At 40.4% G+C, this 63,124-nt stretch overlaps 1 protein-coding gene across 3 annotated transcripts; it reads left to right on the top strand.

The window, feature by feature from the left end:
• Window positions 1-3,955: 3,955 nt before the first annotated feature.
• LOC142097380 (NXPE family member 4-like) lies at window positions 3,956-36,748 on the top strand. 3 transcript variants are annotated; one of them, XM_075179160.1, is made up of 7 exons: window positions 3,956-4,157; window positions 22,850-22,954; window positions 23,351-23,422; window positions 24,741-25,456; window positions 34,074-34,135; window positions 35,428-35,646; window positions 35,769-36,748. In XM_075179160.1, the coding sequence occupies exons 2-7, from the start codon at window positions 22,871-22,873 to the stop codon at window positions 36,311-36,313; spliced, it is 1,698 nt and encodes a 565-aa protein (XP_075035261.1). In that variant the 5' UTR covers window positions 3,956-4,157; window positions 22,850-22,870; the 3' UTR covers window positions 36,314-36,748. The 3 variants fall into 3 exon arrangements, with proteins under 3 accessions (XP_075035261.1, XP_075035260.1, XP_075035262.1); XM_075179159.1 differs by having other exon boundaries at window positions 22,817-22,954; XM_075179161.1 differs by lacking the exon at window positions 23,351-23,422 and having other exon boundaries at window positions 22,817-22,954.
• Window positions 36,749-63,124: the final 26,376 nt, after the last annotated feature.

Genomic DNA, 63,124 nt, shown 5'->3' with positions numbered 1-63,124 from the left:
CTGGCATTAGATACACAAGAGATCAGGCAGCGGATGGTCAGACAGGCTGGGATCAGGTACACGGGAGATCAGGCAGCGGATTTTCAGACAGGCTGGGATCAGGTTCACGGGAGATCAGGCAGCTGATGGTCAGACAGGTTGGGATCAGGTACACGGGAGATCAGGCAGAGGATGGTCAGACAGGCTGGCATTAGATACACAAGAGATCAGGCAGCTGATGGTCAGACAGGCTGAGATTAGATACACGGGAGATCTGGCAGCGGATGGTAAGACAGGCTGGGATCAAGTACACGAGAGATCAGGCAGCTGATGGTCAGACAGGCTGGGATCAGGTACACAGGAAATCAGGCAAAGGATGGTCAGACAGACTGGGATCAGGTACACGGGAGATCAGGCAGCGGATGGTCAGACAGGCTGGGATCAGGTACACGGGAGATCAGGCAGCGGATGGTCAGACAAGCCAAGTTCGGTACACAGAGAATTCAGCAGCGCGTAGTCAGGCAGGCAGAAATGGTACACAGGAGATCAATCAGAAAACAACTTACAAGAAAGAGCACAGGGGAGTCAGACGCACAGCAACTAAATTGCGCCGACACTGAGCGAATGTCAGTGCCAAGATTTTATAGATAGAGAGATTCAAAAAGCCCTGCTTGACAGCCGAGTCCTTTGACCTTCTGCCAATCACGGCACGGAGGAGACGGAACTGGAGCGAATAAAAGGTAAGAGCGTAACAACAGTGCTGGTAATACAAGTCAGCAATATTACTGTGTCAAAGTCAAATAATTGGATGAAAGAAAGTATATTAATTGATATTGTTTTACCGCGCGATTGCGATCAGTACGCCACGTGTCATGGCGCACTCGCACGATAAATAACGCACGCATACACTCATACTTACACATTCACTTGTATATAATTCATTTTTATAATAGTTCCAATCCACAGTCATTTATGAACAGATGTTATTTAGTTTATAGTTAGATATTATAAGGTTATATGTACATGTTAGTAAGATCTAAGGTTCAGGTCACAGGAAACATATCATGTCTGGTATCAATCGACGAAAGGATCGCACCTTGCGTGCACTAGTTGTGGATGATAGGGAATAAATGATGAGAATGGTATTGTCTGTGTAATGCTAATAGACCAGCTTTAACTAGTTATTGGCGGGAAGATTATTATTCATCTGCTGGAGAGCTGACCCCCACCCTTGGAGGGTGTCGTTTGAACTGGCCAATGACCTGCATTACACTGGACCTTCCTGAAGCCTGAACCTATGGAAACTTGCCAAGTCATCTGTATTGTATTTACTGTAACAACAAATGTATATATATTGCTCCGTGGAATCAGCTTGCAGTCACTGTGACCACAGTCTTCAGGACTGAATGACTGTATAGCTGGTTCCAGCAGAGCGCAGCACAGCTCAGCGTATATATTGGCTGTACTTATTTATTCTTTGGTGTCACATGCCGGTTCCATAGACAGGTACCGGTGTTGTTACCTTCCTCTTGTAAGCGGTGATCAAAGCTACTAAACTTCATTCATCATTTGTATTTGGTTCTGCGCATGTGCTACCTGTTACCATCGCTTATGACCTCCTACCTGTTCCCATTGGTTCTAAGCATTTAGGAGCACTATTTAAACCTCCCATGGTTTCCTGTCCTTTGCTGTTCTTCGAGTTACTCTCAGTAGGATTTGGCTTCCTTTGGTCTGACTCACCTGTTGGCTACTTGCACGTCTGGAATCAGCTATACTCCTCGCTGCTACTGCCGTTTGTGAACTACCTGTTGCACCTGTACTCATCGCTGCTGCTCGGAATCACCATCTTCTGTTCAGCTAGCTCAATACCACCACTACCTCTTCATTAGGACTGCTGCTGTACAAACCAATCACTCGTTGCTTTGAATCACCATGCTAAGTTCTACTCCTCCATTACTTCCACATATTGAACTGTTGCTAATGAACTACTTGTTGCATCTGTATTCATCGCTGCTGCTCGGACTCACCATCTACGGATCAGCTAGTTCAACGCCTCTGTTGTTTCTACATTAGAACTACCGCTATGCCACTAACTCACCTGCTATTCTGAATCACCATTCACGGATCAGCTAAGTTCTATTTCTTCGTTACTTATATATATTGAACTGTCGCTGTACCAGTAACTCACCTGTTGCTCTGAATCATCACCTACGGATCAGCTAAGTTCTATACCATCACTGCCTCTGTTTGAACTGCCGCTGTGTCAGTGATTCTGTTGGTATGTTCTGAGTTATTATCTATGGATCAGCTAAGTTCTACTTCACTACTACCTTTGTCTGAACTACCGCTGTATCAGAGATTCACCCACTATCCTTTGAGTTACCATTTTCGGACTAGCTAGTTCTATCTCCGTTATTACCATTGTTGAACTGTTGCTCTATTAGTATTCCTTGCAGTTTCCATGAGTTACCAATTGCGGATTAGCGAGTTGTATCTCATCATCATTTCTATCTGAACTGTTGCCGCGTTAGTGATTGTCTGCTGTTGCCCTGAGTTACTTACTACGGATCAATCAGTCCTATACCGTTATTTCTTTCATTCAACTGTACTGCATCATTATCTACCTGCAATTGTCCAGACGTGTCATCTATACCTCTGCTATCATATTTCAGCATTACTACTACTTGTGTTACTACTGAGCCAAGGACTATTAGCTCGTGTATCCAGATACTCTCTGACCACTTGTATCAACCCATTGTGTTTTAAGCTCCACTATCTACTCTGCCATCATTCATTCAGGAGGCCGCGACCTGCGGGATAGGAGCAGCGAAATCCATACCCTCTTGCGGGGGTCACTGGCGAAAACCTCCTACCCATTAGACTCCGCACTCCTGAGTGAGTTCTATCTTCGCAGAGACAAGGGATCCACTAAATATAATTCAGATTCGTGACATTTTGCTTTTGCTAAATAAATTGCTTGTGCTTTGGAACCACACAAATCGCATAGACAATGGTTATTGGAAAACAATTAAATTACTTTAATAACTGATTGAAGAACCTTGCGTTATAGTAGAGTACTGTGACATGGTAACATATGAATGGTGTGTCAATTCAAAACTTTTTGGCACTGGGTTAAATCTGACATGTTTTTGCTAATTGTATCAAAGGTTTATTTCCATGCCATAATAAACAGAGGCAGTACCATATAAATGTGTGTTTATATATATATATATATATATATATATATATATACACAAGTTAACCCGTGCATGATACTCATGCATTCTAGTCAAATCAAGCTACTTAAGGTGTTAAAAAGGTTCTCCTCATGCATTTGGGCCTAGCCCAGGCCTTCTCAGGGGAAGAGCGTTACTTCCCGACGCAAGCGCCCTTTTTAATGTGTGTTCATGAGGTCAAATTACCTCACGAAAATGAGTTTGACCCCTCAACTCGTAAATTTAGCCTTTACTACCCCTCCCACGGGGGGAAGGGGGGATAATGGAAGTTAACTGACTTCACTATTCTAATTTTTTTGTCAAATAATGTCAGTATACCAAATTTCAGGTCAATTGGATGAGTCCTTTCTGAGAAAATAGTTTTTTACACACACACACACACACACTAACACGCGCCGCTAGGCTTTTACTTTTATATATTAGATAATACTAAGAATTTAGTAGGTCAGTGTATAACTCTGCCCAGCAGGTGGCGCTGCAGCTTGTTTTTTTTTTTTCACACACAGACTATGTTAGATATATATATATATATATATATATATATATATATATATATATATAGTTGCATCAATAATTCTATATACAGATATATGTAGCAATGATTGATGATAGTGTATGCTAGATCAATCATCAAATGAGACTTATCCATGGGAATTGCAGCAGCAATTTAGCAACTGATAATTAAGAGGTAAGGAAAACACCTCTTTTTGCTTCTACTCCCTGTACAGGTTGAACCTGACACTAATGATAAAGCACAGTTGCAAAGCAGGACACAAACAGCCGGCAGAGCAGCTTGTAACAGCTGATGGCATAAAACAGCTGAGAACATAAAACAGCTGAGGATATAAAACAGCTGAGGGCGTAAAACTCAGCTGCCAATTAAGAAGTGGTTTCATTGTCAGAAGAAAATTATTGCAGAATATTAAGCTGAACAAATCTAAGGTAAGGGGCTGTAATATTTCTATTTTGAAATATGGTTTATGCTACATTTTCAATGTGTGAGATCTGACAAAATACATTAGATTGTAAGCTCCTATGAATAGTGCCGCCTTCCTCTAGTATTCTATCCTGCTTCCCCCCTGAGGACAGAAAAATACATGAAATGAAATGTATCAAGTTTGTAGTCAGATTACACATTGCGTTAATCAGATTATGTCCGAGGAGCTTACAGCTTCGTTTTAGTTATTCTGGGAAAAATAAGAATATGCACTTTGCCTCCAGTAGTTCTGGTAATTAATATAGAGAATAAAACTTTAAGCGTTTTACCTCTCCAATGCAAGGATACAGTTAATGAATACACTGCTGGGATTAATATTATGTTTATTCTGAAACAGAATAAGCACAAACTTTCTCTGTAGTTTCTATAAGCATTGATTTCTTTTTTTTTTTTTAATAATAATAAAATATGCTTTTTATTCCTCAACATTCACTGTATTTAGCAGTGTCCAGTCACTTCCATATAGCTGAGACCTGCTGACCACCCAAAGTTATATTATCGGGTGGGGATTCAATAAAACTCACATCTAAGGTGGACTATCCCTTTAAATCTGCATTACCACCTAGGATCTGTTTCCCTAAACTGTCCCCTCCTCCTAGCTGGAGCAAAGCCCCAGGACAGATGACTGAATGGGGGCTATATTGGCCCCTTGGTATAATACTTTACAAGGTGTCACTCCAGCTTCAAGCTGCAGAAATATATTTCTCCCTTTGTGGTGCGATATATGAAAAGCTTATAGCGTATTTATACAATAAATTGCTGACTGTCTAAACATCTTAAGAAGATAAATATTACGCTAGCACTTTAACTACAGTGTTATTATTTTACGCATCTAGGAGTCCGAAAGTCCAGATGGTAGTTGTGAGATTATGTTCGTGCTGTTGTAGAGGTTCCATTGGTTTGCACACTGCCATACGCTGATTTGTCCGTTAAAGTTGTATCTTGTATAGAGAAACACTTTGTATGAGTAGGATGGGAGACATTTAGAGTCTGTGCGTGTTTAAGTCATAGGAAGTCGCAGCCTGTCTGTTAGATGGGTCATTAAATTGTCTTTTTAGGTGTGAGTCTAGAGGGCAACTGTATTAATGGGCGGTTTGCCGTCATTTCGAAAAATGCCAATTTTATTAAAGGCAAAGCCCATAGAGTGCAGAGTCCATTTTAAGAAAGTCCTAAAAATTTGACGGCAGATAAGAACCACTTGGCCCATCTAGTCTGCCCATTTTTTAACCTATGGTAACCTCAAACCCTATATGATCTTTAGTTCTTTATAAGGATCTCCTTATGTCTATCCCAAGCATGTTTAAATTGTTCTACTGTATTATCCTCTACCACCTCTGATGGGAGGCTATTCCACTTACCCACTTACTTTTCTGTGAAGTAATTTTTCCTTAAATTTCGTCTGAACCTCCTTCCCTCCAGTGTCAGTACATGTCCTCGTGTTCTAATACTTCTCTTCCTTTGTAGAATGTTTCCCTCCTGTACCTCCTTATAACCCTTTGATATATTTGAAAGTTTCTATCATGTCAGATTATACAGTACATAGTTCAGAGTACATTACACAGGACGAAAGACAACAGCTATATATATATAATTTGTTGTAAAGCAAGGATAGCTGTACATTATTGCCCTTCCTTCCATGTTAGAACTGCTGCTACACAAAAGCTGATGTTTTATTAACTCATTCAGCCAGATTTCATAACATTTGTTTAAAAAAAGAAAGAAAAAAAGAAAGCCAAGCATTTCATATGGTAGCATAGAATTATCAGTTCATCTACTTTGCGGTGGAGGCTCCAAGTCAGCCAAACGTGAGACTGTAGTACTGTTGTAAGTCCATAAAAAGTTAATGTTTATAGCCGCCATGTGTATGAGTAGAGGTCTCCTATAAGAAGATTGAAAATAATTTACCTCTCGTTTTTGGTTACGTGTGTGTGGACATACTCCTGTCATTCTCCTGTTTATATCTGCTGATTCAGTTTAATATTTTTTTTTAAAAAAATCAATATTTGGCAGATAGGCATTCTGATATCTAACACTATCCCTTTCACCAATAAGGCATAACCAGGTGGCTTTGTTTTATGCTAGAATGTCCAAGATGGGTGTCATCAGAACTACCCCCAATCCAAATTTTGGAAAATATGATAAATAAGAGCTTACATATCATTAAATTGATTTATACACAAGGAAGCAAACTGGCAAAATTCCATATACTATGGAATGGATGAACCAGCCCAAATTCATGATAAAACGGAGATGTGGTGTTACTCGAGTCTACAATTGTATAGTTGATGGGGGAACGGCTTGAATATAAATAGGATAATATGATAAGTTTCATATCTCATTACTATGTGTACTACTGAACCCTCCAGATGCAAAATAGCCACACCACAAGTTGTACTGATGTACTTTATTGTGTCCGAACCCTGACTGTACAGCAGGATATTAATATTTGCAATGCAAATAGATTTCATTGTAGCGTGTGCAAATATCTTGAAAACATGTTGATTGTATATAGACTATTACCCCTCTCCCCCATCCCATCCTTGTTTCACTCCCCCTATTGTAACTAATTGTATGTTATTCAGGGGCAAAAGCAGGATTTGTAGAGGCGGGTTTCTACACCATGCCGCCAGTGGGCGTGGCCAGCATGCATGGGGGAGTGGCTATCATTTTAGACAGTGCTTGGCTGCTCTCCAACTCTTCCTATCCCCATCTTATACACGAGCAATGCTGTGTCCACTACTGTTAGGTGCACGCAGCTCTCCCTTTTCAAGCAGAGCCGTGTGAATTGGGGGCAGGATTCACCCACCTCAATTATACAGTGCCCCAGGCTTGTATGGGGGTTTCCAAGCACTAGGAACCCCCCCCCCCCCCCCCTCGGTTTGCCTATGTTAGCGAATGTAATTGTGTTATGAATCCCTCTGCACAATAAGTTGATGCTTCATAAAAAAAAGCATACTTTTAACAATAACAGAAAATAATGTTTTTTGTGAACGTCAAACCGCAATAAAAATTGTAAAAAAAAAATGTATCTTTTCATTCAGCTCTTTAAATTGGACACGTTGGCTGCTCAATACATCTTTGTATACGGTAAGATGAGGGAGGGTCTGTATAGCAGGAAGCACGTGTTATGGTCAAGCTGAAAAAGATGTCAAAACCTTACTCAGAGGAACTTGCTGTGACATGTTTATATGTTTACAGATAAACTCTATAGCTACTTATTAATATGACGCATAAACATCAAATAAACACATATTTATGGACCCAAATGGATTATCTGGGCTGGAAATGTCATTCTGGTCATTAAAGGATCAATGTGAATGTGTTTGATAACTATTTACATTCAATGCATTCTTATAATTGCATACGAAAATATGCTTTCATTGTATCTTAATGAAAATATCTAGTTAAAATATAACCTTTACATCAATTCAAAGGTTTTTTTCCACCTGCAGATGACTTTAACTTTAAAGTTGCCACACTGAAACTTTTTGTTTAAAGCTTAAAATTTTGACAGAAGCGTAAGAATGAATTAGAATGTTAGACATAACAATGCAATATAAAAAACTAGGGGTGGATCGTTTCAAATATATAAAGACAAGCAAGGTACCTCGTTTGCATATATTTGTATGAAAATAATTACACATAAATAATGGCAATTTTTAGATATATACAAGCAACAAATATGTGTTAGCACACTTGGACATTAATGTAGCAGGGTTTACAGGTATGACAGATTAAAGGACATCTCCGATCATACAGAAGTAATGCTGCAACTTTTACTAAACACATTGTTTTATATTTTTATAGTCCTTCCAGGGCTTTCAGCAAAACCTTTATATCCTGGCAGAGCCATTTATTTTCATTGCCTTTGGATACGACACAGAACAGTTCTATTGGATACAATTGTATTGTATGACAATGTGAAGAGAGACTTTACTCATATTCATTCACATGTAATGAAAATGAGCAATTCAGTCTTGATTATGATCCGAAATGTCCAAGGGGATACATTGATGTTGTCTTATAGACTAATTACAATTAAATAAGTTAAACATAACTGCCAGATATGATCTCGCTGTGTTCCGACAATCATAACGGACACTGTGGTCAGGAGTCTTTACCGCTGCTGGTAGCATGTTTCTGATATCACTTAGATCAGTGCAGTGGCGGATCCAGGGGGGGGCGATTGGCCCCCCTAGCAGGGGCTTGCTGCCGGCGGCTGCACATTATGTGCAGGTCAGTTCAGCAGTGACAGGTAGGGACAGTGTGCTGCCCGGCTGCTCTGATTGTGTTTTAAACACAATTAGAGCATCCGGGCAGCACACTGTCCCTACCTGTCACTGCTGAACGGACCTGCACATAGTATGCAGCCGCCGGCAGCCTCAGATGTAAAAAAGGGGGCGGGGCCTAAATCGCCCCGGGTAGAAGAATTCTCTAGATCCGCCCCTAAGTCAGTGTTTCTCAATTCCAGTCCCCCTAGCAGTACATGTTTTCCATATCTCCTTGCTGGAGCACAGGTGTATTCATTACTGACTGACACGGTGTAGCAGGTGGTATAATTATTTCACTGGTCACCTGGAAATCTTGCACTGTTAGTGGGTCCTGAGGACTGGAGTTGAGAAGCACTGACCTAGATGGTAAAAGCCTGCCTTGACATTAGCGTATAGGAACGTACCCCCCTACCATGATAGACATCGGGGAGCTGGTCTCACTCCTGCCGAGGAAGACAAGCTTCACCTGACTGTGGCAGACATCCGGATCCCGTCAGATCGCGCACCAGAACACAGGTAACGGACCATTTGCATCTATCTTTAACTTATTTGATCCATTGAGGTGAGCACCCAAATGATCGTGGACGCACTCCGTGGGGATTTAACATTGTGCATTTTTCTTCTCACCCCAGAGAGGCGCTCAGGGGAATCCGCAATGTTGTGGTACCTTAGTACCCGGTCATGTGAATAGGCCACCGTGGCGGGGATGTTGGGTGGACGATCGTGTTGAATTGCATAGCACCCCCTATGACCCATTTTAGTTTATATTTGCAGACATCTGGTAAATTAATCATATATTAGTAAAGTAAATATATAAAGCAGAACTACCGTATTATACAAACAAAAACATTATATTTACACTAATCTGTGTAGTAATTCCAAGGAAGCGATCTACACTTTGTTCCGTTGTCCGTCTACTACTACTTTAATAGACTACGCACTATATGTAGACTATAACCTATATCTGGTTAAACATTTATAGCTGATCAGGAAGAACACTTATAGAGACCAGTGAATATATACTGGAAAGAAAAGATCATTTCAGAAGAATCATGGCAAATAACATTGTTCAATTTTAGTCTTTCTACAGCAGCTTTCTTCCAAACGTTATAAAACAAAATATTAAAAAACATAATGGAGCATTTCTTCCTTTCTCCATCTTAGACTGATAAAAAGCTCATCGTATAGATGTTACACAGTAAATGATGTTGAGAAAGGGGCAAAAAAACTGAAATGGCCAAGCAGAGGATGTCAGTTTTGTTGGAGGAAGATCATTGGCATCTGGTACACAGCGAAGCGGGCTGGGATCATACTGACAGAGTTACATAAATAGCACTGTGTCTTGTAGTGCTGTTCTCCCGTGCGGGACGCACATGCGCCAGTGAAATCATAACAACAGAGTTAGCAGGGGAGGATAAAAGCTTGCATGCAAACCGAAAAGCTGAACGGAGGTCTGAGAGAGAGAGACAGACCAGAGAGAGAAGTGAGGAGAGAAAAGAAGAGACCATTAAGTGAGGAGTTGATGCGGTTACCCGAATCCATGACTGCTGCAAATGGAAACTGGAGACCAGTTGGATAAATAACACCCATTCACTTTATTGCTGGTGTATATGGACTGACTCTTTTGCTGTTAGCCAAGCAGGGAACTGGTGGGGAGACCCAAAGATAAATTGTAAAAACCCTTTTGCAAGACTGTGTTTTAGTGACAAGGGTGTAGTGCAGGGAAAGGGATAAGTCTAAAACGGAGGAGTGTGCAAAACTCTGGAAATGAAACCTTTATCTGTGGAAAAGCATTAAAAGTGTGAGTTGTGGCACCAGTGATCGAAAAAGGGGCTGCGAGTTGTTTCATCAAAGAGGAAAAGAGGGAACAGCGTGTGTTAAATGTGTGTCTGCCTCCATATTGGATAGGAGTTTGAGCAAGATAAGGATCGTCCTTTACAAAATCTTCAGAAGAGATTAAATGTCTTATTGAGAAAGGATAAACAGAAGTGCTATTACTTGGAATCCTGTGTGTTATGTCAAGTTGAGAGATACAGAGAACTATGCTATCATTTCAAGCATCCTGCTATATTTATGCATGTTAGCTCTGTGGACAAAGAGTGGAAATCCCCTTCTGTGCTACTCTTTGGAACCATATAGTTGAATTTATATGTTTATTGTACAGATGCCATTGTATGATATATGGCAGTTTACTTGAAACAAGTTTGAGTGTGATAACCTTGTATTGTTATAGGAAGCGTCTATGTGACAAGGGGAGTTTGGTAGGCTTGCCCTTAGAGTGGGTCAGAGGTACCTCTTAGTTCTACAGAGTACAGCAGCTGGTAAACATACAAATGGTGCTTAGTGTTTGCCAACCCATTTCTGATAAGACCGACTACTACCTTGTAAATAACCGTCCAATGTTTAATGTGTTATTCTTGTTTTAAAGAGACTCCTAAAATGCCCTTTGATATAAAGAAGTATATTTTTGAAAATAAAAATAATAAAACTTTGGTAGTCCACGTCTCCGGTAATAAATGAGCCAGTGTGGCTTCTAAAGATCAGTCTGGTGTATTGCTACATTATTTGTGTGTCTGTGGTCATAAGAAGGTGGGCCAAGGAAGATACTACTGAACCCTGACTAATGTGGCGGAGCATATATCCAGGTGAAGATTAATATTCAGAAAAAACACACAGACACACACACACACACACACACACACACACACACACACACACTCCTTTACACACACCAGCTGTGAGAAGGGGGTCTTATAGATATGGTAATCAGACATAGCATTCTATGCTTGTGTAACACACTAATAATTTAATATCAGGAAGGCTCCTGACCAATCAGATTCCCGGATTTACTGGACTGACTGAACTACTGGTGCTTCCCATCTAACTGGTAATTAGAAATATTATATTGTGAATCTATCTCTCTACAGTCAGCATAGACATGAGTTACGTAGCAGCCAATCACTCAGCAACAGACCTCCCTGGTCCGATGCATTACATGCAGTTTTGGAACAAGTAGCTTGATGGAATCCTGTAGCTAAGTACATACACCAGTGTTTTCTCTGTGATCTATTCCAACTCAAAACTGCTCCACATGATATTCACCATCAAAAATGTGAATTTACACATACAGAGTCTGAAGCTGAGTCAGACTCAATTTACTCAGAAAATATAGACATATATTGTGTCCAAAGAAAAGCCCGTACTTTATGGGGTATGCAGGGTATTATGGGGTATAACTGCTGGTATGGTAAGATACCTGCCACTCTGCACAGTACATGCAATTAGTAGTATTGACGTTTTTTGAATTGTTTATGCAATAAGCTCCAGTTTATCTACTTGTAGAGCTCATCTCTGAAGGTTCTCATTCTGGCAATCTCTCAATATACTGTAACCATGTATCTCTGGCATCCTGCATAAACAACCCTGTATATCCTGTAGAGCTGCTGCTAAAAGTTATATTGTTATCCATTTAGGGGGTGTGTGAATGTGACTTCTTCTCATTTCCCTGTTCTTCTCCGCTGTTTGTTTTGTTCCTAATAATTTTCATTTACAAGACTACTCCCTTCCATTATTACTTTAACCCTTATTTCCTAGTAGTTAAAATATATTTGTCCAAAAAACAAACTTCATTTCATACAGCGGTACATTTAAAACTAGGTTTCCTCCACCAATTTGATAGGAGCCTCATCTATTCTGTGCTATTGGGGGACCCTGCTCCTTCCACTATATAACTCTCAGTCTGTGGCTTCCTGCTGCCTCCATTCCCCTCCTCACATTATGTCACTGCCCCTGTCACATGCAGCCCTGTCCTCACTAATGCATCACATGTCTCCTGATATACTCTGTGGTGCTGGGGGACCCTGCTTCTTCCACTATATAACTCTCAGTCTGTGGCTTCCTGCTGCCTCCATTCCCCTCCTCACATCATGTCACTATCCCTGTCACATGCAGTCCTGTCCTCACTAACACATCACTCATCTTCTGATATACTCTGTGGTGCTGGGGGACCCTGCTCCTTGCCACTATATAACTCTCAGTCTGTGGCTTTCTGCTGCCTCCATTCCCCTCATCACATCATGTCACTGCCCCTGTCACATGCAGTCCTGTCCTCACTAACACATCACTCATCTCCTGATATACTCTGTGCTGCTGGGGACCCTGCTCCTTCCACTATATAACTCTCAGTCTGTGGCTTCCTGTTGCCTCCATTCCCCTCCTCACATCATGTCACTGCCCCTGTCACATGCAGCCCTGTCCTCACTAACTCATCCCTCATCTCCTGATATACTCTGTGGTGCTGGGGACCCTGCTCCTTGCCACTATATAACTCTCAGTCTGTGGCTTCCTGCTGCCTCCATTCCCAACCTCACAACATATCACTGCCCCTGTCACATGCAGCCCTGTCCTCACAGACACAAGCACACAAATGGCAGGTGACTGCCTCCAACATCACCACCACACCCCTCTGCTGCTGTGCCTATTCCTGTGTCTATTCCAATGATCTGATTGGCTACAGGTTGTTTTATCTTCACTCACTTCAAACCTGCGGATATCCTGGACAACCAGGAGATAAAGACTGAAGGCAATAAGGTCACAATGAAAATAATGTCATTTGGCTTTGAGGTCAAGCACCAGAATTTTAGCCTGTTTGCCAAGCTAAAGACTATTTAATAACACCCTAATTTCCAAATATATTAAAAAGTGCTACACTGCTGTGTCTGAAAGTACAATGTACCATACAAAATGCAGATGCAAGTGCTCACACTAAGAACATATTTATACATAATTGAAGACATGTTTGTTGAACTCTGCATTAATATAAACTCTACAAAATAACTTCTAGAGTACACATGAGGTTATTAGTGCAGTTTTTGATCAACACTTTGTTAGTGTAGGTACCCAACTGAATGAGGTCACCTTAATGTGGTAGATGGACATCCACAGTCTGACCAAAATGTGCATCTTGATGTGTTGCGCAAGCAGGAAAAATAAGCAAGGGTAAGGATCTGAGTGACTTTGACAAGGGCCAAATTCTGATGTCTAGATGATTAGGTCAGAGTAATCTCCAAATCGGCAGGTGTTGTGGGATCTTCCCGGTATGCAGTAGTTAATACCTTCCAAAAGTAGTACAAGGAAGGACAATAGAGCTATTGGAGTCAGGGTCATGGCACTTTGCTGTGATGTGGGGCCACAGACCAGGCAGAGTGCCTAGGCTGACCACTGTCCACTGCCGAAAGCACCCGCAATGAGCGCCAAAACTGGACCTTGAAGCAATGGAAGAAAGTGGCCTGGTCTAATGGATCACATTTTCTTTTACATAATGTGGACGGTGTATGTGTCATTTACCTGGGCAAGAGATGGCACCAAGATATACTATGGGAAGAAGGCAAGCCGGCAGAGGCAGTGTGATGCTCTGGGCAATGTTCTACTGGGAAACCTTCTGGCATTCATATGGATATTACTTTGACACATAACACCTACCTAAACATTGTTTTATACCTTGTTGTATACCGTTGCCCTTTGTGGTAACGGTATTCCCTGATGGCAGTGGTCTCTTTCAGCAGGATAATGCCCCCTGCCACACTGCAAAACTAGTTCAGGAACAGTTTGAGGAACATGATAAGTAGGTCAAGGTGTTGACTTGGCCTTCAAATTCCCCAGCTCTCGATCTGATTGAGCATCCGTGGGTTGTGCTGAAAAAACAAGTCCGAGCCATGGAGGCCCCACCTCGCAACTTACCGGACTTGAAGAATTGGATCCTATTAAATGTTATTATTAGCTCTTTCTTGTACATTAATGTGTATTTGCTATTTTATGCTCTTTTAAGGGAAGAAATATTACTGTATACACTGGTGATATACAACATGAGAAAACATTCAGCTAAGCCAGGGTTGTCCAACCCGCGGCCCGCGGGCCGCATGCGGCCCAGCACGCCTTTAAATGTGGCCCAGAAAGAGTTTTGGTTGTGGCAAGGGGGCAGCACTGTTAATGGAAAAAAAAATCCTGCAAAAAAAAGAAAAGAAAATACTTACCTTGCGGTCACGCGGTCACGTCAGCTGGTAATCCGGCTCCCTCCATTGTCTCCTCCTCCGTGCGGTGCTCGCAGTGAATGTCGGGCGTGATGTCATCACGCCCAACATCCATTGTGGAGCGCAGCACAGAGGAGTCACCCGCGCGAGAAGAACAATCAGCAGCACAGAATTGGAGAAAAGAAGAGAAGAGGACAGGAGAACAAGCCGATTAAAAGGTAAGTTAAGGGGGATTTTTTTTATTATTTCAAGGGATGCAAACCAGTGAATAAAAGTCACCTGGTCCTGGAGCATCATGGACCTTATCTCCCTGCTACATACTTCTACTTGTAATACTAATGGGGCATTATATATTATTCTCTTTGGTCCATTATAAGTTGTTATCCCTTAACTAACATAGTGGTGTAATTAGCAAAACAGGTCACAATTGGGGTCACAGTGGTGTATATGTCAGGTACCGCAGGCCTGGTCAGGGCACCCTGATATACAATGCCTGGCTTAAATGCATTTTATTGATATTGCATCGAAACAATACAAAAAGTGATTATAGTATAATAACTGGAGAGGATTTTTTGAACAGGGCGATTGAAAGGTAAGTATAGGGGGATTTGAAAAAAAAGTGATATATATATATATATATATATATATATATATATATATATATATATATATACATATATATATCACTTTTTTTTCTCATATATATGTGTTAACTATGTTTTCTATGGTTTTTTGAATGATCAGCTATCGTTATTGTTAGTGTATCTTATGTGCGGCCCAAACCAACTCATCGTCTTCCAATGTGGCCCAGGGAAGCTAAAAGGTTGGACACCCCTGAGCTAAGCAGTCTATTATTTGACCCGTACGTCCATTTACATGTTTATATAGAGATGTTTGTGTGTTTGTAAATAACTTATGTAAGACAGCATGTTCGTAAAAGAGCACGCCTGTAGATTAAGACAATATCTATATATACCAACACTGCATATTTAAACTTATACCATAACATATAACAGTTGTATATCTTCTTGTTATCTTAACCTTGTAAACATTATAACTTAGCAATACATTTTATTACAAACAGTCTTGCGTCTACTATGCTAGATGTAGCTATAAAAATAGCTTTTTATATCACTGATACATTGCCCTGTTATTACCTATTTACGTCAGGAGCTGTTAACCCCACACACAAGCAAAAAATTAACCGGTTAATTGAATATAAATAGAGGCACACACATAGATGGAAAAAAAATTAGTACATAAATCAAACCTACATCTGCTCTAAAAGGTCTTACATTTCCATATATATACTATATACATATATATACATACACACACATATGTATGTATATATATATATATATATGCTTAGTGGCGTCTGGCTGTCTGTGTGTGTGTGAAAAAAAAAAAACAAGTTGCAGCGCCACCTGCTGGGCAGAGTTATACACTGACCTACTAAATTCTTAGTGTGTGTGGGGAAAAAAAATTCAAAAAGGGCTGAAATTTGGTAGGGCTCAAACTCATTTTCGTGAGGTAATTTTACCTCATGAACACACATGTGTAGAGGCGTGCGTTTATGTGTGTGTGTGTGTGTGTGTGTGTGTGTGTGTGTGTGTGTGGAAAAAACTATTTTCTCAGAAAGGGCTCATCCAATTGACCTGAAATTTGGTATACTGACATTATTTGACAAAAAAATTAGAATAGTCAAGTCAGTTAACTTCCATCATCCCCCCTTCCCCCCGTGGGAGGGGTAGTAAAGGCTAAATTTACAAGTTGAGGGGTCAAACTCATTTTGGTGAGGTAATTTTACCTCATGAACACACATTAAAAAGGGCGCTTGCGTCGGGAAGTAACGATCTTCCCCTGAGGAGGCCTGGGCTAGGCCCAAATGCATGACAAGAACCTTTTTAAGACCTTAAGTATCTTGATTTGACTAGAATGCATGAGTATCATGCACGGGTTAACTTGTGTGTATATATATATATATATATATATATATATATATATATATATATATATATATACACGCACACATATATATATATATATATATATATATATATATATATATATATATATATATATATATTGTTATGCACGTTTTGTCGCTATCCAATAACGATTGTCGAATCTCGATTTGTGTTTCCAGCGCACAAATATTTATTCTCAAAAAGTAGCAGAATAATTCAAGCGAAATAATAATAAGTACAGCCGTTACTTATCACAGGCGCTCTCGATCCAGTGAACAGTCATTCAGGTCTGAAGTCTGTGGTCAAAGATGACTGTCCACTAGATGAAAAGCTCCTGCTTATACGCAGACAGAAATACAGTAAAACAATGCAGATGATGTGGCTTGCTTCTATTGGTCCAGGTTTCAGGAAGGTCCAAGAGGTTGCAGATGATAGGCTAGTTCAAACTAATATATCCAAAGGTGGGGGTCATCTCTCCAGGGGATGTGCTCCGAACTTCCCGCCAAGACTCCAGTTTCAACTAGTCCATTAGCATTTTATAGTCAGTATCACTTTAAAGGTTTATTCCCTAACATCAATAACTTCGCCGAATGAACCGGACAGCTGCTGATGAATAGGGGATTAAAATGATACTAGACATGACACATTTCCTTTAACCTGTACCATATGTTTTACTAATATGCATATAACTTATAATATTACACATAAACACTACTATATTTCGACATAAATAACTATGTGTTGCAACTACAATTAATGTGTACTATTTACAAATGTGAGTGCTCGTGCGAATGTATATAAAAGTGTAAAAACTGTTTATTGCCATGTGTTACAGCTGGATACGCCCTTCCACGCCGTAGCGTGCTCTACGCATATTTTCAGACAAAGGCAACCAAGTTTGCTCGATATTAATTGAAATGACTTTATCCAATTTGCTGACTTCGACAATATATATATATATAATTATACAGTTATGGCCAAAAGTTTTGAGAAAATACAAATATTATATTTCACAAAGTCTGCTGCCTCAGTTTTTATGATGGCAATTTGCTTATACTCCAGAATGCCATCAAGAGTGATCAGATGACTTGCAATTAATTAATAAAGTACCTCTTTGCCATGACAATGAACTTTATCCCAAAACCAACATTTCCACTGAATTTCAGCCCTGCCACAAAAGGACCAGCTGACATCAGGTCAGTGATTCTTTCGTTAACACAGGTGAGAGTGTTGACGAGGACAAGGATGGAGATCACTCTGCCATGCTGATTGAGTTAGAATAACAGACTGCAAGCTTTAAAAGAAGGATGGTGCTTGAAATCATTGTTCTTCCTCTGTTAACCATGGTTATCTGCAAGGAAACATGTGCAGTCATCATTGCTTTGCACAAAAAAGGCTTCACAGGTAAAAAATATTGCTGCTAGTAATATTGCACCTAAATCAACCATTTATCGGATCATCAAGAACTTCAAGGAGAGAGGTTCAATAGTTGTGAAGAAGGCTTCAGGGCGCCCAAGAACATCCAGCAAGCACCAGGACCGTCTCCTAAAGTTGATACAGCTGCAGGATCGGGGCACCACCAGTGCAGAGCTTGCTCAGGAATGGCAGCAGACAGGTGTGAGTGCATCTGCACGTACAGTGAGGTGAAAACTTTTGTAGGATGGCCTGGTGTCAAGATGCCAGCAAAGAAGCCACTGAGCTCCAGGAAAAACATCAGGGGCAGACTGATATTCTGCAAAAGGTACAGGGAATGGACTGCTGAGGACTGGGTTAAAGTCATTTTCTCTGATGAATCCCCTTTCAGATTGTTTGGGGCATCTGGAAAAACACTTGCCCGGAGAAGGAAAGGTGAGCGCTACCATCAGTCCTGTGTCATGCCAACAGTAAAGCATCCTGAGACCATTCATGTGTGGGGTTGCTCTCAGCCAAGGGAGTGGGCTCACTCACAATTTTGCCTAAGAACACAGCCATGAATATAAAATGGTACCAAAGCATCCTCCAAGAACAACTTCTCCCAACCATCCAAGAACAGTTTGCTGACGAACAATGCCTTTTCCAGCGTGATGGAGCACCTTGCCATAAGGGAAAAGTGATAACTAAGTGGCTCGGGGATTAAAACATCGAAATTTTGGGTTCATGGCCAGGAAACTCCCCAGACCTTAATCCAATTGAGAACTTGTGGTCAAACCTCAAAAGACGGGTGGACAAATAAAAACCTCCAAATTCTGACAAACTCCAAGCATTGATTAGGCAAGAATGGGCGGCCATCAGTCAGTATGTGGCCCAGAAGTTGATTGACAGCATGCCAGGGCGAATTGCAGAGGTCTTCAAAAAGAGTCAACACTGCAATTACTGACTCTTTGCATAAACTTAATGTAATTGTCAATAAAAGCCTTTGACACTTATGAAATGCTTGTAATATTACTTCAGTATACCATAGCAGCATCTGACAAAAAGGTCTAAACACACTGAAGCAGCAGACTTTGTGAAAGTCAATACTTGTGTCATTCTCAAACTTTCGGCCATAAATATTTATTTCTCTATTCAACCTTATTTCATACTAATAATAGGCAATATTGGTTTTTAGACGACCATATATATTTACTTATCACATTAGAATTTCAAGTCTGTTTATTCTGTGGTGTATATCCAATTCTTTTAATCCCTTTAGATTAGCACTCCATGCGTTTCGTGGCTAAAAAATTCCGCTTGTAATAACAGCAATAAAACATAACTTTTTCATTGTGCAGATTTGTTTGATCTTATCTTATACATCTTTCTCACTTTTGCTTTTACACACCCTTAGATTGTGGATAGTTTCCTGAGGAGCTACATACTTGAATGACGTGGCTCAAAGTCTGTGATTATAGGGCCTGAGTCATTAAGGAGAGCAAGCAAAAAAAAAGGAGTATGATTGCTCCTGAATGAACCATGTTACAATGCAAGGGGTGCAAATTAGTTAATTATTTATAAATACTGGCTGTTTTTTCATGTAGCACAGTAATACTTGATAGCTTTATGTTTAGACTGAAATTTAAAGTTGATCTAGAACATACCCTACCCCAATCTGTCCCCACATTTTAAATTGACCTCCCCCTCCAATGCAACATGGTTTTGCCCAGGTGCAAAATTACTCCTTTTTTATGCTTTGCTCTCCTTAATGACTTAGGCCAATAAAGTCCAAATTCAAACTTTAATAACTTTTGATGGTTACAATACAGAAACACACTGTACGTGGCATATAAAAGCTGAAATATTATAGTTTTAAAGCAATAACCATTAACCTTCTACATAACCGCCAACATTTCTGACATATTTTTTCCTAACACTGTTATGAAATACTGTCATTTTTTCTTCTGCTGTCTGCATTTTCAGTTGAAAGATCTGAAAATAAGTAAAAGAGAATTAACCCAAAATTAACAACGCTAAGGCATAAAAAAAAAGCCCTTTAGGAAATCACCTTTTATATGCCGTTTACGGCGTCCATCTGTCATGTATACATGCAAAGTTACTAAAGTCTATAACTACCCTGTATACATAGAACATGGATACTGTAAAAATTCTACTTTGATGATCTGATGATTGGAAGGTGCGGTATGAACACATGCACATGAGTATTATTCACCCATTCCTATTATCTCTTCACCTCTCACACAAACGTACTCTAAATGGAGGTTTTTAGCTGATTATTGGGCCAATCATCTGATAAACGACCGTTCAGTCCAATATCGCATTAGTGTGTACACTAAAACAATGAACAATTATCGTTCCAAAGCGCATCGTATAGTTTCATTTGATTTTTGAACCAATCTAAAAATGTCATTCAACGATGGAGCGATGTCGTTCCAATTCTGCAGTGTGTATGTACTCAGGACTGGCAGTGTCCATAGATCTCCATGGAGTGTGTCACCATATTTTCAGCCGATGCAGAGCACAGATCTGAAGGAAAATCTTGTAAAAGGTGTATAGTGTGTACACATGAATCGGCTGCTGATCGGAACCTTTTTTTTTTCATCGTTGGTAAAATCGCTAAGGATATCACATTGGGAGAAAGTTTGTATAGTCTGTACCCAGCCTAACTGAACTAAACATAGGAGATACTGATCCCTATCTTATGGTAGACACAAAACAGGTCAATTACAAAGCTGCAGAGGAACAGAACATTCCTATTTGTGTAAATGCATCTAATTATCTGTCTAGCATTTTTATAGGTGTGACCTACTTTACACTTGCCCTTAAGTGCCGGAGTTACATAGTTGATGAGGTTGAATAAAGACACCAGTCCATCCAGTTCAACCTATTTTGGATCTCCTGCGATCCCTCACTTATATTTGAAAATTGATCCAGAAGAAGCAACCACCAATCTGTTTCAATCGGGAAAAATCCCTTCAGACCCAATATTGCAGTCCTATTTTTTCCCTGTATCTACCACTATCCTTCATTTTAATTAACAGTCGTATCCCTGTATACACTTTTCCGCTAAAAATTTGTCTAACCCTTTCTTAAACATATCAATTGGATCCATCATTACAGCCTTCCCTGGCAGTGAATTCTATATCTTGACTGCCCTTACTCTCCTCTAAATTTAGGGGGTAACCACGTGTCCTGTGTATAGTCCTTGGGGTAAAAAATTCCCATACAAGTTCTCTGTATTGACCCATAATGTATTTGTACATAGTAATCATATCTCCTCTTAAACCCCTCTTTTCTAAAGAAAACATGCCTAAACTGGTTAACCTTTTCTCATAACTTAATGACTCCATACCCTTTATCAATTTTGTCGCCCTCCTCTGAACTGTTTCTAGTTCCAAAATAATTTTTCAGAGAGTGGCGCCCAGAACTGTACACCGTATTCAAGATCAGGTCTTACCAACGATTTATACAGTGGCAAAATTACATCTTCTTCCCTTGCATCTATGTCCCTTTTTATACCTGCCAATACTTTATTGGCCCTTGCAGCTGCTACTTGACATTGAGCACTATTGCTAAGTTTACTGTCTACGAGCACTCCCAAATCCCTTTCCATTATAAATTCTCCTAAATTAATCCCATTTAATTTATAGATTGCATACTTGTTTTTGATCCCCAAGTGCATAACCTTACATTTATCTATGGTAAACTTCATATTCCATTTAGCCGCCCAGACCTCCAGTTTATTTAAGTCCCTCTGTAGAGAAACTACATCTTGCTCTGATTTTATTACCTTACTAAGTTTAGAGTCATCTGAAAAAATGGAAACTTTATTCTCTAAATCAAGGTCATTAATAAATATATTAAAAAGGAGTGGCCTCAGCATGGAATCTTGAGGTACTCCACTTAAAACGTTTGACCAATTAGAAAATGTTCCATTTATCACAACTCTCTGTTCCCTATTCTCCAACCAGTTTTTGACCCAAGCACAAATGTTTTTGTAAGCTAACCTCTTGCGTGGCACTGTATCAAAGGCCTTTGCAAAATCTAAGTAGACCACATCTACTGTACTACCATGGTCTAAGTTCCCACTAACTTCCACATAGAAGCTAATTAGATTAGTTTGACATGACCCATATCAATTCTGATTCCCACTAAATCCATGCCGATTCTCACTAATCCATGCTGATTCCCACTAAATCCATGCTGTTCATGTAGATATGCATGGTCTTTTGATTGCTTTAGGGAGACAGGGCAGATAGATATGGTGGAGGGTCTAGAGGTGCAATGATCTATGTGTGAAGGTGGAATATGGGTGTTGGTGTGTTTTGAGGTTGAATATGTGTTATTATTGTGTATATGTGGTATTAGGTAAAGTGCTGAGGTTAGGAGTTGTAGTTAGGGGCCGTGTTGTAGTTTAGGGCCGTATTGTAATTAAGGACCGTGTTGGAGTTAAGAGGGAGTTAAGAGCCATGTTGGAGTTAGGAACCGTGTAGCATTAGGGGCCGTGTTGGATGGAGTGTCAATGTCCAGAATCTCCTCTAACCTCAATTTTTCTTTAGTATTTTGGTATGACCTTACTTAATGAGAATATATATATATCCTCCTTTGCTGGATGCACATTCATAATGAAATGAGTTTAAACAGTTCTGAAACAAAGATGGCCCCTTCCATTGTAATTTCACAGACGAATGAACAGGTAATAACAAAAGCCCCTTATGGTTATGAAGCACGCTGTTCAGCATATGAAAATAATTGATTTCCTACTGGCAATTTGTTTTACTGTGGGTCTGCTACCCACAACGGAGCCAGCCATTTTGTGGGTGAACCAGTATTCAGCCTATCAAGTCACTAGGAATGTGTAACACTATTTGGGCATGAGGCAATCATTAACCACCATGTTTAAACCATACTGTATTTTCAGAAAATACAAGAACTTCTCTCCTTCCTTATCCAGGGGATTTCTGTGCGACATAAAATGAAGATATCTTGGAGATCGCTGTTGGCTGTGGCAGTCATAACTTCCATACTTTTCCTGGCATTTCATCAGAATAAAGTGCAGGTACCAAAAGGTCAAATTTAAAGATGGATCCTCTGTTTTCCCGTTATGTTGTCAGTTCAAATATTTAAATGGAATGGTCTCAATTGGCCAATCACATCATTTAAAAACCATCGTCAAAAGGTGTTTCTGGACTGTGAAGGTGTCATGTAATTGGATGTGAGGTGATCACATGGTACTCACATCCAATCAAATTCCACCCTCTTTGACCAGGAATACCCACATCTTACCAGTAGATGGTGTTGAATGATGTGATCGCCTGGAAGCAGTGCAACCCTTTTCTCATGAAATATTCACTTTGATATGTTTTGGATATTGCCAAAAAATTATCCTTATGTCTTTATTTAGAGATATTCTCAAGAGACTAAAATGACAGAATTTACCTATATTTCTTCACAGCCCCTGACTTCACTCCAGTCTTCAACGAAGTTTGCTGGTGCTGATAGAAATAGCAGGATGATATATAAAAAGGTTGTTTCTTTTAATAAACATCTATGATCCTTAAAAGTCAAGTCTAAGCCAATCAGAAATAAAAAGAAATATCTTTGCTTTCCTGAGATATTTCAAATTTTTTTCACGATTATGTAGTATTATAATATGGTTGCAGTATTATAATATACATTTGAGGCAGATTTCTGAAACCAATAAATACTGCCCATCTATAAAAGTGTATACGGGTACCTAACTGCTAGTAGGTGATGGGTTAAGCTAAGCATCACGTTTGGCAATGAATTTCACATTTTAATTATATTTTAACTACATTTTCTCTTTGAAAAAAAGTATCATCTACATACAGTATACATTTACTTATGTTGTGTGAAATTATTGCATTTGACACTATTGAACTTCCCACTTTCTCCGAATATAGGAAATCTTTAATACCTTTCATTTGACCTGCGCATGTATCTGTTGCACTGGCTGCTTGTTTGGCTTACTGCTTGGGCTCAACCTAAATAGGTTCTAAATACTGGGAGCTAATATATCATCACAAATGACTAGACTACTTGTGTGTGCTGTTACATAGAGTGTGCCATTAATCTTACCATGCCCTAACTTTCGCTTCTGTTTGTTGGATGTATTATATGAATACAATGTAAGCAACTACAGTCTTGCCCATTGCTTGACAAGGGTTACCCATTTACACGTGCATGATTACCGAGTCAATATTACACTTTTTGTCAACATGCTGGTGGTCCTGTGGGTGACAGAAAACATCATCATCATCACCATTTATTTATATAGCGCCACTGATTCCGCAGCGCTGTACAGAGAACTCACTCACATCAGTCCCTGCCCCATTGGAGCTTACAGTCTAAATTCCCTAACATACACAGACAGAGACTAGGGTTAATTTTGATAGCAGCCAATTAACCTACTAGTATTGAACTCATGACCCCAGCGCTGTGAGGCAGAAGTGCTAACCACTTAGCCACCGTGCTGCCCACGGTGCAGGGCAGTGCAGTGAGTGTAAAGCTGTTTCCATGACAACAGAATGCTCTAACCAAATATTGTTTAGAATAATAAAATGGGAGTTGTATGCTGTCTACATGTGCTGAAGATGCTGGTCAGGCAACATAAGAGAAGTTTATTGTAAATCCCTGTCATTGACACTCTTAAATCAAGCAATAGAAAGGATTTTCTCACTTTATCAGCAACATTAGTTAATAGCGAGAGCCAGGCTATGAAATAACTTTATGGCTCACCCAGTGAATGTATTGCGGTTTTAGAACATATGAAGCTATATTGTTTGTTTTTTTTAAGTATTTAAAGCATTTCATTGCTTTTTCAGATCCCTAAAATAAACATGCTGCAATTGTGTAACTGTCAATCAAAAAAGGAATCATGTGGCACAATCTCGACCCCCAGCCCAATGGAAACAGATGAGAGAATTGAAGAAATATTCAGCAGGATGGACAAGCTCATTCCTAAGATCAGTATAGGTGACAGTGATGAGGCAACTAGTGCAGAAGAAACCAAGGCCACAATCATTGACCCAAAGGATCATTATTGCATCGGAGATCAGCTACATGTAAAAGTAGAGGCTTATGATTATACCGGTAACAGGAAATCTTACGGGGGAGACTATTTAAGGGCTAGAATATATTCACCCGCTACAAACAGCAGTGCAAGTGGAAGCATTGTGGATAATTATGATGGTACCTACTCAATAAAATTCACATTATTCTGGGAGGGAACGGTGCACCTATCTATATTACTAATGCACCCAAGCGAGGCCGTCTCCGCCTTGTGGAGAGGAAGGAACCAGGGCTTTGCAAATATTAAGTACACTGGGAATTTTACCAGTGCCACGGAGTATGTGAACAGCGACTGTGGCTTTCAGCTGGACACGGAGAGAGAGGTCTGCCGGTACGTGGACAAAAGAGACAGAGAGGCTTTCTACTGCATTAAGCCAAAAGATTTCCCTTGCGAGACCCTGACCCACATGAATTCGGTCAACCGGGATCATTCGTATCTTACAGAGGTGGAACAGCTGCTGCTTAACAGGTATGGTCCAATATTACAAACTTATATTGTACACAGGATTAGGAACAGACCAGAGGTGATAAAACTATTGGATCCTCTTAATAAGAGGCCCATGGAACATTACTAAAGTGAAGTCAGAATACTGGGAAAGCATCAGTCGTTAGGGTAAGAAAAGTTTTCTGTGGACAACAACAGAAAGTGGCACCTGTCATGGACCGAAACGGTCTTTTAAGATTTTATGTCTCAGGGCTGTGTTGCCCTTAATCCACCAATAACTAAAGCTCTGGAAATCCACCGCTACTGCAGGGGCATTCACACTGATCTGGTGCATGCACAGTGAAGCACCCATCGGGACTCTCTGTGTAGGTGCCAGAAGGGCTGCCATCAGAAACTGTGAGACCCAGTACCAATTAATCTGGCAGGGCCCCCCTCCCCATACATGAGCCCCCTTCCCTCTTCGCCATACATACGCCCCCTAAACCTCATCACAGTACATCCCCCCCACTTCCTCATCACAGTACAGGTTCCCCTCCCACTAAAGAAAATGTAACCCTCCGCCCCCCTCCAGGCACAGTTAATGTCCCCACTTCTATCCGCCACTCTCCTATAAAATGAATACCTAATAAACTTACTTTCTCCACCGCGATGCTGCAGCTCCCAGTCACTGATACACTGGGAGCGTGGCACACAGTGATGACATCACCGTGCCGCGCTACCAGACGATCAGTGCCTGGGAGGTGGAGCTGCAGCTTCACGGAAAGAAGGAGCAGTCAGACTGAGGGGCCCGGACAGTCCAGGGAGCCCAGTCAGATAGAGAGGTCTATCCGGGCCTCCTAGTCTGTCCAGGCCCCTCACAACAGTACTGGCCGTAACCCCCTGATGGCAGTCCAGGATCTGCCCATTGCAGCCGTGGTAGTCTATCCCCCCTTCTTGTTAATCACCCGAAGCCCTGTGGAGCTTTGGCAGACAAAGATGAATGTGGGCTACACCAACAGAGGGGGATTGATGCAAATACTGTTCCCTCTAAACTGGGTGTCTAGACATTATAGTGTTCTTAAAATTCTGCAGTTAATGTGGGCTTAATATAGTGTGATATAGTGTATGTAAAAACACAAGAGTAAACGAATTTTGCATAGTATGTCAAGCCGGGCGCATCTGAAGATGACCCTAGGTCCTCTTTGCACGCATTTTCATGTCATCATCATCAGTGAGCATTTTGAACCTGCCCTTACACTTACGTCCTCCAGAAGTAATCAAAAAGAGAAAAAAGAACTGGATCTTCATCATCATAATTTATTTATTTATATAGCGCCACTAATTCCGCAGCGCTGTACAGAGAACTCACTCACATCAGTCCCTGTCCTATTGGAGCTTACAGTCTAATTTCCCTATGGTGGGGAATTGAACTCATGACCCCAGTGCTGTGAGGCAGAAGTGCTAACCACTACGCCACTGGTGCAAGGTGCACTGTGCAGTATTGGGTCTCTTATTTTAAATGCACATGTACCAAGTAATTGGAATAAAACATAACTTTTATTAGTAAAAGATAAAAAATTTGATTCTAAAAAGCAGCGAGATATCAATGTGAAAAAGTGAAAATAAAGGGTTTTAAAACTTGCCGTGCATGACTCTTATTCCTTACTTATATGTAATAACAGAACATCTTATCTTAAATAATCAGCTTAGGGGGAGTCAACCTCCAAATAAACAATAATTTACATAAATATGTTGAATTTCCAGTAATATTGTCCCATGTCAGCAATTGCTGGAAAAAATATATTTGGTTAAAATCTATTATAATCCTTTTCTGATATTGTTGCAACAGCAAAATGTCAGTCACACTGGTTAATTATAGCCGTTTGGTTTCAGATCCAGTTAGCATGACAAGTCGTTAGCTGTTTAAATCATAACAAGGCTACTATTGCTTAGTTCTCCTATCATAATACTCAAATAGTATCCACAGGATGCAGTTAGATAATCAGAGCTGTGGTTTAGCTTAGTTGTTAAGCAGGTTGAGGAGACAATAGTCTGAGTCTCCTATCAGAAGGATAAATAAACATTCAGTGATCAGGAGCTAATTGCTAACAGCTACCTGTCAAGTTTTCTTGCTTGGGGATGGGACAATATCCTACCAAACGCTGAGAAGGTGTTAATTCAAGCTAAATAAATATCTGATAATGGATTAGTCATGCATAGCAAAGAACGCCAAAACACGCACCTTTCACTGTTCAGCTTTGTCAAGACAAATTAACTGACATCAAAACGAGGGTATTAAAGTTCGAAGAACCAATCAGATTTGCTAATTGGATTGGATAAGAAGATTCATCATCATCATCATCTTTATTTATATAGCGCCAGCTAATTCCGTAGCGCTTTACAATTGGGAACAAACATTAATAAGACAATACTGGGTAATACATACAGACAGAGAGGTAAGAGAACCCTGCTCGTAAGCTTACAATCTATAGGATTCAGTTTTACCGATAAAATGTATAAAGAGATGTGTAGTTCGTGTGTCTAACTAGTGTGACGACATCCTCTTTTTTCTGAATCCTTACGTTATATAGTTGGTTTTTCAAACAACTTTCCTTATTGTCAGCACAGTTAACAATTACTATAAAAATTTAATTAATTTATAAGACATGCAAAACATTAAAGTACCATTCAAGATAACGACACTTAATTTACAACAGGAACTCAATCAGAGGCAGGAACATTGGAACAAAAAAATCACTAACATGTTCGATGAAAAATTGGATACATCTAGCTGAAATACAACATAGATAGATAATTAAGTCGAATTGAATTAGGTTTTGATAAAAGAAAGTAAAACTTTCTGGAATAAAACTACATTTGATCAGTACATCAAGTGTAATATTGCACCGAGGGGTTTAAGAACAAAACTGTTTCCTGCTTATGAGCTTGCTAATCATGAATTAAAACAAGAGTGTGAACATATCTTTTTAAAATGCTCTATGGATTTAATGAAAGTACTTATAAAACATAACCAAATCCAATTGTATGAATTCACACGAAAAATTAGTGGTTTGAGAGATGTTGAAAGAATTTGAGGGACTTAAAGCGTTTCAGAAAGAATATGATAAATACAAGAAAGAAAGAAATGACATTGAACATTCTATTATGGATAAGAAAAAAAGAAAATTAATTAGAGACAAGAATGATTTTGAGACTAATAATATTTTTAAGTGGAATATTCATAAAGTAAGAAAAGATACTGGAAGCTTAAATTATAGTATGTCTGAGGTAGAAACCACAGATGGAGAATTTACAGAAAGTCCAGGAACATCAACTGAAACATCTCTGGTACAGCAAGATTTTGAGGGCAGAAATCTCAGATCAAGAACAAATTTAACAGAATCACTTATAAAAAGACACAAAGGAGTAGGAAAAAATCTAAATAAAAGAGGAATCAGAGAATGGTAAGGGAATACCCAAACCCAAAACAGACGGTTTGGGCGATAAATAATGAACAATCATTAAAAGTTATCAATCTCTCAAAAAGAAACCTATCAACAACACAACTCCAAGTACTCGCAAGAGGCTTATCATTTGCACCAACAAGCTACCCAAATAAATTCCAATTGGAGAAAGATATTTTTCTCTACATTAGAAAATTACTTTTATATAAGAATTTCAAACTAAGAGAGAGGGAACAGTTATCAGAATCAAACGATGTAAGTCAGCTAACATCACAGGATGGAGAGATTATTAGGATTCTTGAAGAATTACAGCAAAAGAGTGTATTGATTCAGGATTCAGGATGACAAAACTGAAATGAATTGAAAACTGACTAAGAAGTTTGTTTTTTTTGTCCCCAAATAACTCTTTGTCCTCAAATACAAGGTTTTTGTTTAAACCTTGTGTCACAGGATTTTGACCAATTAATGAAATGCACTACATATAAAAAAAAAACAAATTTGAATAATAAAGAGTACAAAGCTCTGAAAGAAATACAAAATTGGACAGATGTTGTGATTAAAAGTTCAGATAAAGGAGGAAATATCGTTATATGGCCGAAAGAGGAATATTTAAATGAAGCCTACAGACAATTAAATGACACAACATGCTATCAAAATGAATATTTAACCCTACTGTCAATTTTTTCAGATCATATCAAGATTTAATAACAACAGCATATGGTAACGGTGTCATAAATAAGAAAGACCATGATTTCCTTTGGATGGACACTCCAAAAACAGCAACTTTCTATTTATTGCCTAAAATTCATAAAAACAAAAAAAAGCCTTCCGAAAGACCAATTGTATCTGAAATTGATAATTTATATGAATACATATTTACAGGAATTTGTTACCACTTTGTCCTCTTATATAAGAGATACAATGGACATTTTGGAAAAACTGCAAAATATAAATCTAGATGCCAACTCTTGGCTATGTACAGTGGAAGTGGAATCACTGTATACATGCATACCAGACCAGATAAGCCTTGAAGCAGTTAGATATTTTCTGCAAACGAAATCGAGCTGTGATCATAATAAATTTATACTGGACCTATTAAGATTTGTACTCACTAAAAACTACTTTGTGTTCAATGAGAATTTCTACCTCCAATCCCGTGGAACAGCAATAGGCACAACATGTGCCCCCAACTACGCAAATATTTATTTGGGGGTGGTGGGAGCGGGAGATGATCTTTATTTCAGAAAATGAAAACTATACTCAATTTACAACTTTATGGCTTTGTTTCATAAACAACATATTGATAATTTGAGGTGGCAACCAAAATCAATTTCATGAATTCATTTCCATATTAAATGCAAATAAGATTAATTTGAAATTAACCTCAGAAATTAATTTGCAACAAATTGCTTTTCTTGATTGAAATATATCAATATCAGATTAAAATGAATTGTTGACAGACATATACAGGAAATCAGCTGCAACTAATTGCATCCTGTATGCTGAAAGCTTCCACTTACCTGCAACCATACGAGAGGTACCAAAAGGCAAATATCTCCATATTAGGCACAATTGCAGTGAATCTTCTACATTTGTACAACTATCGGTGGAATTAAAAGATAGACTGGCAAACAGAGGATATAGCCAAAAAAAAAAACTATAATGAATCCAAAAAAAAATTGACAGGGATAAACTTCTATTCCTAACACAGAAATTGAACTCAAATAGTAAACAAATAAGATTTGTAGGTACATTTAATCGTCAATGGCGAGAAATTAGAGGCATCTTACATAAACAGAAATATATTTTACAGATGGATCCAGATCTCATAGAAGTCATCTATGATCATATTCCAATGAGCTGGAGATGATTCAAAAATGTAATGGATTTACTCACTAGAAGTCATTTTTCAAACAGATATAACTCAAAAGGATATATGGCTAAAACTGTAGAATATTTTATGTGTGCTACATGCAAAGCATGTAGATATACCGTCAAAACAAAATCTTTTAATGACAGGTATCAAAAAACACACACCATCAAAACATTTATTAACTGCAATACTCCTGGAGTAATTTACTGTTTGAAATGTACCTGTAACCTTCAATATGTAGGAATGACCAATAGTCCATTAAAACAATGGCTACTGGAACACATTGTAAATATTCGAAATGCCAAAATGGATACTCTCAAATTAAAACCATTGACTAAGGTTGCTAAGCATTTTTTGAAGGAACACCAATATAATCCAAAGAATTTGGCAGCATTTGCTTTAGAAAAAATTATCTTAATATAAGAGGAGGTGACATCAAAAGGAACTACTAAGAAAAGAAAACAGAATACATATTTTTACTTAATGCGGTCAGCCCTCATGGACTGAATGAGAATAATATCTTTATGGTATTCATATAACTATCCCTGATATGGCACTTTTTATTGTTTTTCACCTTTTCTTTTTTGTATTAATCACTTAGTTTTATCACTTTGAGTTATTACTGACATGCTATAATGTCATCTTAATATCACCCTATATAAATTATTCACGTAACACTTTCATTCATATATTTCTTTTATTATTTATATATTGTTTTTTTTTATTCTAGTAAATTTTATTACATATGAATTTATAGTACATCTATATTATAAAGAAGGAAGGAAAAAAAAAGGGTAAATTTTATTCGATCACATTATAATTTTCACTTTTTTCTTGGTCACCTTTCACATATAATTAGTATCCAGTTAATTATTATAATTATGAAGTTATATAGTTTAATAATACTCAGTACACAGTAGTTTAAATAAAATAGTTATATTCACTAAATTATCTTGATTACTTTTCAATGTTATAATGTATGCTTTCTAGTTTGCATGTTCTTAATTAATTAAATATGTATTATCCATTCAATATTGTGCACTTAGTGAGTATAAGAAAACAACAACATTCATTTGGTTATGTAAAATATTATTTTATGCTATAATATATGCCCTTGAATAAACATCCTCCTTAATGTATGATCCATAATGTGACCCCTCTGAATTTAATATAGTCTAATATACAACATCCTTATGGATTACTTACAGAGCTAAATTTACTGCAAGATGTTTCATTTCCTCTTTTTGAATTAAACTTTTATTATTTATGTTCTTTTAAGAACTTTTGTATAATTCCTAAAATAAATTTATATCATATTAAATTGGTATGCCATAATATATTGCATTGAATGCATTAAGTAGTCACAGACTTTCTATCCGACAGCAACGGGTTAAAAACCGAAATCTTCTTATCCAATCCAAATTTAACAAATCGGATTGGCTCTTTGAACTGTAAAAGCCTCGTTTTTTATGTCAGTCAGTTTGCCTTGATAAAGCTTAACAGCGAAAATTGTGTTGGCGTTCTTTGTTATGCATGACTAATCCATCATCATCTATTTATATAGCGCCACAAACTATGAGAGACTAAGATCAATTTTGATAGCAGCCAATTAACCTACCAGTATGTTTTTGGAGTGTGGGAGGAAACCGGAGCACCCGGAGGAAACCCACGCAAACACGGGGAGAAGATACAAACTCCACACAGATAAGACCATGGTCCGGAATCAAACTCATGACCCCAGTACTGTGAGGCAGAAGTGTTAACCACTAAGCCACCATGCTGCATTATCAGATATTTACTTTGTTTGAATTAGCACCTTTATCAGAGCTTGGTAGGATTTTGTCCCAACCCCAAGCAAGAAAACTTGACAGGTAGTTAGCAATTAAGTTCCCATCACTGAATGTTTGTTTATTTATCCTTCTGAAACTAAACTAAAACTTTTGTCTCATTAACCTGTTTAAGAACTAAGCTATTCCACAGCTCTGATCATCTAACTGCATCCTGTCGATACTATTTGTATATTCCGAACATTATTATGATAGGAGAACTAAGCAATAGTAGGTCTGTTATGATTTAAACAGCTAATAACTTGTAATTTCCGCTGGATCTGCAATCAAACGACTATAATTAACCAGAGTGACTGATATTTTGCTGTTGCAACAATATCAGAAAAGGATTATAATCAATTTGAACCAATATATTTTTTTCCAGCAAATGCTGATATGGGACAATATTACTGGAATATCAACATATTTATTTAAATTTATGTAAATTATTGCTTATTTGGCGGTTGACAACCCCTAATCTGATGCTTTTATTCCAATTACTTGGTACATGTGCATCTAAAATAAGAGACCCAATACTAAACAGTGCACCTCTAAAATACAGTTCTTTTTTCTCTTTTTTGGCTTACTTCTGAATATTTGGTTACTGGTTGGTAGCACCTCAATACAAGAATGATCGCACCATATGCCTAGAAATGTTGAGAATATGATACTGATAAAATGTATAAAGAAATCCGTGGCTGGGGTGTCTAACTACAACATCCTCTTTTTTTCTGAATACTTACGCCCTACAGGACAAAGTCCAAATCAAATTAACATTTGAACTCTTTCCTTCCCGGATTGCTTAGTTTAGAGCAGCGGTTCCCAAACTGTGCGCCGTGGCTCCCAGGGGTGCCGCGGTCAGGAAGAGAAAACAAAAAAACAACTTTCCAATCCGGCGGCACCCTGGACCCAGCATCCTCCCTCCTCGCTTCTCACTGAATGTCGGCCGTGACATCATCACGCCCGACATTTTATTGTGGGGGCACTATGTAGTGTCACATTTGTGCATCATAAATAATTATAGAACCCATTAACAATCAAATACTATTGACCAGTTAATATAGTTATATATTCATATTTCCCCATAATATAATACAGCATGTAGTTTAAGCAATCTCCCCTCTCACAACCACCTTGTTTTTCTGGAGATTTTCCCGGTGGCTTGTCAAACAGCAGCTTAGTACATCTGTCTGATTGTATTGGATCATGTTTAAAAGCAAGATCGCAATTTGTAAAGTGGTGGTTTTAAAACCGATGAAAACTTTAGTAAATCTAGTTTGTGTTACGTCACAGATACCACATGATATTAGAAAGAATGTAGAGACATAGATGGAAAACGTTAGTTGGAATAAGTGGTATCTACTTGACATACAACAAACGATGTTGTATTTTATGGTAGAATGTCAAGATTGTGGAGTCATCTTATGTTTTGTTTCTTGGGGGGAGGGGGGTTCCAAGATAATTATAATAATGTCTAACATTTTAATTTGGTATTTTAGGTCAAATATTGGTTTGGAAATTTCCAACAATTTAAAGTCAGTCAATGTTGTCAGCTGTGGCAGTAAGTATTTATTATGGTAAAACCAACTTCTAGAATAATACCATAAAGACAACAAATGCATCTGATTCTACTGTATGTCTACCACTGGCCCTTGACCTCATAATAGATGTTACAGTAAGGCAGCCCTCTTCATGGAGAATAATACTTGCACATCTTAACCAGATTTTGGGAATTAAGCACCAGATAGGAATCAGTCGGTGGGTCATGACCACGGCCGGGAGGCTGGCACAGGTCTTCACTGCTGTAATGAAGGCAGGGGAGATCTTGTTGGTTTTGGAGGACAACAAGATTTCCCACATAGAGGAGCAATTGTTGGGTTTTAGAAGGCAGACATAGTTGGGTAATGGAAAGAAGGGGAAGAGAGGGAGACGTCTAGGGTCATAGGCACATATAAAGTTAGAAAGCGTAGTCACCTCCCCCTCTTTCCAGTAGAACACTCAAAGTATTCCCACCCAGCCACCTAATCAACACCAGCATCTGCCTGGGCGGTGGTCCTGAAGGGTTTCCCATCCCATGGAGTGAGCTATGTAACTCTGGTTTTGGTTGTCACCAGGACAGAAGGTCAGGTGGCCGATTTGGTTGGGCATGGCATACATGACCCTTGGTTTTGGTTAGGCGCACGGTTTTCTGTGGCTGTTGGTGGCACTTGGATGCTCCATAAGCTCCTCTCCTCAAAGGTATCAAGGAAATAAATAAAAAATAAAGACTGTGGCCAGCACTCCCCTGCCCGGACTTGGCGCATGTTGGCACGTCATTGCATATGAGCTGCTCCCCAACACCCCTGCACTTGTATAGATACCTGCTCTATCCAGAGAGCAATGTCAAAATTTAAGGGGGCATGAAATAAAATATTTTTCCTGGGGGTTGCAGGCCACCCCTGTAAGTACCCTCCTGCTGCTCTTAACTGACTTACCATGTTTTGCTGGGTTGGGCTGTAGACATATGCTCTCTATTGCTTGGTGTGGCGTCAGTTATTATGAGTGCGATCTAATGTGTATTGTGGACCGAAGGATTGATTGTTTCCCTGTCTAAGGTCATAGCTGTTGTGAAACTATAAGAATGCTCTACCAGCACCTGTGGTTTCAACCGTAAATGTACAGGCTCTAAAAGTGGCTTCTCTTTGGTTGCTGGGAAACTAAAATTTTCTGAAAGTGTGCAAAGAGATTTCGATCATATCTGCATGTTGATCTTCTATATTGGAGTATGGGTCAGCACCATTTACTACCAGAAGTAAATAGCAGGATTCTTGTATATTAATTGCAAATTGTTCTCTGTTTCTCTTTTCTTTTTAGAAAAACGACTTTCATCAACAGAAAAATGCAGCATGGGATCCTATCACCCTATGCCGAGTGGATATTTCCACCGCAATGTGTGGAATCCGATACACTGTAAGATGACTCAGTTCACAGATAATGACAAGTTGAAAGACTTTTTTAAGGGCAAGAAGCTATTCCTTCTAGGGGATTCGACAGTTCGCCAATATATAAGGCACTTTGCGGAAGATATTAAGAGTGAGTATTTTAGGGCTGTTCATTTCAGCCAAATTAACAACCGATGAAGCTCCCATGTGGTACAATAGATATATAATGGTGGCCTTATATATAACTAATTGTTTCTTCTTTTCTTCTGTCAGTTGTAGATTATTTCAACCACACGGAAGATGAGATGCAGTCCTGGCAAAAGACTCTTCTAGCCATTAACCTGGAGAAGTTTATTTACGTCCAGTGGAAGAAACATACTTTTCCGTTTGTCAGCAAGACCTTCTACTCCATTAAAGAGGATGCCTACATGGCCAGACAGATCGATCAGATCGGTGGAGGAGAAAACACCATCATTGTTCTCACCTTGGGACAACACTTTAGGCCTTTCCCATTACGTACTTTTATTAGGTCTGCAATAAATATTCGAAGGGCGATAGAGAGGCTCTTCTACCGGAGCCCACGCACGAGAGTCATCATCAAGGAGGAGAATGCCCGGGAAATGGACATCGATATGGAGAGGTTCAGCGACTTCCATGGTCATGTCCAGTATCTGGTGCTCAGGGACATTTTCCATGGTTTAAATGTTGGGTTTGTAGATGTCTTGGATATGAGCATAGCCTATGCATGCAATGTCATCCATCCTCCATTAGAAGTTCTGGAGAACATCATCAGCATGTCCTTCACACAAGCTTTATAAATAGTCGGGAACTTTAAACACAAATGGTTCATTAGTGAATCATTTTGGAAGGATAATGTCCTGACAGACGTTATGGATGGTGGCGATAGTCTTGTCGGTGCCCATGAATATCATAGTAAACTGCATCTACTACATTCAGACATAATCCCACCTGACCAGTTTAAAGCTCTGTTGCTCAGAAGTTTTTAACTATGGACAGAAATGTGTACATGGGAGACGGGAATAATACGAAAGGAAAGGAAAGATCCCGCATTGGGCTGCACCACACCCATTATATACAGACTGCAGCGCAATTGGGGCCAATTGCCAGCCCCTACCAAAGAACAATCACAGAACATGCAATAAGTAGCACTGAGATGTTATAAAAAGGTGGGTCCTCAAATTACAAATCAATAAAAACCATGACAGGATACCTAAACCGATCAAACTAGAAATAATATCATATAAATAGTTTATTATCAATAAAAACCAATACATAAGCCTCACTTATAAACAATATACAATATATAAGTGAGCGTACTGGGACTGAAAGTTGTATAGATAAGATCTCAAAATGAAGAATGGACTAAATTATTTAGTCTGTCCGTGAGTCCATAGTTGATATATGATAGTCCATATAAAAAATGATAATAATGATATTCCACGTCCCAACACTCATGAACACTTATCGCAGCTATTATCATTCACGTAAGTGACGACGCTGTGCTTGTGGGTAATGCTCTCCGACGGCTGTATTCAGAGCACCCAGACGGAGTCATAAGTAGGATCTGCGGCGTTGGAACCAACGAGACATTTCACTGAGTGATCTAATTCATATTTTGATGCAAGTCCTTATCACACTAGCACTACTTTGATGACTATCTATTATCTAGCCAACTGGCGGATTTACTCAGTTTCCTGGAAGAATTATATTGTGATTATTTTTTTGTATGGACTATCATATATCCACTATGGATACACGGACAAACAAAAAAATTTAGTCCATTCATAAATCTCATTTTGAGATCTTATCTATACAGCTTTCAGTCCCAGTACGCTCTGCTATATAGTTTATATTGTTTATATGCTTATATATTGGTATTTATTGATATTTACCTATTTGTATATTATTTCTGGTTTGATCGGTTTATGTATCCTGTCATGGTTTTCATTGATATTTTTAATTTGAGGACCCACCTCAGCGCTGTTTATTGCATGTTCTGCATGTTCTGGGAATAATATGAACATTACTGTGTAATGATTTGTTACGTAGATGCTAAAGTAACTGTAATGAAGTGTACATATGTTTAAGTTATTTACATTTAATGTCAGCTTCAGGAAAAGAAGATGATTAAACAGCATACATACATTCCAGTGGTCAAGGTGAGTTTCAAGAGTTTCTGCACTGAAGAACTTTTTTGAAGGAGAACGATTGTATGTTTTAGTGGTACTGCAGCGCCGTCTTGCGACAGGTGCATGTTACTGCATGATGGGAATCTCAAACCACTGGATGGTAACTTGGTAACTTGTAGAGATGCTCAGGCTCGGTTTTCCTAAAAACGAATGCTCGGTATTTTCCTGCTTCCTTGGATCTGAATGGAGGCAAAAACGCCATTGTTGCATCGTCGGATCTTGCAGGTTTTGGATTCCATAAGTACCTCCCCACAGGAGATTCAGCGCCATTGCTCACACAGAAACAGTGGTAGCAGTGTTCTTGTCACTCTCCAGTCTCCGGTGCGATTGCTCAGTGCCATTGCTCACACAGAAACAGGAGGGGTAGCAGCGTTCTTGCCACTCTCCATTCCCCAGTGACATTGCTCAGTGCCATTGCTCACACAGAAACAGGAGGGCTAGCAGTGTTCTTGCCACTCTCCATTCCCCAGTGACATTGCTCAATGCCATCGCTCACACAGAAGCAGGAGGAGTTACTGGAAATTACTGGAAATTAATGTTATTGAGGTTAATAATAATGTAGGAACAACAAAAGACCCAAATTATGTGATTTAACCATTTTTTAGCAATTTGTTTTTAAAAAAATACAGATCCATAACCAAAACACAGGGGCAGTGAACATCCCTGGTAACCTGGTAACCAGCTTAAAATCTAAAGTTTTTATCAACACAATTAAAGCAACATCAAATTTGTTAAAAATATCCATACAAATAAAAAAAATAAAACTGCAAAGTAAAGCAATGAGTCTTACAGCAACCTTTTGTGATCATTTAAGAAGAGCTGTATTTTGCTTTTCTTTGCAGGTTTTTATTCATATTTTTTTTGTAATGTAATACCGGGAGAGGTTTTGTATTTTTGTATTCTTTATATTTGAGTGGATTTTTTTAACAAAGATTCCAATTCACCAATATGCAAAGTTTTCCTGGTATTTTATTCTGTATTTATTTTGTAAGGTTGTTATAAAATGTCGGATGATCCTTGTTGGTAAGAAAAGTTAAAGGAAGAAACAAGTTTATCAGCACTGTAGTAATATACATATCTAGTACAAATATAAACAAGTAACAAGTGAAAAGTAAAGTGACTGAACCGTATTTAAGCCACGACATGTAAATTCATATCAAGCGAGGGTTCATGATGTTGTGTCAATTGCTTGTTTGTTTTGTGGTAGCCAGAAAATGAAATGCTTCCTCTCCTGCAGTGTCCAGGAGACTCAGAGCTCTCCCAGACGGCCCCGGGAGACTAGGCAGCCCTCCCGGTTCTCTTACATCATCTGCGTATTGACACGAACCCCTGCACTTGTCCGTTACACCTCCCCTCCTCCCATCCAAGGAGTAGGCAAGCATGATGAAATGATAATAAAATAAAACAACATGTACACTGTAGTTATGTTGTCCAATGGTTTTTAGTAATTAGTTGTTAAGCGTGTGGAAACGTGAAGCTGTATGCTTTGATCTAGCTAAAGCACGCAAAATACTGCAATTATAAAACTACAGATTAAAAATAATTTCTACAAACATCTGCTCTTGGAACAAATTATCTAAAAAAAAAACTGCCATTATTTTGAAATAGGACTATCACCAAACTATTTTACATGAAATCCTTTTCTCAGCAATAAAATATCCCATTGCTATTGGGGCCGTACGGTCGCTTAGTGGTTAGCACTTCTGCCCCACAGCACTGGGGTCATGAGTTCAATTCCCGACCATGGCCTTATCTGTGAGGAGTTTGTATGTTCATCCCGTGTTTGCTCTGGTTTCCTTCCACATTCCAAAAATCCTACTGGTGGATTGGCTGCTATCAAATTGACCCTAGTCTGTGTGTATTAGGGAATTTAGACTGTAAGCTACATTTTTGTTCCATAATTAAGCCCAGATAATCATGTCCGTTTTTGTGTATATTAAAAAATGTTCAAATATTGCTCTTTGGCATTAAAATTCATTAATTATATAAATACAAAGCTGTATATTAACATAGCCTTCTTTTAAATATGTTTTGTGGATATGTTCCACAAAATTCAGCCACAGTGTTTAGTACTGCTATTAGATGTATGCATTATATGGCTGAGCTGTAGTTTATTTATCAGAATAATAACACACACGGGGTAGATTGATCAAACTTTTTAAAAGAGAAAAGTGGAGTTGTTGCCCATAGCAACCAATCAGATTCCAGCTATCATTTATCTAGTGCATTCTAGAACATGACAGCTAGAATGTGATTAGAAGGTTTGATAACTCTACCCCATGGTCTGTCATGTCACTGCCGGCTGCCCCTAGACCTGCATTTTAATCCTAAATAAGGCAGAAATCTGCTAATCACATTAATAAATAAAGACAGAGACACATTTGTGTTTTATGGCAGATGTTGAAAATGGTATTACCATTTAATTTTCTTTTATATTAAGTTAGCATAGATACAAGTAAAGGAAGCAATACAAATACAAGTAGAAAGAAATGCTGATCATAAATAAACATATTATAGAACAGCGCCAAGTACACTTTCATGGTAACTTTATCCTTATGGTTTTTTTTTTATTACGTCACATAAAATTAGAGAGCAAAAATACAAAAGGATAGGCAACTAAGATGGAGTGTATGTGGTGGTGGAGGAATATACAAGACATGTTATTATTATTATAATTACTATTATTATTATTATTATTACCATTTATTTATATAGCGCCACTAATTCTGCAGCGCTGTACAGAGAACTCACTCACATCAGTCCCTGCCCCATTGGAGCTTACAGTCTAAATTCCCTAACACACACCCACAGACCGACAAACTAGGGTCAATTTGTTAGCAGCCAATTAACCTACCAGTGTGTTTTTGGAGTGTGGGAGGAAACCGGAGCACCCGGAGGAAACCATCCTATTCTCACATAGTACAATGTATCTCAGAAGCGAGTAGTGTATCTATTCTAAAGGTACAGGAGACCACTGGCCTCAAATCGTAAAAAAAAAAGTGACTCAATTCAGAATCTGAACAGGTAACAATAATTTACACACACAAATATAATAAGGAGACTGGAAAAAACAGCTTTGGGTTTTTCTGTACATTTGAAATGAACAAAGACGTTTAAATTATCACAGTTATGCTGAGATCTAATTGGTCATTTAAATTAAGAAAGATTTTAAATAGTTTCAAAGCAGTCTCAGACTTCTGAGGTGGGGTGCAACAGTCGGCAGCCAATCAGGTCATCAGAATGTTCACAGCAGCACAGCATATTTCAGGAGATGATTGTGCGGATCTTGTGGGAGGCAGTGGCGTGTCGTCTTGTGCGTTTGCCTACATGCAGGCAGGGCAGTGTTACGATATGGGGAGGGGTAATGGAGACGGCAGGAAGTCACAGTCCAAGTTAGGTAGCGGATAGAGCAGGGTCTTCCAGCAGCACAGAGTGAGATAAGGCACCTGTCAAACTGAAGCAGAAAGAATGTAGTGTCCACACCTCTACAGCAAACAAAACCATACTAAGATATATATATATATATATATATATATATATATATATATATATATATTTATTTCATCATCATGAAAGTCCACAGAGAAAAGACACTTTGCACTGACAGAGACCGATTTTTAGTATATGAGTTTTCATCCCTGAATTAACTTGTTGATGATGAGCAAAAAATGTCACAGTCATTGGGGTTTTTTTCAGCCAAAGATTTATATACATGAAATTTTGGTTGCTACAGAATTTCCTTACAGGAGGGAGATATGGAGTCTTACCCACCAGTGTGTAATTACTCCTTCAGGCTCCAAGCTCTATGCTGGCTGAGATCTATGGTGTTTGAGTCCGTGTCTTGTACTGGGTAGCGGAGGTCTTTCAGCGAATCCTTTGTCTCTGCAATGCCAGGGTACAGAACGCTCAAATCAGTTTACTGTACGCCGGTCTCATAGTTATACTGTACACTAAGGTCAGTGGTGAAAACTAATGCAAAGCATAGGAAAGTAACGTGTACTTGTTACATGAGTTCAGTTATACTAAAGACAGATATCTAATAATATAATCTATTTCTATTAATTATAGCTCTATATAGGGAAGGCGGGGCTGATGCTACCATTAGGCAAACTAAATTCATTGCCAAGAACGCTAACGATTTGGGAGCACATCGAGGATGGAATTAGTAACATCATGTCACTGACACAGTGTTGTTACACACAGCGACTTATGGTGTGGCATTCTGAGGGGAGGGCATCTATAGGGGCATTGCCCCCGGGGGAGGGTACTATAGGGTTACCATGCTGCTAATAATAACACATGCAATTCCCTTCTCAAATACATAACACAACAGTGCTCGAAGCTCTGCCACTCCCCTGCAGACATTTATTGTGCTTCTCAATCACTTGGCCGCCCCTTGCTAGACCATGCAATTGTTGCGCTTGTACAACACCCGCTAACCGCTGAATGTAAGTAAATGGATTTATACATTCCTCCCACCATTCTTTTTCCAATTGGGACAAAGCTGTCCCAATCTGCACAGCGGACCAGAGTCCTCCAATCAGGACCATCCTGCCTAAATCCGGACAATTGGGAGGTATGATATAGTGTGCTACTACTGTTAGGAGCGAAAGAGGCGGAGGGACACTAAATCGACTCCCCCAACAAAAAAATCTAGTTCCTGTGATCGGGTCTTCTGTGGAAATGGGGTAACACAGAACAAAATAGTTTCCTGACCTTTTTGGGACCTCAGGCTTCTGTATCTGCATTGGTGACATTGAGCACACCAGAATAAAGGAAGGGGCTACTTCTCCTACCTACAGGGAGTATCTCCCTTGCAGAACAGACGCCAGTGAAGACATAACAGGAGCCACTGACTCGGTGACTATTATTGATTCCGCATATTTCATTTACTATATGCTGACACACATTTTCCTACTGCCACCGATGCTCCCACAATATCACACTCACAAGTAGAGCAGATTAGACACATTTTCACGAACTATCGCACATTTCCTCTATTTTGAGCTTAAACTTTGACTGTGATTAGTTTAGCACTTTGCATTTGGCAGCCCCAAAACTATAATAATCTCTTGTTCCAAGACAATGCCGTCAAAACCCCTGAAGTTCTCTCACAATGACCTGTTCTTTCAAATTCGCATCACACTGGTTACACCATTCATTAGTGCTAAATATGAGCATTGCCTGATACAATTCTGTGTATTGCTTTATATTGTTATATTTTTATACACTATCTGCAAACAATAGGTCTAGATTTGGCTAAAAGAAACAGCTTTTCCAAAGATATAATAAAACTTGTTTAATCTCAGAAACCAGTGAAGTGAAAAACATTTTGCATTTTGATTATACTCTGCACATTTAGTTTTGAAATACTGGCAGTAGGTACACAGTACATAAACGTGTTAGGGTGATATGCGGGGGATCAGAATGAATAATAACAAACTCTTACCTGGTATAAAGTCCTGTGATGTCATAATTTGCCTGTGCGTTAATTCCTCTGCTGTAGGCTGTGTGCGGCTGTCTGGCTGAGTCTCTTCCACAGAATAGGGCAGTACGTCCGATACGCCATATTGGTCTGGAAATATAATATAGAGAATCATAGCACCGCATCTCGACACTTTTCAGATATCACACATTCCAATCTGTGGTCCTAAAAACTAGAGATGCTCACTGACTCCCGTGAACTGGTTTTGGATCTGGATTATCTTCGTGTTTTGGTTTTGGTTTTGGCAAAACTGTCCTTGTGTGTTTTGGTTTTGGTGTGTCCAGTATCACACTGGACACACCATTAATTAGTACTACATATGAGCATTGCTAGATACCATACTGTGTATTGCTTTATATCGTTATATATTTTTATACACTATCTGCAACCAATAGGTCTAGATTTGGCTAAAAGAAACAGCTTTTCCAAAGATATAATAAAACTTGTTTAATCTCAGAAACCAGTGAAGTAAAGAACATTTGCAATTTATCAGGGGCGCTACATAATAAAAATGTATGGATATACTTATATCATTTAATATGTTTCATATTACACTACATGTTGCTAAAAAGCTTAGAAACTTAATTTCAGACTGTCAAAATCCTTCAAGTCGCCCGGCCATTCACATGATATTCCATATTGACACAGCTAAATTCCCACTACGACCACTGACATAACATGAAGATTTTGCATTTTGATTATACTCTGCACATTTAGTTTTGAAATACTGCCAGTAGGTACACAATACATAAACGTGTTAGGGTGATATGCGGGGGATCGGATTGAATAATAACAAACTCTTACCTGGTATAAAGTCCTGTGATGTCATAATTTGCCTGTGCGTTAATTCCTCTGCTGTAGGCTGTGTGCGGCTGTCTGGCTGAGTCTCTTCCACAGAATAGGGCAGTACGTCCGATACGCCATATTGCTCTGGAAATATAATATAGAGAATTATAGCACCTCATCTCAACACTTTTCAGATATCACACATTCCAATCTGTGGTCCTAAAAACTAGAGATGCTCACTGACCCCCATGAACTGGTTTTGGTTTTGGATCTGGATTAGGTTCGTGTTTTGGTTTTGGTTTCGGTTTTAGCCAAACCGCCCTCGTGCGTTTTGGTTTTGGTTTTGGATTTTTTAGGAAAAATCCTAAAATATGCGAAAATCACATATTTTTGCTCTTTTTTTGGTCCCACATTATTATTAACCTTAAAAACACTAATTTCAAGTCATTTGCAGTCAAATGTGACCACCTCACAGATCACAATATTATTTACATACACATTCAAACAAAGACTGCAGCGACCTGGCTGGATGGTAAGCGACAGAGCAATGACACAAACACATAGCAGTTCCTACTACATCTAGGGCACATTGGCACACAGCAGTGGCAGAAGAGAAAAATGGTGCAAGATGGAATTGTCTTTGGTCCCACCCTCCATTTTCTTGGGCCGACCCTCCCCCCACCCACAGCTTTTGGAGATATTAAAAAGGAATCCAAAACTCGCAAGATCCGAGATCCGATGAAGTTTTTGCCTCGTTTTCGATTCCTAGGGCGCGCTAAAGTACCGAGCCATAACAACGCAAACTTGCTGCAATCAGTTTTAATTGAGTAGCAAAGTGTTGCATGTGGCTCCCAGCGGTGCCGCGGCGCTGTCACAGGGGTGCCGTGGACAGGAGGAGAAAAAATAACAAAACTTACCAATCCGGCGGCGCCCTGGACTCAGCATCCTCCTCCCTCTTCGCTAAATGACTTCATCACGCCCGACATATTCAGTGAGAAGCGACAGGAGAGAGTAGGATGCTGGGTCCTGGGCGCCGTTGGATTGGTAAGAAAACAGAAAAAAATATAGAAGAAATAGAAGAAAGAAGGTCAAGTATGGTAAGTAAAGAAAGGGAAGGGAATGGTGGTAGGAAACAGAAATAGAGGGGCAAAAGAATGAAGAAAGGTGCAGAGTGAGGCTGCAGAGGGGGCAGAGTTAGGATGCAGAGGGGGCAGATTGAGGCTGCAGAGGGGGCAGAGTTAGGATGCAGAGGGGGCAGAGTTAGGATGCAGAGGGGGCAGATTGAGGCTGCAGAGGGGGCATAGTGAGTGGATGCAGAGGGGGCATAGTGAGTGGATGCAGAGGGGGCATAGTGAGTGGATTAAGAGGGCACAGAGTGTGTGGATATGAAGGAGGGCACATAGTGTGTGGATGCAGGGGGCACAGAGTGTGTGGATAGGAAGAAGGGCACAGAGTGTGTGGATGCAGGGGGCACAGAGTGTGTGGTGATGAAGGAGGGCACAGAGTGTGTGTGGAGATGAAGGAGAGCACAGAGTGTGTGGTTATGAAGAAGGGCACAGAATGTGTGGATGAAGGGGGCACAGAGTATGTGGCGATGAAGGAGGGCACAGAGTGTGTGTGGAGATGAAGGAGGGCACAGAGTGTGTGGAGATGAAGGAGGGCACAGAGTGTGTGGCGATGAAGGAGGGCACAGAGTGTGTGGAGATGAAGGAGGGTACAGAGTGTGTGGAGATGAAGGAGGGCACAGAGTGTGTGGAGATGAAGGAGGGCACAATATGAGTTAACTGTAAATTATTCTTTGACAGAAATATAATAGAAAAAAATATATAAAAATATTCTTTTCCCTTATATTTATGTGTATTATTTTTGCATGCAACTAGATAAGTATTTCTGTCTTGACCTAAATACTTATTACGTTTTTTTGACCCGACTACTTATAAAACGGGACTGCTCGGTAATTACTTTGGAGGGGTGCCTTGAAAAAATTATGGAGACTCTAAGGGTGCCGCGAACTGCAAAAGTTTGGGAACCACTGGAATAAACACTATAGCAAAAACAATACACGAAAGTCAAAATGTCAGTAAGTGCAGGGGTCATTTTGTTGTGGTCAATGTTCATTAAAACATAAGCAAATACTGAAAATGATTCCTAGACTGAAGACAATGTGCTATAGTTTATTTAATGCAGATGTTAAGTGTGAGGTTCCTAGAAGCTGGCAGATCACATGATAGGGGCATAGGGAGAGGGTCCGTCCATAAGTGTGGCCCTGCCAAAACTCCATTTTTTTTTGCTTTATATACCCCCCTTTCCCTCCTCCCACCTTATCCTGTCAGTGCCACGAAAATGTATTTGGTTGGGTGGACATCAGGCTGGGCTGGGCTGGGTGGCAGGAGGGCACCTGCCCCCCCGGTCCGGTCCCATAATGGGCTACCTTGGGCCGCGTCCCTGGGCCATCTGGGTTTTTTTCCTTTAAAATAGACTGCTGAGTCGAGACTTGCCCCCGGGGCTGAAGTGTGACGGCCCTTCCCTGGTGGACATTTACCCCACGTTTAACGGAAGATAGTAACACAGTACCACCAGCTCAGTGTGTCGGAGTGCAAACAATGAGAATTGTATAACATAACTATAAATAAAGCCCAAGAATGACTTACTCATTATTTCTTTGTTTTTCTATAAACAGGTGCAACACATTCGCATGCCGATCTTCCGGATAATGACGTGGCAGTGGCCCCTCCCCTTCCTTCCCCTCCCTTCCCCTCCCTTCCCCTCCCTTCCCCTCCCCTCCCCTATGCTATCTCTTTCCGGCAGCTGATTATATAGCGGTGAAAGTGGAAATTTAGAAGTGACGGTATGGAAAATGTAAGTGAATGTACTTTAATAAGTTTGCAATGCAGGCAACTGGATAAGTGGAGGACCAATATATATATAGGTGTGTGTGTGTGTTTTACAAAAAACGACACGGATCCGTTCTAAGAAGTACAACTTGATGCATAAATCTTTATTAGCCAATAATAATAACTAGGGTTAACGAATGAAAGCTAAATAATCGATGCTCTAATAAGAATCAACAGGCTTCCACTTAGTGGGGATTCCCGTTGCCCATAAATCCGCCTTATCCCCAAGTGATCCCTTGATATACATTTTCCTGTAGTACAACATATGTTTCATAGATGAGAGTTGTGGCCATTTATTTGTACTGTAGATATTAAAAATCTGCTGAAGAAATTAGGTCCATTTTCTCTTAGTGCAGCTGTCCTCAAGGCAGACGAGTGGCGGCCATTTTCTTGTAGACTCACAGATGCGAAATTATGTTTTAACAGAGGCGGGACGAGAACCCCACCCTCAAATTCAACACTTTGATAGGTGCATAGCTAGATCTGATTTGGACAGATAAGCTGAGTGTTGTCTTCACCGTAAAATGAGACTGTGATTTATACTGGGTAGATATACTGGCAGGTAAGGCAAATCTAATTTGCACACATAAATAATATATTGGTTTGTGGCTAAATATACTTATGACAAATAGATAAAAAATTGGAAACATGATATTCCAATTAAATGTCTTAAAGTGTTTTTTTTCTATGTAAGAGTCTTAAATAGGTAGAATATTTTCTCTTTTATATGTTTCACACAAATATTCTGCATAGTAGTTAATTAGGATAGGGGGTACTTAAATACTACAGGATTAATAACCCTACCATTTGTAACCTCCTGCTAGAATTCCAATGTTTCTCCATAAGTAATACTTTCAGCTTCCTGTGATTTTGACCACAGTGCTAGACAGCGCCCCCTGGGATAAATAGGCTGTAAATACTGATCGTGCTGGGGAGATACATGTATGAAGAACTTCCCATAGACCAGTGTTCTAGACAAGTAGCAAAAACTAAACATAATTACGAAAAAGCAAAAACAATATAAAACAAAATTATAATCCAGAAGCATATTTCCTCAGAGGCATAGAAATAAAAAGCCATAATTATTTTTAGCATATTTTAGCTTATTTTTATTCTGTATGATGTCACACCCTGCACAGGTAACAGGTTTCCTGAATCTGCCAAAAGCTTTCGCGGGTGACAATATTTCCCATCACTTCCAGAAAACGTTGCTGCTGCCCAGTGCCGGCTCTACAAACTGAACACAACAACCTCCTCCTACTACAGTAAAATACTCACCTCCAATAGATGTTAGCTAGAGGGGTATACACAGCAACAACACATACTAAGATTTATAGCCAGCATACAGGACAGAGAAGTGACACAGTGTAGTTTGTCCATAGATACAGAATAAGAACAGATACTGAGAATCACAGACAGCATACAGACCAAGAGAACTAATACAGTGCAGTTGTCCATACATGCAGAATAAGGACAGATAACGAGAACTACACCACACACACAGACCAAGAGTAGTGGCACTGTGTAGTTGTCCATACATGCAGAATATGGACAGATACTGAGAATCACAGACAGCACACAGAAGAAGAGAAGTATTACTGTGCATTTGTCCATACTACAGAAAAACATCCTGATCATTGCACACAGAGCAGAGCAGTTGTCCATACTACAGATAAAGAAAAGATAAAGAGAATTACATTCAGCTTACAGAACAAGAGACGTGGCTCAGTGCTGCTCTCCACACATATAAAACATACATGCAGTACAAAACATTCAGCTCCTTCTGCTCTGATTGTGCTTTTAGTCCACCAGCAGCAAGGTATTATATAGGCAACTGACTGGCCTCTGACACAGAAGTCTTCACATTCCGTTCATTCATCAATAAACCCACAATTTACACAATAAGTGACATTGCACAACAGGAATTTACAGGCGTGACATGTTTTTGCTCCATACCATGTATGTACCCAAAGATATAGCCCCTATAGTGCATTTGTTTTAACAAACTAATTACTAAAACATTTATGTTATGCAGAGTAACATTTTTATGTCATATGAAATAACATTGTTTCCTCATTTTTTTAAATTGACATTTTGACTTATATCTCTTATTGATCTTTAAACATGTCATTGTGAATAACCGTGGTCTTCAAACTGGTATGGTGAGAAATGGAGTAATCTTACATTATATACTTTAACTATGACATTCCACTGTATACACCCCACGTCGACCATCGTGCAATATTTTTTATATATATAACATATAATCTTTGTGTATGCATAGTCTATGATTCTACATAGTTATAGCATATATTATCTATCTATCTATCTATCTCATAACTATTGCTATCCATCTATCTGTCCGTCTATCCATCTATCTCTCCGTCTGTCCATCCATCTATTCATCCGTCCATCTATCCATCCCAGCGGTCAATAGCTGGCTGTATGGTTTATTACAAACTCTCAGGAACAGGTAAGTGTACCACTGTGTCTTCAGAAATCACCATATGAAACTGATTACATAGGGCAGGATCATTCCACTGAGATTCAGTAGGTAAATGACGGAACTCTGCACAATACTCTACCAAAGTTCTTATCACCTGTCTCAAAGACCGCAGAGTGTTGGCGGTTCTGTCTAGGTCATTATGTGATTTCAATTTGAAGGTTGGGTGGTCTCCAGGGAATCTGTTAGGAGGTTCCTCTTAGTTTCAGAAGTAGGAGCCAATACAACAAACAGCTTAACTCTATAACTCTTGGGCTGAGTCAAGAGATGTTGGATGATCTGGAACAGGGCTTAAACAGTTCACAAGAATCTAAGCAGGACTGGGTTCCATGATAGAATACTACAGGCCCATCATAATTAGGGATGAGCGCACTCGGATTTCTGAAATCCGAGCCCACCCGAACGTTGCGGATCCGAGTCGGATCCGAGACAGATCCGGGTATTGGCGCCAAATTCAAAAGTGAAACTGAGGCTCTGACTCATAATCCCGTTGTCGGATCTCGCGATACTCGGATCCTATAAATTCCCCGCTAGTCGCCGCCATCTTCACTCGGGCATTGATCAGGGTAGAGGGAGGGTGTGTTAGGTGGTCCTCTGTGCTGTTTAGTTCTGTGCTGTTTAGTTCTGTGCTGTTTAGTTCTGTGCTGTTTAGTTCTGTGCTGTTTAGTTCTGTGCTGTTTAGTGCTGTGCTGTGCTGTGCTGTGCTGTGCTGTGCTGTGCTGTGCTGTGCTGTGTTCTGCAGTATCAGTCCAGTGGTGCTGTGTGCTGTGCTCTGTCCTTCTGAGGTCAGTGGTGCTGCTGGGTCCTGTGCTGTGTCCTGTTCAGTCCAGTGGTGCTGTGTCCTGTGCTCTGTGCTTCTAAGGGCATAGTTATTTCCCCAATATTCCCCTGTGTTTAAAAAAATAAAAAAAAGTTTTTTTAAAAAATACCAAAAACTACTTTAATATTTTTTAATTACCACAAAATTTTCACAACCAATCCTGCAGTATAAGCCCATTGGTACTGCAATATTACCAAGTTCACACATTCAGCAGTAAAAGTCCAGTGGTACTGCAATATTACAAAGTTTACACATTCTGCAGTATCAGTCCAGTGGTGCTGTGTCCTGTGCTCTGTCCTGCTGAGTTCCGTAGTGCTGCTGGGTCCTGTGCCGTGTCCTGTTCAGTCCAGTGGTGCTGTGTCCTGTGCTCTGTGCTTCTAAGGGCATAGTTATTTCCCCATTATTCCCAAGTTTTTAAAAAATAAAAAAAAAGTAAAAAATAATAAAAAATTTAAAAAAAAAAAAATATATAATAATTATAACCAAATTTGCAAAACCAATCCAGCATTATAAGTCCATTGGTACTGCAATATTACCAAGTTCACACATTCTGCAGTATCAGTCCAGTGGTGCTGTGTCCTGTGCTCTGTCCTGCTGAGTTCCGTAGTGCTGCTGGGTCCTGTGCCGTGTCCTGTTCAGTCCAGTGGTGCTGTGTCCTGTGCTCTGTGCTTCTAAGGGCATAGTTATTTCCCCACTATTCCCAAGTTTTTTAAAAATAAAAAAAAAGTAAAAAAAAATAAAAAATTTAAAAAAAAAATAAAAATAATAATTATAACCAAATTTGCAAAACCAATCCAGCATTATAAGTCCATTGGTACTGCAATATTACCAAGTTCACACATTCTGCAGTATCAGTCCAGTGGTGCTGTGTCCTGTGCTCTGTCCTGCTGAGTTCCGTAGTGCTGCTGGGTCCTGTGCCGTGTCCTGTTCAGTCCAGTGGTGCTGTGTCCTGTGCTCTGTGCTTCTAAGGGCATAGTTATTTCCCCACTATTCCCAAGTTTTTTAAAAATAAAAAAAAAGTAAAAAAAAATAAAAAATTAAAAAAAAAAAAAATATATAATAATTATAACCAAATTTGCAAAACCAATCCAGCAGTATAAGTCCATTGGTACTGCAATATTACCAAGTTCACACATTCTGCAGTATCTTGTGCTACATATAATGGAGACCAAAAATTTGGAGGATAAAGTAGGGAAAGATCAAGACCCACTTCCTCCTAATGCTGAAGCTGCTGCCACTAGTCATGACATAGACGATGAAATGCCATCAACGTCGTCTTCCAAGCCCGATGCCCAATCTCGTAGTACCGGGCATGTAAAATCCAAAAAGCCCAAGTTAAGAAAAAGTAGCAAAAAGAGAAACTTAAAATCATCTGAGGAGAAACGTAAAGTTGCCAATATGCCATTTACGACACGGAGTGGCAAGGAACGGCTTAGGCCCTGGCCCGTGTTCATGACTAGTGGTTCAGCTTCACCCACGGATCTTAGCCCTCCTCCTCCTCCCCCCCCCTACAAAAAATTGAAGAGAGTTATGCTGTCAGCAACAAAACAGCAAACAACTCTGCCTTCTAAAGAGAAATTATCACAAATCCCCAAGGCGAGTCCAAGGGTGTTGGTGGTTGTCAAGCCTGACCTTCCCATCACTGTACGGGAAGAGGTGGCTCGGGAGGAGGCTATTGATGATGTAGCTGGCGCTGTGGAGGAACTTGATATTGAGGATGGTGATGTGGTTATTGTAAATGAGGCACCAGGGGGGGAAACAGCTGATGTCCATGGGATGAAAAAGCCCATCGTCATGCCTGGTCAGAAGACCAAAAAATGCACCTCTTCGGTCTGGAGTTATTTTTATCCAAATCCAGACAACCAATGTATGGCAATATGTAGCTTATGTAAAGCTCAAATAAGCAGGGGTAAGGATCTTGCCCACCTAGGAACATCCTCCCTTATACGTCACCTGAATAACCTTCATAGTTCAGTGGTTAGTTCAGGAACTGGGGCTAGGACCCTCATCGGTACAGGGACACCTAAATCCCGTGGTCCAGTTGGATACACACCAGCAACACCCTCCTCGTCAACTTCCTCCACAATCTCCATCAGATTCAGTCCTGCAGCCCAAGTCAGCAGCCAGACTGAGTCCTCCTCAATACGGGATTCATCCGAGGAATCCTGCAGCGGTACGCCTACTACTGCCACTGCTGCTGTTGCTGCTGTTAGTCGGTCATCTTCCCAGAGGGGAAGTCGTAAGACCGCTAAGTCTTTCACCAAACAATTGACCGTCCAACAGTCGTTTGCCATGACCACCAAATACGATAGTAGTCACCCTATTGCAAAGCGTATAACTGCGGCTGTAACTGCAATGTTGGTGTTAGACGTGCGCCCGGTGTCCGCCATCAGTGGAGTGGGATTTAGAGGGTTGATGGAGGTATTGTGTCCCCGGTACCAAATCCCCTCGAGATTCCACTTCACTAGGCAGGCGATACCAAAAATGTACAGAGAAGTACGATCAAGTGTCCTCAGTGCTCTTAAAAATGCGGTTGTACCCACTGTCCACTTAACCACGGACATGTGGACAAGTGGTTCTGGGCAAACGAAGGACTATATGACTGTGACAGCCCACTGGGTAGATGCATCCCCTTCCGCAGCAACAGCAACAGCTGCATCAGTAGCAGCATCTACAAAATGGCTGCTCATGCAAAGGCAGGCAACATTGTGCATTACAGGCTTTAATAAGAGGCACAACGCTGACAACATATTAGAGAAAATGAGGGAAATTATCTCCCAGTGGCTTACCCCACTTAGACTCTCATGGGGATTTGTGGTGTCAGACAATGCCAGTAACATTGTGCGGGCATTAAATATGGGCAATTTCCAGCACGTCCCATGTTTTGCCCACACCATTAATTTGGTGGTGCAGCATTACCTCAAGAGTGACAGGGGTGTGCAGGAGATGCTTGCGGTGGCCCGCAAAATTGCTGGACACTTTCGGCATTCAGCCAGTGCCTACCGCAGACTAGAGGCACATCAAAAAAGCTTGAACCTGCCCTGCCATCACCTCAAACAAGAGGTTGTGACGCGCTGGAACTCCACCCTCTATATGCTGCAGAGGATGGAGGAGCAGCAAAAGGCCATTCAGGCCTACACAGCCACCTACGACATAGGCAAAGGAGTGGGGATGCGCCTGAGTCAAGCGCAGTGGAGACTGATTTCCGTGTTGTGCAAGGTTCTGCAGCCATTTGAACTTGCCACACGAGAAGTCAGTTCCGACACTGCCAGCTTGAGTCAGGTCATTCCCCTGATCAGGCTGTTGCAGAAGCAGCTGGAGAAAGTGAGGGAGGAGCTGGTAAGCCATTGCGATTACAGCAAGCATGTAGCTCTTGTGGATGTAGCCCTTCGTACGCTTTGCCAGGATCCGAGGGTGGTCACTCTTTTAAAGTCAGAGGAATACATTCTGGCCACCGTGCTCGATCCTCGGTTTAAAGCGTATGTTGTGTCTCTGTTTCCGGCGGACACAAATCTACAGCGGTGCAAAGACCTGCTGGTCAGGAGATTGTCCTCTGAAGAGGACCGTGACATGCCAACAGCTCCACCCTCATTTTCTTCCACATCTATGGCTGCGAGGAAAAAGCTCAGTTTTCCCAAAAGAGGCACTGGCGGGGATGCTGATAACATCTGGTCCGGACTGAAGGACCTGCCAACCATTGCAGACATGTCTACTCTCGCTGCATTGGATGCTGTGACAATAGAAAAAATTGTGGATGATTACTTTGCTGACACCATCCAAGTAGACATGTCAGACAGTCCATATTGTTACTGGCAGGAAAAAAAGGCAGTTTGGAAGCCCCTGTACAAACTGGCTCTATTTTACCTGAGTTGTCCCCCCTCCAGTGTGTACTCGGAAAGAGTTTTTAGTGCAGCGGGGAACCTGGTCAGTGAGCGGCGAAGGAGGTTGCTTCCTCACAACGTTGAAAAAATGATGTTTATAAAAATGAATAATCAATTCCTCAATGAAGTACAGCACTGCCCTCCAGATACTACAGAGGGACCTGTGGTTGTGGAGTCCAGCGGGGACGAATTGATAATGTGTGATGAGGAGGAAGTACACACTGTAGGGGGAGAGGAATCAGAGGTTGAGGATGAGGACGACATCTTGCCTCAGTAGAGCCTGTTTAGTCTGTACAGGGAGAGATGAATAGCTTTTTTGGTGTGGGGGCCCAAACAAACCAATCATTTCAGTCAAAGTTGTTTGGTAGGCCCTGTCGCTGAAATGATTGGTTTGTTAAAGTGTGCATGTCCTATTTCAACAACAGACCTCTCAACTGCAGCTCATCCCTCCTCTGCGGGGATAATGTCTCCTGTGCTCTGACACGTCACTCTGTGTACTCTCAGCCTCAGGATCTGACACTACAGCTACCATGCCTCTTGTAGCAGCCCTCACTCCAGGGCCTCTTCCATGTGCAGTGTCCCCCTCTCTCTTGGGTTCACTATAGTGGCATGGAGTTCTCCCCCTCATCCAGGGCACACATTCCTTGCCCTGGCTCAGTCACCACGCTCAGACTTCCAGGCAATGCTGGGGGAGCCTGGGAGCTTCCACCCCAGGTCCCCAGCTACAACTCTCCTCTCCTGTGTCTTCTCTCTCTTTCTGACACTTTAAAGATCGTGCCTTTAAATGAAAAAGTCAGTCTTCATTGCACGACTATGTGCAAGTGCAACAGGGACATTTTTTTGGGTTTACAAAGTCAAACAATAACACTACGACCCTGTCTGTCTGGGGTCTGTCAATGACGAATTGTCTGGAGCATGTTTGGAGGAGGTATTGTGGCCCCGGTATCAAATTGGGTACCGGGGCCACCCCACTATGCAGTCCAGATACTTGTTTGGTGGAATTCCGACACGTGGAGGGTTTTTAAATTATATTGTGGCCTCGGTACCAAATTGTGTACCGGGGCCACCCCACTACGCAGTCAAGATAGATAGATGCGTATTGCGTATCATAGATAAAGTACATTCAGTGGTGTGGGGCAAATTGAAAAATATTCCAAATGCACTGACATTATCAAAAACAAGAGGTTGTCACACGCTAAAACTCCAACATGTATATGATGGAGAGGATGGAGGAGCAGCCGTATGTGTAGTGTAATGCAGATCTGTTGAAGGTTTTTTATATATTTTATTGTGGTGCCCAGTGCCCACTCCTCTACGCAGTCCAGATACATTTATTGGTGCGAATCATAAAAGTTCAGGGTTTTTAATATATATTGTGGTGACCCACTCCTCTACGCAGTCCAGGTACATTTATTGGTGCGAATCATAAAAGTTCAGGGTTTTTAATATATATTGTGGTGACCCACTCCTCTACGCAGTCCAGGTACATTTATTGGTGCGAATCATAAAAGTTCAGGGTTTTTAATAGATATTGTGGTGACCCACTCCTCTACGCAGTCCAGGTACATTTATTGGTGCGAATCATAAAAGTTCAGGGTTTTTAATATATATTGTGGTGACCCACTCCTCTACGCAGTCCAGGTACATTTATTGGTGCGATTCATAAAAGTTCAGGGTTTTTAATATATATTGTGGTGACCCACTCCTCTACGCAGTCCAGGTACATTTATTGGTGCGAATCATAAAAGTTCAGGGTTTTTAATATATATTGTGGTGACCCACTCCTCTACGCAGTCCAGGTACATTTATTGGTGCGAATCATAAAAGTTCAGGGTTTTTAATATATATTGTGGTGACCCACTCCTCTACGCAGTCCAGGTACATTTATTGGTGCGATTCATAAAAGTTCAGGGTTTTTAATATATATTGTGGTGACCCACTCCTCTACGCAGTCCAGGTACATTTATTGGTGCGAATCATAAAAGTTCAGGGTTTTTAATATATATTGTGGTGACCCACTCCTCTACGCAGTCCAGGTACATTTATTGGTGCGAATCATAAAAGTTCAGGGTTTTTAATATATATTGTGGTGACCCACTCCTCTACGCAGTCCAGGTACATTTATTGGTGCGAATCATAAAAGTTCAGGGTTTTTAATATATATATTGTGGTGACCCACTCCTCTACGCAGTCCAGGTACATTTATTGGTGCGAATCATAAAAGTTCAGGGTTTTTAATAGATATTGTGGTGACCCACTCCTCTACGCAGTCCAGGTACATTTATTGGTGCGAATCATAAAAGTTCAGGGTTTTTAATATATATTGTGGTGACCCACTCCTCTACGCAGTCCAGGTACATTTATTGGTGTGATTCATAAAAGTTCAGGGTTTTTAATATATATTGTGGTGACCCACTCCTCTACGCAGTCCAGGTACATTTATTGGTGCGAATCATAAAAGTTCAGGGTTTTTAATAGATATTGTGGTGACCCACTCCTCTACGCAGTCCAGGTACAATTATTGGTGCGAATCATAAAAGTTCAGGGTTTTTAAGATATTGTGGTGACCCACTCCTCTACGCAGTCCAGGTACAATTATTGGTGCGAATCATAAAAGTTCAGGGTTTTTAAGATATTGTGGTGACCCACTCCTCTACGCAGTCCAGGTACAATTATTGGTGCGAATCATAAAAGTTCAGGGTTTTTAAGATATTGTGGTGACCCACTCCTCTACGCAGTCCAGGTACAATTATTGGTGCGAATCATAAAAGTTCAGGGTTTTTAAGATATTGTGGTGACCCACTCCTCTACGCAGTCCAGGTACAATTATTGGTGCGAATCATAAAAGTTCAGGTTTTTTAATATATATTGTGGTGACCCACTCCTCTACGCAGTCCAGAAAGATACCTTGTTGCAACGTTTTGGACTAATAACTATATTGTGAGGTGTTCACAATACACTGTAAATTAGTGGAAATGCTTGTTATTGAATGTTATTGAGGTTAATAATAGCCTAGGAGTGAAAATAAGCCCAAAAACTTGATTTTTAAACTTTTTATGTTTTTTTCAAAAAAAATCCGAATCCAATACCTTAAATCCGAACCGAGACCTTTCGTCAAGTGTTTTGCGAGACAAATCCGAACCTCAAAAATAACGAAAATCCGGATCCAAAACACAAAACACGAGACCTCAAAAGTCGCCGGTGCACATCCCTAATCATAATGTAACCATAACTAGGCTAGTCAGGTTGTGCCAGTCCCATTATTTTATAGATGCTGTCACTTTAATGTGACCATGCATGAGTGAGAATCAGGCGCACCCTATGATGGCTGGAGTCAGCCGTAGCCCTGGATACTGCCAAGAAAAACCTCAGAAAGATAATGGGATTTTTGTACTTATGTTAAATCCTTTTCGCTGAGTCCAGTGGGGGACACTGAATACATTGGAGACGTCCCAAAGCTGTCCTTAAGGAAAGGTACACTCAAAATTGATAGTACACAGCACCTTGCCCCCAAGGCTGGCATCTTCAAATGCCAAAATGTAGCACCGACAGAACTTATGAAAATGTGTACCGAAACCCAGAGAACCATCCGATGCAGGTGTACAATTGAGCCACCATACTGTGAAGCACCCACAAACCTAGTGACATGTGCTGCCACATTTTTGGGGACAGGCTTACCTGCCCCCAGAGGAAGTTCAGGGTGGATTGCCGAAGTAATCCATATGGCAGTGATCTGCCTAGAGGTTGTCCAGCCTCTTTTGTAGGTATCATAAAGGACAAAGAGGTCCTTATCATACACACTTCAGGGATCCTATATACCTAGGTTCTAAAGGCCCTGACAAAATACAGAGCGTGAAGAGAGCCATCTTCATCTCTAGACCTACCCTGATCTAAATGCCAGAATCACCATGTCCTGTTTCAGACGGAAATTAGCAACCCCCTTACGAAGAAAGAAGTCTTAGTCTGAAGGACAGCCCTATCTTCATGAAAAAGATGAAGACAGAGCTCCCACCTTTAAAACTCTCAAAGATGTGGAGGCAGCCAAAAGGAAGTAAGCAGGAGTCTAGGAGTTTTTACTGCACAGAATCCAATATTCTATATTCAAGACATGTCGGCACAGGATAAGATCCAAAAGAGTTTCCAAAGGAATGTAGGCCCATGCATGCATCCCAGAAAGAAAGTCTGCATTTTGGGTAAAAAAGTGCAAAACCGCTAAGACACCTGGACCTTCAAGGAACAAAGTTTCAAACTTGCATCCAGCCCTCCTGCCAGAAGAGGAGTAAACAGGCCAACCATAAAGAAGAGGTAGCACCAGAAAATGCAGGACTTCCAGATCCTGCGAAAATTCCTGGCCGAAACCAACTTCTTAGCCAGAGCATGGTATAAATCACGCTGATGGGTAAACCCTTGGCCAATCCAGGTAACTCTGGTGTAGAAAATACCTAATAGGTCTGGTCTAATTGACACATTGCATGGCAGACTGCCTGGCATGCTGGAAATGTCGGTGCACCACAACCTTCCCTGGCCAACTGGTACCACTAATCACACTTCGGTATTCTCTCTTTAATACCTGCCAGAGTACCTGTGGAAGCATTGCCACTGGAGAAAACAGGTAAATCAGGCAGGATTCTGACATGTCGTCTTCCAATACCACTTATGGATCCTGGTCTCAGAGCAGAAGTGCTCCACTATGCTGTTCAACCGGGATGCCATCATACAGAGATGAAGGGCCTAGTTGAGAAAAACTGCATCCCAGTTCTCCACCCCTGAGATGAATACTGCCGTGAGGCCCAGAACATTCTGCTCCTTACAAGATCCTGCAGGTTCCTTTCAAGGCCAGAGCACTCTTGGTTCCTCCCTGATAAATGAGGTATACCACTGCCATAGCTGTACCTAAACAGCCCTCACAAGAATGAACGTGCTCTTACTAGGAAACTAAAAAAGCTCTATGATGCCCCTTGAGTCCAAGACAAACCCCAGACTGGCATTCATGGTCAACAGTATATATCTCTAATGGTGAAGGGACAACCATTATTGAGGGGGTTGCCCCTCAGCTACCAGAGGAGCAACTGCCAAACTCCAGGAGAAATACTGATGAATTGACTATTCAGGTGAGTGATATTCGTTCCATTTCAGAATAAGCTCCATCTGGATCGATGCAAATTGCACCTCTTCTGAGGTGAAGACCATCTGTTTGACTTTCAAACAAAGAAGAACGGACACCAGTCTGTGATATAACAGATCCTTCACAAACCACTGTAAAGACAGTAATATGTCCTCTGCCAAGAACACCCCCATCTGGTGGGTATCAAAGATTTGTTCCAGGAACACTATCCTGTTGAGATTCCACACCATCCCATGTCTTTTGTGGGGCTTTTTAGACAGGCTGCCCCACCTGACCCCCCCCCCCCCCCCCCACACACACACATACACATACACCTTTGCACCAGCAACCCTGCACCCACTCCCATGGGGTTGACCTCAACACTAAAAGTGGGGGGAGCCACTTACCTTGTGTTGCCGCAACTCTGATGCATGGTGCAATGCCTGGTCCTAGCATGATGGCACCGGAGGCACGGAATTCATGGGCATTACTTCTCTAGGGTCCACTCTAAATTTCCTCTGAACCTACTTCCCTCCAGTTTCCGTACATGTCCTCGTTCTTCCTCTGAAGAATGTTTCCCTCCTGCACTTTGTTATAACCCTTGGTATATTTGAAAGTTTCTATCATGTGCCCCCTTTCCCTTCTCTGCTCCAAATTATACATATTATAGTTTAGTCTATCCGGTGAGTTTTGTGCTGTAGATCATGGGCTGTAACTAGGGCAGTGCGAGAGGGGCGATGCTGAAGGGCGATGCATTGAGCGTACTGAGTTGCTGTGTTTACTGTTTACTGTACTGTGCTGTCTCCCATTGTATTGTGATTTTGTTTGTCTCTGTACGGCGCTGCGGATGCCTTGTGGCGCCTTATAAATAAATATTAATAATAATAATAATAATAATGAAATACAAACACCCCCATGTCCGTTGTTTACCGCTTTAAAAATTCAGTGGTAATCTTCTTTCCTGCAGTAGTCCAAATTAAAATGATATAATAATACAGCCACGAGGCTAATGAATTAAGTACTAACAGCTGTAGAGGTCAATATATAAGAAGCTATTGCCAATTATCCTGTTAATTTATGATCATACATAGATTGTGGTGTGGATTATTAGTCTCATTTTCTGCATTGTCCCCTTGTATTATAAAACATAGAAGCATTAATAAAAATATAAAGGTGAGGAAGTTTACATTCCCATGACTGACACACCTTTCACATTCAATACCTCCATGATTTGAAACTATGTACTAAATAGATGACAATCTAGAGATTCCGGCTGCGTGACATTGCAGAAAGTGTTTTCTAAAAACAAAAAACATTGTTTTCCTCACAGCAAAATACTTGTGTTATTTGATGTGTTGTACATACCATTTACTTATTACGTAAGAAAGGTTACATACAATAAGTATAAGACAGGAAAGGTCAAATCTGACATAATCTGAAAAGGTCACACTGCTCGTCCCTTATTGTTAAGATTAAGTCGCTTTGTGGTCCAATTGTACATTTCTTGTACTAATACTCATGAGGGTGAAGCTCATCAATTCATAGGGAGAATTGACATCACAGAGACACAAAATCACTAATTTCTACTAAATCGATGGGCTGCATTCTCATAGTTATCCCTATAATCCAGACACAGTCCCAGTTTTTCAAGATTTGCCCTTGAAATGTTTTGTACCCGAAAAAGTCCCTACACTTCAATATTTACCAAGCGCACAATAAAATGTCTTTTTTTATCTGTGTCTTAAAAACTGAAGATAATTTATAGGCTACATAAAGTGCCTCAATGATGTCACTGATTCCTATTGACTGGACAGGCTGCACTCTCAGTTATGTCACTGGCTCCTGATAAATGAAAAGTCTGCATTCTCAGTGTTGTCACTGGTTCCTAGTGAAAGGCAGGGCCATCTTTTCCATTAGGCATGATGGGCAGGTGCCCGGGGGCCCCACGGGCAAGAGGGCCTCATAGGCAGGGGTCTTAATTAGAATAAATAATCCTGCAAAAAAAAAAACCTGCAAAAAAAACCTACAAGGGTCACTGAGCAAGTATATCTATCTATCTCTATCTCTATACATCTATCTCTATACATCTATATCTATATATATATATATATATATATATATATATATATATAGGGGCCCCGGTGCACTGCTTTGCCCGGGGGCCCATAATGTTGTTAAGATGGCCCTGGTGAAAGGATAGGCTGCATTCTCAGTGATGTCACTGGCTCCTAGTGAATGGATAGGCTGCTTTCTCAGTAAAGTTACTGGTTCCTAGTGAATAGTTAGGCTGCTTTCTCAGTGATGTCACTGGTTCCTAGTGAATGGACAGGCTGCATTCTCAGTGATGTCACTGGCTCCTAGTGAACGGATAGGCTGCTTTCTCAGTGAAGTCACTGGTTCCTATTGACTGGACAGGCTGCAGTCTCAGTTATGTCACTGGCTCCTAGTGAATGGATGGGCTGCATTCTCAGTGATGTCACTGGTTCCTAGTGAATGGATAGGCTGCATTCTCAGTGATGTCACTGGTTCCTAGTGAATGGATAGGCTGCATTCTCAGTGATGTCACTGGTTCCTAGTGAATGGATAGGCTGCATTCTCAGTGATGTCACTGGTTCCTAGTGAACGGATAGGCTGCATTCTCAGTGATGTCACTGGCTCCTAGTGAACGGATAGGCTGCACTCTCAGTGATGTCACTGGCAGGGCCCTCTTAACAGCATTTGGGGCCCCCGGGCAAAGCAGTGCACCGGGGCCCCTATATACATGAAAAAAAAAAAAAAATTATATATATGGGCCCTGCAGCCCAGGGGGCCCGTCAGAGGCAGCTAAAAAAAAAAAGTTCATGAAAAAAAGAAGAAGAAAATACTTACTTTGCTCTCAGCTGGCGATCCGGCTCCCTCCCTGGTCTCCTCCTCTGTGCTGCGCTCCGCAATGGATGTCGGGCGGGCGTGATGACATCACACCCGACATGCACTGCGAGCGCCGCACGGAAGAGGAGACTAGGGAGGTAGCCGGATCGCCAGCTGAGAGCAAGGTAAGTATTTTCTTCTTTTTTTCAGGAACTTTTTTTTTTAGCTGCCTCTGACGGGCCCCCTGGGCTGCAGGGCCCCCGGGCACCTGCCCATCGTGCCCTATGGAGGAGACGGCCCTGGTCACTGGTTCCTACTGAAGTGATAGGCTGCATTCTCAGTGATGTCACTGGTTCCTACTGAAGTGATAGGCTGCATTCTCAGTGATGTCACTGGTTCCTAGTGAATGGATAGGCTGCATTCTCAGTGATGTCACTGGTTCCTAGTGAATGGATATGCTGGATTCTCAGTGATGTCACTGATTCCTAGTGAATGGATAGGCTGCATTCTCAGTGATGTCACTGGCTCCTAGTGAACGGATAGGCTGCATTCTCAGTGATGTCACTGGCTCCTAGTGAAGGTATAGGCTGCATTCTCAGTGATGTCACTGGCTCCTAGTGAACGGAGAGGCTGCATTCTCATGAATAGTAGAGTTATAGACTTACCACACAATAAGCTGGAAAAAAGTCCTAAAGGACTTCTAGTGAAAAATTGATAAACAAATCGCTGCTTCACTTTTTTTTTTTTTTTTTTTTGATTCTGACATTTCTGTTTAATATCTCAAAGTTAAGATGATATTAATCAGAGTTTGGTAAAATCCCAGTTGGTTTTAGAATTCAGACTAGGGGGTAAATGTATCAAGCTGAGAGTTTTCCGGCGGGTTTGAAAAACCAATCAGATTCTAGCTATCATTTATTTAGTACATTCTACAAAATGACAGCTAGAATCTGATTGGTTGCTATAGGCAACATCTCCACTTTTCAAACCCGCCGGAAAACTCTCAGCTTGATATATTTACCCCTAGGAATTGTCCAGATGTAATCAGGGAGAACAAAACTTGCGGTAAGGAAATAGAAGCTGATTTTTTAATCTATTTTTA

The sequence above is a fragment of the Mixophyes fleayi genome, chromosome 7 (genome assembly GCF_038048845.1).
Source record: "Mixophyes fleayi isolate aMixFle1 chromosome 7, aMixFle1.hap1, whole genome shotgun sequence".
NCBI classification, from domain to species: domain Eukaryota; kingdom Metazoa; phylum Chordata; class Amphibia; order Anura; family Limnodynastidae; genus Mixophyes; species Mixophyes fleayi.
The sequence above is the reverse complement of the archived record's forward strand: the minus strand, read 5'-3'. Positions and strand labels throughout refer to the sequence as shown.

Excerpts from the sequence above, each read along its gene's own strand:
- LOC142097380 (XM_075179160.1), top strand. The coding sequence starts at position 22,871 with ATGAAGATATCTTGGAGATCGCTGTTGGCTGTGGCAGTCATAACTTCC. Across the intron at positions 22,955-23,350 it reads TTCATCAGAATAAAGTGCAG|CCCCTGACTTCACTCCAGTC; the intron begins GTACCAAAAGGT and ends ATTTCTTCACAG. Across the intron at positions 35,647-35,768 it reads CTTTGCGGAAGATATTAAGA|TTGTAGATTATTTCAACCAC; the intron begins GTGAGTATTTTA and ends TTCTTCTGTCAG.